Source organism: Humulus lupulus, chromosome 4, assembly GCF_963169125.1.
Source record: "Humulus lupulus chromosome 4, drHumLupu1.1, whole genome shotgun sequence".
In the NCBI taxonomy this organism is placed as follows: Eukaryota; Viridiplantae; Streptophyta; class Magnoliopsida; order Rosales; family Cannabaceae; genus Humulus; species Humulus lupulus.
In genome coordinates, this window is record NC_084796.1 from 52,540,323 (window position 1) to 52,612,411 (window position 72,089).

Below are 72,089 nucleotides of genomic sequence, written 5' to 3' on the forward strand. Positions count from 1 at the left end.
GTGTGGGTTTATATGCCTTCAATGAAGATATGACATCGCTATAGTGTCGCGAAAACTCAAATTTTCGTGTTCAGTGTGCACCTACGGCGACTGTAGGTATACAATTTAAAAAAAATATATTTAATTAATTATATTGATTAAAATTTATTTAATAAACTATTAAATATTAATTAAATAAATAAACAAAACCAACTTATTTAATTAAATAATAAAACCAATTTATTAATTAAATAATAAAATCAATTTAACAATATCCATAGTCTCCAAAATGTAAGATAACAAAATATAAGTAGTATTGTCTCCAAATTAAAAAAAAACATATAATATTAGTAATTTAAAAATAGTAATATAATAATACTAAATGTCATCAAAATCAATTTGAAAGTCATTATCGTTGGGCTGTTGTGGTGGCTGTGGTGGTTGCTTTTCTGGTGGCTGTGGTGGTTGTGACTGCTGTGGTTGTTGTGGTTGAAAGCTTGCCATCATGGACTGTATTATATTCATGTCCATGTTGACAGGCTAAAATTGTGGAGCTTGGATGTTCGGATTTCTCGCTTGCAAAAATTGTTGCATTTGTTGGAAGTTGTTGTTCAGGGTCATAAAGGCTTGTGATAAACGAGTTTTAGACTCGTTTATCTGTCTTTTTAGGTAGAGTATTAGGTGTTTAGTTTTGTTTTGTTCTATTTTACGCTTGTGTTTTATGTGTTTTTCAGGTGTTGAAAGGCTTAGGTGACTTAGGCGTGGAAACATGGTGGAAAAACCGACAAAAGGACAAAATTTGGTGGAAAAAAGTGTTTCAGAGCACTTTCTGCGATCGCAGAAAGGGTGTCTTGCGGCTGCAATTCCAGAAGAGTTTTGGCATTTCTAGGGCATTCCTGCGACCGCAGGAATGACATCCTGCGAACGCAGGATATGTCTAGAAATGTGAAAAACGCAGATTTTTAATGAAGGGTATTTTGGTCATTTAATGTTTAAAAAAATGCTAATTAGGTTTAAATTACGATTAAGGAGATGAAATGAGGCATTTTTGCAGATCTAGACTGGGACAAGAGTTTTAGGAGTGCTTTGGAGGAAGATTGGATTTATCATTTAGAGTTCTTTTCTTCTCATTTTACTTTTAGGTTATGTTAATTTCATGTTTATGGATTTCTTAGTGATAAACATGAACTAAATTCTATTTAGGGTTTTTAATTGAATCTCTTGAAGATTTATTATGAATTAATGCAAGTTTTCTATTTCTTCTTCATCTAAGTTCTATTCAATTTGTGTTTATTGTGTATGTTATTGATTGCGCACCATTTACATGCTATTTATGAATTTGAATCAAAATCTGAGAAGTGAGATTTGGATATGTTAAAATTGAATAGACATAGATTTCAATTTAGAACGAGAGTATCAAATTGGTCTATGTGATTTAGAGCTGAGTTCATTGCTTCTTATTGTTTAAATTTCTCATAGAAATATAGAAAATTTGCATTAGGTTGAGTTTTATATTTCTTAACCTGAATATTTAACACTTTTGCATGTCTTTCATCTTAATGAGAAGAATTATTTTTGTGATTGCATTAATGAATAATAAAGTGGATAGTAGAGAAGATTAGAACCCCTAATTTCTCACACATATATATATATATTTGAATCAAGTTTACTGCAAGATTATTGTTCTTTGTTGTTCTTCATTTAATTTTGTTATTTATTATTTTTATTTTTAAAAATTCCAATTTTAATTACCAAATAGAAAATAAAATAGGATATTGGTACTTGATAATCAGTCTCCGTGGGAATGATATCGGTCTTACCGAAATAAACTACAAAAGCAATTACATATACTTGCGTAGCTTTAAATTTTCGCAACAAGTTTTTGGCGCCATTGCTGGAGACTGAAAACTTATCAATATTAAAATAGTTAATTTTATTTCTGTTTTGGTTGTCTTTCAAGGAATTTCTAACTTGGTTTGCTTGCATTTGATTACTTCTATTTCAGGTAATTTTATTATATGCGTAGAAGGAGGGGAGCAAATAATATTGTTCTAATTAATCCTGAGATTGAGAAGACTTGCAGGCAGAATCATAAAAACAAGAGGGTTGAGAACTCTATTGTTGCCATGGATGAGAACATAAATATTGAGGGTGTGGGGAACAATGGTAATGAAAGAGTGTACCCAGTTGCGCCTGCTCAGGTGCAACCTCAGAACCCCGTCGTTCGAAGTTTTAGGGATTATGTACCCCCTACTGTTACGGGGGTATAGACATGTATCAGACCACCGGCTGTTACCGCTAATAATTTTGAGATTAAGCCAGTGATCCTCCAAATGGTTCAGGGTACAGTATAGTTTGGTGGTCTACCCTCTGAAGATCCACACATGCACATAGCTAATTTCCTGGAGCTGTGTGCTACTTTCAAGTATAATGGAGTGAGCGACGATGCAATCAGATTGAGGCTATTCCCATTTTCGCTGCAGGAAAGAGCTAAGAGTTGGTTGAACTCCCTTCAATCCAATTCTATAAATACTTGGGAGGATTTGGCTAAAAAATTCCTTGCCAAGTTCTTTCCTCCATCAAAAGCTGCTAAATTGAGAGGGAAGATTATTAATTTTTATCAGCTGGATGGTGAATCTTTGTATGAATCTTGGGAAAGTTTCAAGGAGTTGCTGAGAAAATGTCCCCATCACGGCATTGAAAAGTGGATGTTGCTCCACAATTTTCACAATGAATTGTGCATTACTACTCGTACTATAATTTATGTCGCAGCTTGAGGGGCATTTATGAGTAAAAGTGCCAACGAGGCATATGAGTTGTTGGAAGATATGGCTACAAACAATCATCAATGGTCGGATGAGCGTACGCCTACTAACAGAAAGGTAGCTGGGGTTCATGAATTAGATGCAACCACTGCCTTGACTGCTCAGGTTGCTTCCTTAACAAAACAGCTGCAATAGAGTATTGTGTCTGCTAATGCTATTCAAATGTCAGTAGGTTGTGGAATATGTGGGGGTCCACACTCTTTTGATCAATGCCCTTCTTCTGACCTTAATAATAATATTCCCATGGACCAAGCTCAGGTTCAAGTAGTGGGAAATTTTCAGAGGCCTTTCAACAACCCATTCTCCAACACTTGCAATCCTGGGTGGAGAAGTCACCCAAATTTCTCATGGAGAAACAATCAAGGCCAACAGTCACAGTTTCAAGGCCAATACTAGCAGAATATGTCACAACAGTCCATGAATCAAGCTTCATCTTCACAGAAGCCAGAGCCATAGGATCAACTAGAAAAGCCCAATGAATTGCAAGCAGCTTTGTTGACTCTCACTAACTCAGTTTATGATTGAGACTAAATCCTCCATCAAAAATTTGGAGATGCAAGTGGGGCAGCTGGCCAATATGTTGAATACTAGGCCTTAAGGGAATTTGCCTAGCAATAGCTTGGTAAATCCTAAGGAGCAGTGTCAAGTTATCACTTTAAGGAGTGGGAAAGAAATTGAGGGTCCTTCTCTAAAGGGGACTCAAGAAAAGAAGGCAGAAGAAGAGGGGAGCTGTGAAAAAGTTGAGCCCCAAGTGGAGGAAAAGGTTACTGAAGGCCTTGCAACCAAAGAGAAGATTCAATCGGTAGTTGTTGATTCTAATGTCAAAATCCCTTATCCACAACGACTCTGGAAGACTTCTCTTGACAAAAAATTCTCCAAGTTTCTTGAGGTGTTTAAAAAGCTTCACATTAACATCCCATTTTCCGAGGCTTGGAGCAAATGCCGAGTTATGTGAAATTCATGAAAGAGATTTTCTCAAAGAAACGGAGGTTGGAAGACTTTGAGACAGTAGCACTTACTGAAGAGTGTAGTGCAATTCTCCAATGGAAGCTTCCACAAAAGCTTCAAGATCCGGGTAGCTTTACTATCCCTTGTACTATAGGGAAATTTGAATGCAAACATGCTCTTTGTGATCTTGGAGCAAGTATCAATCTCATGCCTCTATCTGTTTTTCAGAAGCTTGGTCTTGGTGAGGCAAAGCCTACAACTATTACTCTTCAGCTCATGGATTGATCAATCAAGCACCCAAGGGGAGTTATTGAAGATGTGCTACTCAAGGTAGACAAGTTTATTTTTCCAAGGGATTTCATTGTTCTAGACATGGAGGAGGATACAACAGTTCCCATTATTCTTGGGAGACCATTCTTGGCTACTGGGCAAGCCCTCATTGATGTTTAAAAGGGAGAGTTAAGGTTGAGAGTTCAAGGGGAAGAAGATAGCAAACCCTCCATTGAAGCTCAACGAAGGCTAAATCCCTCTATGAAGGGTGTTGTTTGGAAGCAAGTACTTAACTGGTTGGATGCTGGGGTGGTCTATCCTATTTCTGACAGTGCTTGGGTAAGCCCTATTCAAGTGGTGCCTAAAAAGGGAGGAATGATTGTGGTAAAAAAATGAGAACAATGAACTCATCCCTACTCGTACTGTGACAGGATGGAGGATTTGTATTGACTACTGCAAGTTGAATTTGGCGATGAGGAAGGACCACTTCCCGCTGCCTTTTGTGGATTAGATGCTTGATAGGCTTGCATGCCACAATTATTATTGTTTCTTGGATGTGTATTCAGGTTACCACCAAATTGCCATTGCTCCGGAGGATCAAGAGAAGACAACATTCACCTACCCATATGGTACTTTTGCTTTCCGAAGGATGCCTTTCGGTATTTGTAATGCATCAGCCACTTTTCAAAGGTGCATGATGGCTATTTTCTCCGACATGGTAGAGAAAAGTATTGAAATTTTTATGGATGACTTCTCGGTGTTCGGGTCTGATTTTGATGAATGTTTGGATCACCTAGAAGCGGTTCTTATACATTGTGAAGAATCAAATTTGGTACTTAATTGGGAGAAGTGCCACTTTATGGTGAGAGAAGGGATTGTCTTGGGACACAAAATTTCTAGTGAGGGCATTGAAGTGTATCAGGCCAAGATTTCTACTATAGAGAATTTTCCAACTCCAATTTCAGTTAAAGGAGTGAGGAGTTTCTTGGGCCATGTGGGGTTTTATCGGAGATTTATCAAAGATTTCTCCAACTTCTCAAAGCCGCTGTCCACCTTGCTAATGAATGGGGTCCTTTTTGATTTTAATGCAGAGTGTTTGACAGCTTTCAAGACTCTCAAGGAGAAGCTAATTTAAGCTCCTATAGTGTGTGCACCTAATTGGGACCTTCCATTCGAGCTTATGTGTGATGCTAGTGATTATGTGGTTGGAGCGGTTCTTGGGTAGCGAGTGGACAAGGTATTTCGAACCATATATTATGCTATTCGAACTTAAAATAATGCTCAACTAAATTATGCAACAACATAAAAAGAACTTCTAGCCATAGTCTATGCTTTCGATTAGTTCCATCCGTATTTAATTGGCAATAATGTGATTATGTACACGGACCACCTCGCTATTTAATATCTCATGACCAAGAAGGATGCTAAACCCGTCTCATTCGGTGGGTCTTATTACTCCAAGAATTTGATATGGAAATCCGGGATAAAAAGGGTACCGAGAATCTTGTGGCGGATCATTTTTCTAGGCTCTAAGTTGAGGACGATCAAATTACCAAGATAGTGCAAATCAATGATTATTTTCTCGATGAACAATTGGTCGGGGTGAGTGACAAAGCCAATGCACTGTGGTATGCAGATTATGTCAATTTCCTAGTGGCAAAGGTTGTGCCTCCTGAGATGTCTAGAGCACAGTTGAAGAAATTCTACTCTGAGGTCAAACATTATTATTGGGAGGAGCCCATTCTCTATAAACATTATGCTGGCCAAATAATTCACCGTTGCGTACCGGAAGATGAAATGATCTCTATTCTCAACCATTGTGGGGGTTATTTTGGTGCTACCAGGACAACATCAAAGGTATTGCAATGTAGTTTCTTCGTGGTATGTTACCGGTGCATTGACATATATCACAAGACTTAACAAAAGTATTGCAATGGTATACTTTTGGCCTACTTTATTTAAAGATGCACATACTTTTGTTAAGTCTTGTGATAGATGTCAACGCACCGGTAACATATCACGAAGAGATGAGATGTCGCTGAATGTTATTCTAGAAGTTGAGTTGTTCGACGTGTGGGGGATTGATTTCATGGGCCCTTTCCCATCATCCTACAATAACAAGTATATATTGCTCGCCATGGACTATGTGTCTAAATGGGTGGAAGCAGCGACAACTCCTACGAATGATGGTAAAGTGGTTCTAAATTTTTTGCATAAGAATATTTTTACTCGGTTTGGAACTCCCCGAGCTATCTTAAGCAATGAAGGGATTCATTTTTGCAATAAATGGTTTGATGCTTTGCTTGCTCAGTATGGAGTACGACATAGAACCGCTTTGCCTTATCATCCACAGTCCAATGGGCAAGCAGAAATTTCTAATAGGGAGGTCAAGAGCATTCTTGAAAAGATCGTTAATATCTCAAGGAAGGATTGGTCTAAAAAGCTTGATGACACTTTATGGGCTTATATAACGGCATTTAAGACCCCCATTGGCATGTCTCTTTATTGGTTGGTTTTTGGTAAGGCTTGCCATTTACCGGTGGAATTAAAACATCGAGCATATTGGGCAATGAGAAAGTTAAATATGGACTTGAATGCAACTAGGAAAAATAGGGTAATGCAACTAAATGAACTTGATGAGTTTAGGAATGAAGCCTATGAGAATGCCAAGATTTACAAGGAACGCACCAAGGCATGGCATGATAAGAACTTGGTTCGCAAAGAATTTCAACCAAGTCAGCAGGTGTTATTGTTTAATTCCATGTTGAAACTCTTTCCAGGAAAATTGAAATCGAGATGGTCGGGACTGTACACAGTAGTGAAGGTGTTTCCTTATGGTTCGTTGGATTTGAAAAATGAAAATAATGAAACATTCAAGGTGAACAGTCAACGAGTGAAGCCATACTTGGGTGGTCTCATTGACCAAGCAAAGTCCATTATTCTGTTGAAGCTTCTTTGATGAGGAGTTCATCGTCTGACTAAATGACGTTAACGACAGTGCCATTGGGAGGCATCCCAAGTTCATTTAAGTTTTTAAGCTATTTTAGTTGAGACAATTTTTATTTTATTTTTTAATTAGTTTTTGGTTTATCTTTTTTTTACTTTTCTTGTAAATATTGTGGATTTTGTCAATGTGAAATACGTGAAAAAAAATATATAATAATAAAAAATGATGAAGTTGTGGTTTGTAGAGCAATCCTGCGACCGCAGGAACCACTTTCTATGGCCACAGGTCCAGTGATCTAGGCGCAATAGGGAGATTCCTACGACTGCAGGAACCACTTTCTGCAGCCGCAGGATCACAATATTTTTCAATAAAAAAATATATATAAAAACATAATTTCTTCTTATCAGACTCTCTCTCTTCTCACTTTTATTTTCTCACTTTCCTCTTCTCTTCATCCCCTAATCTCATTCTCTCATTCTTTTTCTTTCTTCATTTTTTTTTCAAGAGGCCATATCACTCTAAGGTTTTGTAAGTATATTTCTCTTTTAATCATTGTCAACTTTTTCTCCATCATCATCTACCATTGTAAGTCACCTTCATCTTTTTCCTCTTCAATTCTACATTGTGTTCTTGAGAAATTTTTCATGATGAACTAGTGAATCTGAAATTTGTGTGTGGTGTTTGTTATTTATATGTTATTTCTGGATTCTTAAGCTATCTTTGAACGGATTGTATTGAATGTTGATGGATTTGCATTTGTGTTGAGTTTGCTTGATTTTGAAATTGGGAAATTTTGACCTAATTTTGGGTCTGATTTTTTTTAGATGATTTTGTGAAATTAAAGTGACATTGGTGAAATTGGGTATTATAGATGCTTATTTTTATGTTCAATTTCATTGGGTCATCAATTTATGTGGAGAATTTTGCCATTTTCTTATTCTAAGCTATAAATTTGAGGATTTTGCAATTTGAAGGAATTGATCATTGTTCTTGTGCTTGTTTTGATTTTGGCAAATCATAAATTGAACATTGATTATAACTTTTGCAATTGGTGTTCTTCAGTAAATTTTTGGTGGTGTGTGCATTATTTTGAGTAGATTTGGTTATTGTGTCATAATGTCCACAAGTAGAAAAAAGAACTAAAACTGGAAAAACGAAAAAAAACAACAACCACCACCCCCACCCATAGAGCATAAGGACGACCTAAATTTTGAGGATGTGCCTAGATTTGTCAACCCAATGGCCAATTCTAGGTACATTTAAGATAAGGAGCGTAGCCTTATTAGGGAGAGAGGGTTTGCTACCAATTGAAAAGATGAGTTTATTGTCCCTGAAGAGTATAAGTTAGTGATTAGAGCCCATAAGTGGGAGGTTTTATATGATCCTCCAATTGCTGCTATCATCCCCGTAGTTCAAGAATTTTATGCTAATGCGTTTCACCATGACTATACATGGGAAGCAACTGTTAGGGGAAAAACTGTGAAATTTCACATAAGTGATATCAACAAAATTTTCAAATTTCCTACCCTAGAAACTGATGAGTATAGGGAATTACAGGACCAACTATGCGTGGAGAGTACTTGGGACACTATCTTGCAAGCTTTAACCCTGCCTGGCACTGAATGGACCTTCAATGGCACTCACTGAGTTGGGTTTCCCTTCAATTTGTCGACGAGGGAAAAAAGAGTGTGGTTGTATTTTATCCGTTCAAATTTGACACCCACCGAAGCTTTTACCATTATCATCCCTAGTAAGGCGATCTTGCTATATGTTGTCCTACAAAGGAAATCTATAGATGTAGGTAGTATTATTGCTTCCAATTTGAATGAGTGTTCTGTCATTGGTTATGTGGGGTTGTATTTTCCTAGCCTTATCACCAGTTTATGTCTGTAAGCAAGGTCCCCGTTAATGAAATAGAGGAGAAATTGCCCCCTCTAGTTTATGATTTGGCCAAGGTTAACAATGGGAAAACTTTTTCAGCTGTTCCTGGTGCAGGTACCTCTAGACAGTCTGCTCGTCCATCGCAAAGAACTCAGAATGTCAACCAAAGGTCCAGCAACACCACTTATGGAGTGTCAATGTGGCACATAATCAATATGCTTACAACCAAGCCTTCGCTACTCATTTTGGCATTGACACTAGTGGATTTCCACCATATCCACAACCACCCAACTTTGGGTATCCTCCACCTGAGGGGGATGACGAGGCAGGTCCTGCATTGTGAGTCGAGTCTGGTAAGGTTTCTTTCCTTAGCTTTTATTTAAACATTGGGGACAATGCTTTTGTTAAGTTTGGGGAAGGTGGTTTTATTATAGTTATTTGTATTAGGTTAGTTAAGTCAAGTTTCTGTTTAATTTGGTGTTTTGTTAAATTGTGTTTGGTTTTATGTGTTAATTGTGTTTCGTGTTAGGGTATCTAGAGAATCTGTCGAATCAAGATTACAATGATTAGCCAATGAGAATACGTGAATAACTTGTAATATAATTCGAGAAAAGTATATTTGATTATAAAAAAACAATCCATGTGCTTGGTTTGACCACTTCTTTGGGTTACTTTAATTCATTGTAAAACTAACTATTTGATCATGATTGGTAAATTCTTGCATTTAAATGTATGTACACTTTATGAATTTTGAATGTGGAAAGAATGTATGAAAAATTCTAGAACTTGCTTGCTTACTATTTGAGGCAAAATCATAGACAATGCTTGTTTAGGAAAATGATTTAGGTGATTTTTTTTGGAACGTTTGAACCTTTCAAGGCAACCTTGATTAATTTATCCGTAGTTACCCTTTTTGAGCTTAAAAAGTATAACTTTATATTGTTAAACACTTATTTTGAGCCTAATTGAACACTTTATTATTTTCCATTCCCTTCATTTATACCATGAGCATATAAATATTTAAATTGGGATTGATTTGTAATGGGTGTTATTTTGTGATTTGGTTGTGACAATAGAAAAATAAAAGGAAAGATTGAGAGAAAAATTCGAAGAAAAAAAAATTGAGATTGAAAATAAACTACACTTCTTATGTTTGTTCACATTGTAAAACATAAGTTTGGGGAAGTGTAGTTAAATAAAAAAAGAAAAAGAAAAGATATATCTAGTGTGAATTTTTTGCAATCTTGGAAAATAAAGAGAAATTTGGGGTTGTGTTGGACTATGATGTGAATATCAAGTGTGGTTTTTTTGGATTATATGCTTATGGTATTTATGAGGCTAATTGACTATCTTATCCACCATTACCTAAGCCTCTCAATACAAGATTTAAAAGACCTTTTGATTCTTGAACATGCATTGATTTAGATTAGTGGAGAATAATAAGTTAGCAAGCATATGGAAATATGAGATTTGATGGATTGATGGCGAGAATTCAGCATGTGTAAATTATTTTAAATGTGTATTATTTACTGTTCATGATTGAGTAGACAAAAATGATCATTGGGTTAGGGTGAATTGAAGAAGTGGTTGGATTGAAAATCTCGATTACTTATCAGTATTTTTTTCGAAAATTATATATGCTTGTCATTCATTAATTTTGAGGCTTGAAAATTGTGGTTATCTTGATTCATTTGTTTAGTGCCTGTATTTATTGTTTAGTTTATCTTGAGTCTTTTTTTCTTTGCTTGAGGGTGAGCAAATGTTAAGTTTGGGGAAGTTTGATAAACGAGTTTTAGACTCGTTTATCTATGTCTTTTTAGGTAGAGTATTAGGTGTTTAGTTTTGTTTTGTTCTATTTTACGCTTGTGTTTTGTGTGTTTTCAGGTGTCAAAGGGCTTAGGTGACTTAGGTGTGGAAACATGGTGGAAAAATCGACAAAAGGACAAAAATTGGTGGAAAACAGTGTTTCAGAGCACTTTCTGCGACCGCAGGAAGGGTGTCTTGCGGCTGCAATTCCAGAAGAGTTTTGGCATTTCTAGGGCATTCCTGCAACCGCAGGAATGACAACCTGCGACGGCAGGATATCTCCTGACTCACCCTTCGTGGACGAACCTTGCAGAGGAAACCTTAGGTTTTCGGGGCATTAGATTCTCACCAATATTTGCGTTACTCAAGCCGACATTCTCACTTTCGCTTCGTCTACCACTTCTCGTGCGGGTGCTTCCCTCTAGGCGAAATGCTCCTCTACCGATGCATTTTTACATCCCACAGCTTCGGTAGATTGCTTAGCCCCGTTCATCTTCTCGGAATTTATTGAATCTAATTTTAGAAATAATTGGAAAAGTATCCACCTGTTAGAACTCTGCTGAAGATGTTGCTCTGAAGGTCTGCTCGCAACAATGCTAATGTCTCCAACGCTGCTCCTGAAAGCAATGAAACCCCTCCAGTACGCAGAAGGGGAGTGCATTCTACTGCCAACCGAAATGCGCCGCCGCCACTGGTTGACAACACTGCAGAAATTGGCACACTGCGACAGCAAGTTGAGGAATTACTGCAGCAACAGCGACAACAGGCTCAGCCTCAGACTCAGCCTCCGCCTCCGCCACAACCTCAGCAAATGGCTCAAGCACCCCATCAAGTTGGTCCATATAGGGGATGGCTAGTGGCGAACTATGCGCCATACCTAGCTCAGCACATGGAGCCAGTTTATTAGAGGTTTCGTAAGCAACACGCTCCAAACTTTGAAGGGACTACAGACCCCTTCGAGGCAGAAGAATGGCTCAGAAATGTGGAGCCAATCCTGACGCACATGAATCTCGGCAACGCGGACTGCATATCCTGCGTTTCGTCTCTGCTCAAGAAAGATGCTAGAATATGGCGGGACTTAGTTCAGCAGACTCACGATGTTGCCACCATGACTTGGACCAGATTTGTGGAGCTGTTCCACAAAAAGTACAAAAATTCAGCAGTCATCGCTTCAAGGGTCGAGGAGTTCGCTGGTCTGAAACAAGGGAATTTATCAGTAGTAGAATATGCTCGGCAGTTCGACCGATTCGCCAAGTTTGCACCAGAAATGGTTCCAACTGACTTTCTGAGGGTGACCAAGTTCGTTAGAGGACTTTCACCAAAGATTGAGTTAGGGGTTAAGCTCGCAAACCTAGGAAATACTACCTATGTCGATGTTCTAGAAATGAAAATAGAGGTAGAAAGGCTTCAGGAAAATGTTAGTAAAGAAGAACTAGTAAGCCTGAGCCTAAACAACAGAGTCAACCTCAGAATAGTTGGAACAACAACCACAACAACAACAACAACAATCAGTCCAGCAACAACAATAATGGTCAGAAAAGAAGGCATCCTGACAATAAGCAGTCCGATAGCGATAAAAGGGCAAGGACGAATAATGGAAGTAATAGGCCGGGTTATGTAGAACACCCGCAATGTACTAAGTGCTAGAAGAAACATCCTGGTGAATGTTGGGCAAACACCTAGGGATGCTACAACTGTGGTCAGGAAGGACACTGGAAGAGAGACTGTCCCCAACTCAAGTCAGAGGGGAAAAAGGAAGACAAGATGGTTTTTGCCAGGGTATTTTCCTTAACCCAAGGAGAAGCTGATGCTAGCAATAAAGTGGTCACAGGTCAGGTTTCTATCCTCAATAATGTATGTTCTGTATTATTTGATTTGGGAGCCACTCATTCGTATATCTCGTTAGGAATGATAGAAAAACTAAACAAACCTTTTAAAAGATTTAGAACTAGGTTTGTAACAGAGTTGACTTCGGGAAAGTAGTTCTATCATCAAGGATAGTACGAGGCGTACTGATCAAGATTGAGGACGTAGACTTAGAAGGAGACGTGATAGAACTGGAGATCAAAGACTTTGATGTGATATTAGGAATGGACTAGGTGGCAAGGCATGGCGCAACCATCGATTGCAAACGCCAGAAAGTGACGTTCGAGACTCCTGATGGCCAGAGACTGTGCTTTATGGGACAAGTTTCAGGACTACACACATCGCTAATATTATCTCTCAAAGCTCAAAGGATGATAGAAAAAGGATGTCAAGCACTCTTAGCCAGCATCATGGATGATAGAAAGTGACACCCCTAAAAGTTGGAGACGTTCGCATTGTAAAAGAATTCCCAGAAGTATTTTCTGATGACTTGCTAGGGTTGCCGCTGACTCGGGAAATTGACTTCACAATCGAATTAGTGCCGGGCACCGAGCCTATCTCCAAGGCACCATACCGAATGGCACCTACCGAACTCAAGGAGTTAAAGATGCAGCTACAAGAACTCCTAGACTTGGGTTTCATTAGACCGAGCCATTCGCCATGGGGAGCACCGATTCTATTTGTGAAGAAAAAAGACGGAAGCATGCAGATGTGCATAGATTACCGTGAGCTAAATAAGATGACGATTAAGAATAAGTACCCGCTACCCTGAATTGACAACTTGTTTGATCAACTCTGAGGTGCGACTATGTTTTCAAAGATTGATTTATGGTCCGGGTACCATCGGCTCAAGGTACAGGAAGAGGACGTTCCTAAGATAGCTTTTAGAACTTGTTATGGGCATTACAAGTTTCTAGTCATGTCTTTCAGTCTTACCAACGCTCCAGCCGCATTTATGGACATAATGAATAGGGTTTTAAGGACTACTTGGATAAATTCGTTGTGGTGTTCATCAACAACATCTTAGTATACTCAAAGGACGAAGTCGAGTACGAGGAACATTTAAGGTTGATCTTATTACGACTAAAGGAGCATCGACTTTACACCAAGTTCAAGAAGTGCGAGTTTTGACTTTCGCAAGTAGCATTCCTCAAGCACATTGTATCCAAGGACGGAGTTGCAGTAGACCCATCTAAGGTAGAGGCTGTAAAGGATTGGCCAAGACCAAAGAACGCATCAGGGGTAAGAAGCTTATGAGATTAGCAGTTTATTATCGGAGGCTTGTAGAAGGCTTTTCTAAGATAGCCACTCTGCTCACCAACCTGACATGGAAGCAGCAAAGGTTCAACTGGACTGATAAGTGTGAAGAGAGCTTCCGGTTGCTTAAGGATAAGCTGTGCTCAGCACCAATACTCTATGTACCGACACCCAATGACAAATTTATAGTATACTGTGATACGTCGAAGCAAGGATTGGGTTGTGTGCTGATGTAGAATGACAAGGTGATAGCCTACACCTCAAGGCAGCTGAAGGAGTATGAGCAACGTTATCCAATTCACGACATGGAGTTGGGAGCAGTGGTCTTTGCCTTGAAAATCTGGCGCAATTATCTTTACGGAGAACAGTGTGAGATTTATACAGACCACAAAAGCTTAAAGTACTTCTTTACTCAAAAGGAGCTCAACATGAGGCAGCGCAAGTGGTTAGAACTAGTGAAGGATTACGACTGCAAAATCCTATACCACCTGGGAAAGGCAAACGTAGTTGCTGATGCGTTAAGTAGAAAGAGTTATGGAAGTTTACCAGCAGTAGCCGGAATAGAAAAGCCGCTACAGCAGGAGCTGGTCAGTGCCGAAATAGAAGTAGTCATTGGTAAGCTGGCTAATTTATCTATCCAGTCAAATCTGTTAGAAGATATACGGAGTGGGCAAGGGCATGATGACACATTAGTGGCACATATGGATGCAGTTAGAGAAGGCAAGGCCACAGACTTCTCAATATCCGGTCAAGGGTTATTGAGATATAAGGATCGAGTATGCGTGCCGAATAATCAAGGGATTAAGATGAAGATCTTAGAAGAAGCGCATAGTACCCCATACTAAGTTCACCCATGGTCGACTAAGATGACTCATGGCATTAAGGAAATATATTGGTGGCCAGGAATGAAGAAGGATATAGCAGAATTTGTGTCTAAATGTTTAGTATGCCAGCAAGTGAAAGCAGAATATCAGCGGCCTGCAGGTTTATTGCAACTGCTTAACATACCAGAATGGAAATGGGACGATATAGCTATGGATTTCGTGACAGGTTTGCCACGAACAAGTAAGCAGCATGATTCGGCGTGGGTAGTAATAGATAAACTAACAAAGTCAGCTCATTTCATTCTTGTTAAGACTTCATACACAATAGATCAATACGCAGACATTTATGTCCAAGAAATAGTACGGTTGCATGGAATCCCTAACACAATAGTATCTGATAGAGGATTGGTGTTTACATCGAGATTTTGGGGAAGCTTACAGCAAGCCATGTGTACTAAGTTAAGTCTTAGTATAGTATTTCATCCTGAGACAGATGGTCAGTCTGAGCGCACCATATAGATTTTAGAAGATATGTTGCGCGCTTATGTACTTGATTTCGGAGGATCATGGAGTAAGTACTTGCCGTTGATAGAGTTCTCCTACAACAATAGCTACCAGTCAACAATCGGGATGGCACCTTATGAGTTACTTTATGGAAGAACGTGTCGATCTCCATTACATTGGAACGAGGTAGGAGAAAGGCAGCTTCTAGGTCCCAAAGCTGTTAGAAAAGCTCAAGAAGCAGTAGTGCTGATTAGAAAGCGTATGCTTGCTGCTCAAAGCCGTCAGAAAAGCTATGCGGATGCCAAGCGGGGTGATGTGGAATTCAAAGTTGGAGATCAAGTCTTCCTAAAGATATCTCTTATGAAAGGTGTGAAGCGGTTTGGGAAGAAAGGCAAGCTTAGTCCCTGGTTTCTAGGTCCTTTTGAGATATTGGACAAAGTGGGAGCAATTGCATATAGATTAGCCCTACCGCCAACTTTAGTAGATAGCCATAATGTGTTCCACATCTTGATGCTGCGTAAATATGTGTCAGACCCATCTCACGTCCTCCAGTACGATACGATAGCACTCCAGAAAGACTTGAGTTACGAGGAATGATCAGTTAGCATCTTAGATAGAGGGATAAAGTAGTTATGGCCCAAGAGTATTCCAATAGTCAAAGTCCTATGGAGTAATAGTTCTGAACGGGAGGCAACGTGGGAGTTGGGGGAGGACATGCAAGCCCGGTATCATGAATTTTTTGGTAAGTAAATTTCGGGGACGAAATTCTTTTTCGTAGTGGAGAATTGTAGAGTCCCAGAACTTTACTTAGCTAGTTAGATAGTAGTAGTAGTAATAGCTAGTAGTAGTTATAGGATGTTTATTACTGTGGATTTTGGTTCAAGGTGGCACTTAGTTGAACACTCATAGCAACACTTATAGATTTGATTAATATAGCTGATTATAAAGATGTTATTTATTATACTATAAGGTTTAGATAGAACTAATAAGATCATGACACTTGTCGTGTGCATGTTTATTATGGAATTAAGTATTTTTGATGAATAGTTTTATAAGAGAAATATTTAAAAACCCTAGGACCTGCCAGCAACTTTAAAAATGTATTATGACTAAGTCAAAGTTGTTTACCCAATTCAAATTAAGCTTAAAAAGTGCAATTACGTGTATAATATTTCAGCGTATGCTGATATATCGCAGATATAGGGGTGATATACCGCCACATGGGGAATACGAAAAACACGTGACCTTCGCACAAACGCATCGACGAACACTCGGGGCATAAGCCCAGGCGATATATCGCCTACAATGGGCGATATATCGGCCCTAGGGCTATGTTTTCAAATGATTTTGAAACCAAGCTCAATTCAACACTTAACCTCTTGACCAGCCTCTAAAAGTTTTGATCGAGTCTTAAGCCTCTACTGAATGAATATTAAAATGTTTTTCAAGTAATATTCATTATTTTTATTCAAGCTAAAAGAAGATCTTTTCACTCCTTTAACTCTATAAATAGGACCTAGTACCCAACCATTTCTCTCATTCTTTAAGTTGTGTTAAGAGCCTTCAAGCTGCTAGGTTTACTTTGGAGTGATAAACACTTGGGTTGGGTTATAAGCTTTATCATTTTAAGCTTCATAAACAAATGGGAAGTAAGATAAATAGTGTGTTTTTCTATATCAAGGTGTAGTTCGGTTCTAGTACATTCAAAGGTATTCCTAATCTTAAGTTCATTTCATTTTAATTCTTTAGTTTTCTTTAATTTTCATTCAGATCCTAACTCATTGTTTTCAATTCTTGGTTAGGTATTTAAGGTCTTTAAACTTAAGGTTTCCTTTCGGTAAGCTCTTCTTCTCGGCAGTTTAGTTCATTTCTTTATCATTTCTTTCTTTTAGAAATACTCACCTTCTTATTGTTGGTATTAGGAGTGTTCCAAATCCCGTCCTTGTTCTCATATCCCGGTTTTGGTAAGGAAAATAGGATAGAATTTTATATGTTTATATGTTATGTTATGTTATGTTATGTTATGTTATGTTATGTTATGTTATGTTATGTTATGTTATGTAATGTTATATTATGTATGTTGATAGACCATGGGCATATGACTTGTATAGCTAACAAGCCCCAATAATTTATGGGCATATGACTTGCTTGGCTAGCAAGCCCACAAATCTATTGGGATATGAATTGTTTAGTTAAGAAGCCCCAAGTAGTATAATGGCCATTGTTGAAGTATATGACATACGTTATAGTATATGTTTATGTTTATGTTTTATGTTATTAGTAGATTTTCCTTGCTGGGCATTAGGCTCATTCCTTTATTTTTATGTATGCAGGAAAATAGTTATGGCGGCAGAAGGATTCTTGGCAGCTTGGGGTTGTGTATTGAGGAAGAATGGATTCGGTGGACTGCGTGAACAATTCGAGGACGACGTTATTTTCAGTCTTTTTAATTATGTTTCTATGTATTTTCCACACTTGGTTTTGTAAACAGTTTTAATTAAGTTTAAGTTATGTTTTATTTTGCAAATAATGGGATCCCATACCCTAAATTTATGTATTTCAATATTTACTTAGAGTTTTTAATAAAGTTTGTGAATGTTTCTTATGTATGTTTTCGAGAAAGTAGTGTCTATGTATAGTAGTTTTAATGGTCCAAAGTCCTAGAATTAGCTGGGTCATTACACCACTAATTTGAATGCTAGGTGCTTCTTTTAGATATTTTACAATTTATACGACCACCGTTCCTTTTATCTCTCCCTAATAGCTTTCTTTTTTTCTCGTTTAACCCACCAATCACTACCTCGTGATTTACTGAATCAAATTTGAAAGAAAATTTGTGAAGTATACACTATAGGAATACTAGGGGCTTCTTTGGGAGATTGTATAGGGCGACGATTCATTTTTTCTCTCCCTAATATCTTTCTTTATCTCTCGTTAAACTCACAACTCACTACCTCAGAATTTATTGAATCTAATTTGAGAACTAATTGGAAAAATATCCACTAATTGGAATGCTAGTGGCTTCTTTGAGACATTTAATAGCGTATAGGGCCACTATTCATTTTATCGCTCCCTAATATCTTTCTTGATCTTTCTCTAAACTCACAACTCACATCATCGGAACTTATTGAATCTAAATTTGAGAACTAATTGGTAAAATATCAACTAATATGAAAAACGCAGATTTTTAATGAAGGGTGTTTTGGCCAATTCATGTTGAAAAAAATGCTATTTACGTTTAAATTACGATTAAGGAGAGGAAATGAGGCACTTTTGCAGATCTAGACTGGGAGAAGAGTTTTAGGAGTGCTTTGGAGGAAGATTGGATTTATCATTTAGAGTTCTTTTCTTCTCTTTTTACTTTTAGTTTATGTTAATTTCATGTTTATGGATTTCTTAGTGATAAACATGAGTTAATTCTATTTAGGCTTTTTAATTGAATCACTTGAGGCTTTATTATGAATTTATGCAAGTTTTCTATTTCTTCTTCATCTAAGGTCTATTCAATTTGTTTTTATTGTGTATGTGATTGATTGCGCACCATTTACATGCTATTTATGAATTTGAATCAAAATCTGAGAAGTGAGATTTGGATATGCTAAAATTGAATAGACATAGATTTTAATTTAGAACGGAGTATCAAATTGGTCTATGTGATATAGGGCTGAGTTCATTGCTTCTTATTGTTTAAATTTCTCATAGAAATATAGAGAGTTTGCATTAGGTCGACTTTTATATTTCTTAACCTGAATATTTAACACTTTTGCATGTCTTTCATCTTAATGAGAAGAATTATTTTTGTGATTGTATTAATGAATAATAAAGTGGATAGTAGAGGAGATTAAAACCCCTAATTTATCATATATATATATTTGAATCAAGTTTACTGCAAGATTATTATTTTTTGTTGTTCTTCATTCAATTTTGTTATTTATTATTTTTAGCTTTAAAAATTCCAATTTTGATTACCAAATAGAAAATAAAATAGGCTATTGGTACTTGATAATCAGTCTCCGTGGGAACGATATCGGTCTTATCGAAATAAACTACAAAAGCGATTATGTATACTTGCGTAGCTTTAAATTTTCGCAACAGCTTGGCTGAAGTGTTGAATCATGGACTGGAAAGCCTCAGGTGGTATTGTTGGAGGGCCAACTATGGTGGATGGAAACGGTGATGCCTCTGATTGTGAAGAGGATCCGGTGGCGCTTAAGGCAAAGGTACTAGTGCCCTTCAATTTCCATCCAATACCTCTGTTGTGGCCACGATGTTGACCAAGTACCTTTGAGACGACTTGTGTCTCATTGACAGTGGCACTTCCTGCTTCAGATTCAGATTTACATTGAGATTGGGATTGTGTCTGGACTTCTTGCTGTAAGGCATCCTGCAGTTTAGAAACAAGACAATTAATACATAATATAATTGAATAATATACATATATACAAAACTTAGAAAGTTATTTACATATGCATCCTTAGCATTAGTGTTCACCCATCCACATGTCAGATGATTGTGCATTGCATGGAACGTATCGATAATGCTGGCCAGTTTCTTAGTTTGAAGATTCATCTTTAGAAAACAAAATTTAACGAAATCTCAGTAAAATATTGAAATTATTATTACGATAACTTAAAATATTTTAAATTATCTATATATTTTTATTTACCTTCTTAAATCGAGTAGAAGCATAAGAAGTTGATCCATGGAGACTTGGATACTTCTGTTTTGCTCTGTTGGCAACATTTGCCTTTGAGCGTGCCATGAACTGTGGAGTGGTAAAAATGTCAACCAACTTCTGCCAACTCTCATTGTCAATGTCCTCCGGTGGATTCTTTTTGGCTGTCCCGATATCATCATACCTTCCATGTTCATCGAAGTGTCTTTTCTTGCGACCTTTTCTATCCTTGTAGCAATTCTGAAACTCTCGCTCAATCCCAGTCTCTATCAGTCGCCACTCAGGGAGAGCTCGGGGAAGAATGAAAAATTCCTTCAAAAAATTGGTAAGTTTTTTTAATTATAATTTTTTTTACATATTAATAAGTAGATAAATTTACCTCAAGCTTTTGCATCAATCCAATCTTGTGCTCATCCGAAACACTCTGCCACGAGTCATAATATAACGGGACATGGTGACCAATAAGGTTGCCAATAAGTCTCGTGAACAAAGTCCTGAAATCACCAACTGCTTTGTAGGTTCCATCCTTCAGATCAAAATGTAGAGCCAACATACCTTTATTGTCGTTGACGAGCTGCTGCAATTTTTGGATTGAGACCGACCTCTTCTTTTTGCGGTAGCCGCTGCATATGTTAATTAAACAATACAATTAAATTGAATAAAATAATAACAATTTGTCATTTATTGATAAAAGATAGACTAATTATAGTATATTACTTGTCTCACAGGAAGTAGGAACTCGCGTGGGATCTGGAGGAGAAGGAGGATCCGCTCCATCACCGCCATGAGAATGAGCAAGAGTAGCAGACATATCTTTGCAGTTTAAATAATTATTAACTTAAATTCAGTTATAGTTGGAGGTTAATTACATAACTTAAATAATTTCGGTAATGTAGTTGAAACTATTGAAGAACAAACATTGTTGAGAAAAGTCATATATTGATTGAAAAGTCTTGAAATTAAAACATACACATTAAACATACAAATATGAATATGCATAAGAAAATATTATTCCTCATCAATGTCGATTCCTACATCATCATCTATGCTTTCTAAATCATCTTCACTAATTTCGACATCATCATCATCATTGATGAAATCATCATCCACATCCGGAATAGATCGAGACGTTTCCCCAATTATGCTGGTGTGACCAGGTCGATCCAAATGCATAATCTCCAACTCTCCTAATTCCACAGCGAGTACAAAATTTGATGAAGTGCTATCATGCACGACATCAACCTTGTTATCATCATCGATACTTGGATGATCCCAGATCTTTTGATGATTGGCTTCTTCTGCTACCTTCCAATTTTTGTTTCTTAAAGGATCTTCCAAGTCGAAAACTTGTTTTGCTTGAGTGGCGAGAATAAACTAATCATTCTTCTACAATTCAGAATTAATCATGATACTAGTTATGTTATTCTGAGTCACATTTCAACCTTTCTTGCATTGGTGTTGAACCATTTGCATCGAAACAATACTACTGAGTATCCACGGGAATACCATAACTCTACAATCTCCTCAAGTTGGCCATAGAAAGTGAAACCATCGGTTCCTGGCACTGAAACTCCACTATTTTGAGTGGTACGTCCTTCGTCACGACTATGGACCAAAATCTTCACACTGTTAACAATGCAAGCCATGTAGGAGTATGCATTCTGATTGGACCCGTTTGCTAAAGCAAATAATTCATCAGTACACTCAGTTGACTGTACTTACCGCAAATGACCCATCTATAGATTATGACACAAAAAAAAAAACACAATGAGATGAGTATTAATCGATAAAATTTTTGTAATAATTCTACAGTTTTGATAATTTACCTTCAATTTAAACCAGATAGGGAAATCTTTTTGAAGATTTATGTTTGAATTTTCTCGAAGGCATTCACTATATAGCACAATTAAGGTAAGATAACAGTTTGTCATGAATTAAATTTAATGAATTCATATATGTGTTGAACTACTTACTCCATATATGGTTGAATTTTAGGGCAATTGTTGAGTACAAACCACTCCACTTCTTTTCGATGATATGATTTTCTTTTTGCTACTTGGACGACATTGTGATTCAAAAATTGACAACTGTCTTTTAGGAATAACAATATCCATATTTCTTTCCGGATGATTAAATTTAGTCTATATGCCTTGAAGATATTACGAACAAAAAGTCAAAGCTTCATTGGCAACATAACCCTTCGCTATAGAACCTTCAGGGCGCGCCTTAATCCTGACATAATTTTTCAACTTCTTCATATATCGCTCAAATGGATACATCCACCTCATGTAAACTGGTCCTCCGAGGATAGCTTCTTATGGTAAATGAAGAATTAAATGAATCATTATGTCAAAAAAGGCTGGAGGAAAAATTAACTCCAACTTGCACAAAATTTGTATCACTTGATCTTCTGCATTCTCCATGTCCTTAACAACCACTGTACGAGCACAAATTTGCTTAAAGAAATTGCAAAGCTCAATGATTGTCTTCAAAATTGACTTATCCAAGTAGCCTCGAACTCCTACCAGCAACAGACGTTGCATAAGAATGTGATAGTCATGGGATTTCAACCCAACAATGTTGCCATCATTGTCAGTTACCTTCTTAGAGAAATTTGAACTGAAGCCATCAGGAAGTCTAACTCCTTTTACAAACTGACAAAAAAACCTTCTGTCATCTAGTGTGAAAGAGTACGTAGGATGTGGTTCGATCCATTTCGTACCATATTTATTGAGGTGCAACTCTTCTCGGATACCCCAATTCTTCAAATCTACTCGTGCGTTGGTGGTGTCTTTAGATTTCTCATTCATAAGAAAAGTACCGAGTAAACTTTCACAAACATTTTTCTATACATGCATCACATCTAAATTATGCTTCAGTTCAAGTTCAGACCAGTAATCAAGTTCAAAGAAAATACTATTTTTACTCCAATTAAACTCTTTTGGATCTCTCTTTCTTTTCACACCCTCGAAATGGACACGATAAGAATCTTCTATGACCAACATAAGCCGTCTTCCCCATTACCCGACATGAAGGAGTGTCTTCGTTGCATGAAGGACATGCCATATATCCTTGGCCACTCCAACCAGAAAAACTACTACGAGCTGGAAAGTTATTGATAGTCCATAATAGTGCTGCACACATTCTGAATACACTATTTGTTGCAGCGTCTCTGGTTTGAAGTCCTTCATCCCACAACTTCTTCAATTCGTCTACCACGGGCCTCGAAAAGACATCCATGTCCTTCCCAGGTGATTTCGGACTGGGAATCAATAAGGTCAGCATGAATGATGACTCTTTCATGCACAACCAAGGAGGCATATTGTACGTGCCGAATATTACCAGCCACATGTTGTAAGATAGACTCATGTTACCAAATGGATTAAAACCATCAGCAACCAAACCCAATCGAACATCTCTGGGTTCTTTGGAAAAATCAGGATATCTGGAATCAAATTGTTTCCAAGCAACCCCATCAATAGGATGGTGCATTACACCATCTTCTTTCGACTGTCCCGTACTATGCTAGGTCATATCATTTGCTGTATGCCTTGAACCAAAAAGACGCTTCAGCCTAGGAGTCAAAGGGAAGTACCGCAACACTTTGTGGGTGACTTTTTTCCCCTTTGTGTCTTTGTCAACCCTTCGACTCTCACCACTTACAGGACAACTCTGTTTTTGGGAATTCTCCTTCCAGAACAAACAATAGTCATACTTGCAAGCAAGAATTGATTGATAACATAACCGAACTTCCTCATTTTTTCTTACACTCATAGAATGAAGCTGGAATCTTATTCTCCTTTAGGAATGAAAATTTCATAAACTTCAAAAGTTCATCAAAGGAGCTATTTGTCCATTTATTCTTAACCTTCATGTGCATCATCTTCACCAAGAAGTTCAAGGAAGACAACCAAGTACAACCAAGGTATAATTCAGCTTCAACCTCTTGAAATAGGTCATCAAATTGATTTTCTGCACTATTGCCACCACCAGCTGAAATTCTTTCATTTACGCCTTCTTCGTTAGTGTCTTGTTCACCAAAAATATCATTGATGATGTCAATCATCTCATCAGTCATTAGAGCCCGTCGTCCACTACTGGAGGCATATCAACTTCACCGTGGAAGGTCCACTTCACGTATCACTGCAGAAACCCATATCTGTGTATGTAAGCCTCCACCACATCTAGTTTCTGATTCAACATATTGAAACATTGAACGGATGGGCATCTGACTTCTCCTGAAGCATTCACATGATTCTTGGCCATTTGTATAAATTCTTGAAGACCATTCCAAAACTCATCAAAGTTACGTCGTCTATTAGTTATCATAACTAATTCAAGTGGAAAATAAATTATTATAATATTTTAATATAATGTTTGATTGATTAAATAAGTGTTACAAAAGTGATTCTTTAATCTAGTGGGAGAATGTTATATTATTTCATATAATATAATGTTAGATTAAATAATGTGACAAAATGTGATTTGTCACACCTTGTAACATATTATTGAGAGTCACAAAATTGGACACATGTGTGTGCCCAAATATGACATATTTTGGAGTTACAAAATAAGTTACAAATTTGTAACTCTCAAATATTACCCAATAATGTGTATATTATATGTTACACATTTGAGATTGGATTTCACAAAGCCATGATGTAATATGGCTGTTGGAGACATATTTTTAACTCCCAGTAGGTGTTTGGAGGCTACAAAATCATGTGGGAAAGGATATGAGACGTTTTAGAACGTTTTGGAAAAATGACCTTGTTGTGCTGAAAATAGCCTGTGGCCGCGGCCACTGACATTCCCTGGCCACGGCCTGGGGGACAGAGGCCAATGGCCGCGACCACTGATAATCCTGGCCACGGCAAGTGAGGCAGACAAGCAATTTGATTTTTTAGTTTTTTCCAATTTGAACGGTTCTAACATCCCAAATAACTCCCAAATCTCCAATTTAATTCCATAAACATCCAATTAAACATTGGTAACAACCATGGGGGTTGGTGGAATTTGAAATTCAAAGGGTATCTCAAACTCTATAAATAGGAGCCTAATGCTCACTTGTAAGATACACCATTTTCCATCCACAGAGCACTTGGCTGGAAAATACACCATAGAGGCTTGATAATTCCAGAGAGCTATTTCCTAGGGAGATCCCTTAGTCCTTAGAGAATAGGGGGAAATGAGCTTTTGGACAAAGGTTTTGAACCTTGTTCAAGTTGGGGATCCTCACTAATCTACACTTTGGTTGTGCGAGAGTTTGTTCTTTTTATTAGTTTTATTTTCATTCTTTTGACCTTGTTGATCTTATTTACTTGTATTTATATTGTTTTGAGTTTGTAATCTTCTTCTTCTACATCTTTATATTTACTTGTATTTTGAGCAATTGAGTTGTAATATTTCTTTAATCAATATTATCTTATCTATTGTATTTTTACATAGAGTTGTATTTTGGTTTTTCCATATTTCTATTGAGTATAAATATATTCTCTAACAATTATCACAATGTCATAATCATAAAAAACTACATTTATTTGCTAATAACTTTTTTTATCACCAAAACACTAATTTTTTCAAGTAAATTGTGAAATCTTATTGAATCTTATGAATAAACTATTAAATTTTATGAATGTATATTATAAAATTTAATAATTTATTATAAAATTAATTAAATATACAAATATTTAATTATAAATTTATAAACTTACTATTAATGATTATTATTAATTTCCACTTTTTTATTTTTAAAAATAACAATAGAGTTTTATAATTGTAAAATTATTATTTTAATTTTCACTTTATAATTTTATGAATATATATTATCAAATTTTATGAATGTATCATAAAGTTTCATTATATATAGAAATATTTAATTATAAATTTATCAATGATTGTTATTAATTTCTTTGGTAATTATCAAATTCTTATTTTAATTTTCACTTTTTATTTTTTCAAAAATAACAATAAAGTTTTATAATTGTAAAATTAATTTTTTAATTTTCAATTTATGTTTTTTTTTATAAATTTTTATTAGTTGATTTAAATTAATAAAAAAATTTAATCACACTAACTTTAATATTATTTTGTAATGTTTAATATTTCTAAATCTACTAAAATTTCGGCAGCATAATAGCTGTACTCTAACCTATCTTAAAATTTAAAATCTGCATAAAAATTACAAAACCAGTCCCATAACATACATATACGAATTATAAACATCTAATTATAATAATATAACCTACCATACAATTTTGAAATACAATTCACATTTATATAAATAAACATATTCAACTAATATCTAACATAATATTTAATTAAATTAAAATAACATATTCAACACTATATATCTAAAATAACAAATTACACAACTAACATTTTAACATTTAATTACATTAACATAATCAATATTATCAATAATACACAATTAACATATTAATCAATTACACAATTAACATATATAATAACATTTAATTAAGTTAACATATTTAACATTGTCTAAGATATTCAAATCTAAAGTGAAAAAAAAATTCAACACTATATAAACAAACCAATCACACACTTAAAAACATAATTTAAACATTAATCAAAAACAAAAATATAAAAAATAAAAACAATACCCAAGGCTCGGGGGTTATCCAAACGCGTCTGTGGCTAAGGATGATGCTCCACTACTCCAACCTAAAATAAAAATAAAAAATATTTCAAAAACACATTTCTACCAAATACTAAATACATAAATATATTAACAAAAAATTCATTTTAAATGCTAAAATATATAGAAATTGGGTTTAGATTACCTAAACTTGGAAGAAATGGCCCCAAATCGGACTTGGGGCGTTGGAACGGTGTGGGAACGCGAATGGGCAGCGTATTTTCTCTGGTTTTGCAGAGAGAAAAGAGAAAAAAACTGAAGAAGAAGGCTCGGGTTGAAGGATTTATGCCATGATCCTATAGCGACGACATATAGGAAATAAGAACGTCGTCGCTGATATCAAACACACCATTTAACTCAAACGATGAGACCCTACAGTGACGACACCACGAATACTCTCGTGTACTATTTTGTACTCTACAGCAACGACATGTTGTCGCTATAGGCATTGAAATTTGACTTAAATTTTTTATCAGTTCACGTTCCCACGTTTTATTTTGGGTCCTATTGTGACGATATGTCGTTGCTGTAGAGTACAAAATAACTGATCTGTGGATTAAATTGGACTCTATAGCGATGACATGTCGTCGCTATTGGAGGTGCAAATAGGCAACCAACTCGGGGCGATTGAGTTTCCTGACCATCCTACAGTGATGACAGGTCGTCGCTATAGACAAACATATTTCCCAAGTGTCACTTCCCGCCTCGTGTTCCCTCCAAATTCCTGATACCCTACAGCGACGACATGTCGTCGTTGTAGCTTATTTTTTAAATAAATTAAAAAAATGATTTTTTGTGGATTTTTTCTACATACAATGACGACTTTGTAGTCATCGCAATAGATGTCGTCTCTATAGAGTCTTTTTCTTGCTGTGCACATTTTTCTTATCAATAAAAGAAGTATAAATCATTTTGTTTATTCAATCACATTTTCGCCTATTTTATTACATGTTTATTCAATTAATACATACATTCATAAAATCCCGAACATATGGATGGTTGCAATTATAGTGACTAGATCACAATGGATTATAGTTGTAATTATATGTTTAAAAGAACGAGTCATAAGATTAAATCAGTGCATTAGATTTTCACTAATTAGGTAATCTATTATATGATCTACTTACACATTCGGGGTGTGATGTCTTGTCCAAGACATTGACCAATTAGATAAGATCAGATGTATTTGTTTACATCGAACTAAAACCGATATTGATTATTGATAGATAAATAAGTATTGTTGGTATCGAATCTAATCAATGTCACAATGTTGACCATAGGTCATGTAAAGACTCAGAATTTTTTTTTTTTTTTTTTTTAAGTGGGTGGGACCCATCTGAGTCAAAAGAGTCAAATGACTCTATTTTTGCCCTCTCTCTCCCCGACTCCATCCTCCCCTTCCTCTTTCTTTTCTTTTTCCTTCTTCTTTCTTTCTTTCTTCTTCTTCTTCTTCTTTTCTATTCGGCAAGTCACGGCAGCCACCAGACCCCACCACCGTCGACCACATTTTTTGACACACGCCACCTTTGTAGCTTCCCCTACCAATGGCGACAGCAAACCCAAAGTTTGGTGGCAATCGGAGCAGGGACACACTCGTATGGGCACTACGAAGCTTTGACGTCGAAACTTTGAGGTGAACTCCGACCACCGTTCGGTGAGTGTGTGGCACTGTTGGAATCAGAGTTACGAGAGGAACATCACCCACTAAGTCATTCCGGTCAACTCGCCATTTTTCTCCAGCGAGATTTTGGGTATCTCTGCCCTTTTGGAAGCATTTTCCGGCGACATCGAGGATCATTTGGGCGAATGAGTTGTACTTCTGTGATGTACTCATCGAGATGTCCATTTTGATTTATGTCACGCCTACATTTGTCAACATTTCCGATACATCGCTCACTACCGCCACCAATTGCTACTGTGCACTACTTGGGTGAGGTTCCAGAACTTGAAATTTTAAATATGGTCATATTATATGTCATTGGACAAGATTGTGAATAAGGAATGAAATGATGACAATCGTTTGCTCATTTGATGCACGTAGGAAAAATGTGATATTAAAGTTGAACTAAATCACTCTAGGATCATCGTTAAGCTTACGAGGGTCGCTTTGGACTCAGATTGAAAATTCTAAGGAGGTAGGGACTTAACTTGACTATTGGACTTATTTTACTCGTATTGAATTGCATTAAACATATTCCAATTTTGATATTTGTAAAATTTTTGAAAAATAGAAAACTTAATATGCATGTTTTCTGATCTGTTCTGAGGGCACTGAGTGTCAAATACATTTTTGTTCACTTGTTTAAGCAGGTTATGATTTTTGAGTTTTATTCAAACGCGGTCATTATGCTGCCTAATTTTCTAAAATATAAAGGGAATATGTTTATTTCTTTCCATGTTTACCTACATTTTTTTGTACTGATGAGAGCCATAGTGATCATGATTTGCGCATGTTATTGTTTCACGACCTAGTCTCTGTGTCATCATAGGTAGATCAGGTGTCCACTCACTTGCGGTTGTAAGGACATAGCATTTGTATACAGGAAGTGTTATGAGGCTCCTCCTTGTGGTGGTTATCAGATCGGCTACCCAGTTTAGGATGTCAGTTTTTCTATGGTGGGTAACAGGAACTAGGGATCTAGTTGTAATGACCCAACAATTTCTAAGACCTTGGACCATTAAAAATACTAGACATAGCTACTATTTCGATACAAATATAAGAAATAACATGCATTTATTGAAAACCCAAAATATAAGAAATAGCATGTCTTTTTTAAAAATGTAAAATAAAATGTGATATGGTATGAGATCCCATTGTTTACAAAACATAAAACATAGCTTTAAAAACAAGTTCAAAAAAATTTGAAAGCGGAATTACAAAAGAGACATATTTCAAAAGACTAAAATAAATGTCATCCTCGATCGACACGGAGCCCATCCATTCCATTCATCCTCAACACACGGGATTTGGAACACTCCTAAAACCAACAATACAAATGGTGAGTATTTCTAAAGAATAAATAATGAATGTGGAACTAAACCATCAAGAAGCAACTTACCAATAAAGAACTTAAGTTTCAAGAACCTAATCAAGAACCAATAATAAAAGTTAAGATATGAAAAAAAGAAACTAAGAAAACTAAACAGTTTTAAAGGATTGAACTTAAAGAATAAGAGTACCTTAGTTGACCTTATGGATTGATCTAACTCCAATAGCGAAATACACTAAACCTCACTTCCCAAGTATTTTATAAAGCTTAAGAATGACAAAGCTTTTTCCCAACCCAAGTGTTTATCACTCTATGGTAGTACTAGCACCTTGGAGTCTGATCACAGCTGAAGAGTGAATGGAAGGGCTGCGTTCTAAGTCGTATTTATAGAGTTCTAGGAATAAAGATTTTTTTTTGGCTTTGAACACAAATAATGAATTTAATTGCAAATATTTGAATATTCTTCAGTCAAAGGATTAGGTCTCGGTCAAATCATTCAGAGGGAAGTCTAAGGAGTCAAAGATTGTTTTAAAACTTAAAAAAAAATAAAAAAGAATCCTAACTTCTAACTTCCTCAATATCGTAACTCTAAACTCACCTATAGAAAAATCAACATAACTGGAGCTGTATGAATCCGATATAGACCATCTTTATACCGTTAGAAAGATAATTCCATTATCTACAACTTTTTGGAAATACTATTTTTCGAAATTCATAATATAACTGGGTCAAAAATAGGTCGGAAGTTACACTACCCTAAAGTTACGAGAAAATCTATTTAATTATCTAAATAACAACCTAATCCACAATTATCTTAACTAACCATAAAATAAAAAACTCTAATTCCCTAATAATCATGCTTATGACAAGTGTCATATTCTTATTTGCTTCATCTAAACATTAGGTTATAATATATAATACACCTAGGACCAACAATATTAATCAAACCTTATGTTATAATTAATATTCTTAAACTATAGGTTAAACTTATAAAATTCATAACTATTGCTAAGAGTTTTCAACTAAGTCCCAACTTGAATAAAAATCCACAGAATCTAACATACTACAAACTAATACTAACTACTACTACTACTACTAAAATCTAGCTAGTTAAGTAAATATTCTGGGTCTCTACAATTCTCCCCCACTAAAAAGAATTTCGTCCCCAAAATTTACTTATCAAACAATTTCGGATACCGGGTTAACATGTCTTCCTCCAACTCCCACGTTGCCTCCCATTCAGAAATATTACTCCATAGGACCTTGACTATCGGAAAACTCTTAGACTGTAATTCTTTCATCCTTCTGTCTAGGATGCTAGCCGGTCATTCCTTGTAACTCAAGTCTTTGAGGATGTGACACTACAAGAAAAAATAGTATTCATAACACTTAAAAACTGCTATCCGGGACTATTGATAGCACTTCTGAAAATGCTAACATAGCCCCTGTTATTAAAAGACCAGTCTTTTCTATAACAGTTTTTGAATGTTATATTCGGTGTTATCTTAAACTATTCAATAACACATTTTTAGGTGCTATAATATTCAAATAATAACATTTAGATAGAGTTTTTGGTTATAAATTTGAAGTTTAATCTTGTACTTTTTTCATAACACTTTTCAACTGTTACATTTGATTATTTTGATAACATTTTTAGTTTGTTATATTATATAAATCATAACAATTTTTTACGCTTATAATATATTTTTAAATCATAACATATAGTAATAAAATTTTAAATTTTATTTTGATAAGTATACATATATGGTTTTTTTTTTAATTAAAAGATTTTCATTATTGTATTTTGATAAAAAAAAATTCAAAATTAATCATAAAATGTAATTCTCAATAGATTGATAAACCATAAGTATTACATTAAACAATAACTAATTCAAACCATGAATGTGTCTACTTCATAAGATCTTAGTTCTAACTTAAGTTTGAAAGCATAACATAATAAAGTTTTATAATCTTGAACAATTTTTACTTCAAAAATGAAAAATAGAAACATTACAAGATACACAAAAGTAAACCAGCCATTTTTACTAGATGACCAGAGTGAGTTGGCAAGAACATAGGAAATAATAAGAGTTGCTGCTTCTTTATACTTCTCAGCCTTCTCAAGAAGATCTATTACAGAAAGTACATCTCCTTTCAGCTTTGCAATTTCTGCAGCCTCCATATAATTTCCTGATTGTTCTTCCAACAACATAAGTTCATCAAAGCAACCTAATGGCCTCAAAAAGTTACGAACTAAATCCATTGATTTCAATGATTTGAGACAATTCATCATGGATTTAGTATCTTTGAGCACATAGCAATTGAGAGCATATCCCTTCCAAAGCTCCTGTTCAATTTTTTCTATCTATTCAGCCTTAGTGTTTATATCACCCTCTTTCTTAGCATGTTGTTTCCAGTGCTCTATGTACGTCAAACCCATGCTAAATAACTTCCCTTTGGTGCATATATTTAGACACTTGGAGAAAAAATTTCCTCTAGCATAGGCATCAGCTGCACGCTCATAACAACCTACAAGAGTGAAGCATTCTCCAGCTCTTTGTAGCTCAGACTCGCCACAACTTTTCAAATATACACTACCTGTGTCATGATAGTTATAAAAATTAGGTAAAATCATAGTAGAACTAAGTATTGAACTCTGTAAGCATTATGTGATTAGTTTGCTAGTCTGTCTTTTTATTTTATTTGTTAGTGTTTTGTTTTTTTTAAAACAAAAAATCAAATCTCTTCCTTGAACAAGGACTAAGGTCAGGATATATTCTGCTTCAAACAACCCCAGTCCAAGTCTATAAAGGATTGTGTAAACATGAGCTACATAAAAGAAGAAAATCTTCTGTGTTTTTCCAGGCAAACCAATCAATCTAACAAGGAAAAAAGATTTGTTCACATGAATTCCCTTAGATCACTAACTATGAGTTCAAAAGTTGTCTCTCTATGTGAAACTTGCAATCATTTAAGCACAATGAACAATGCTTCATGTAATTTAAGCCATGATGAACAGTGATAAATTGAATCAATAATTTATGGAATTCGATGCCTGTAAGTTAATTCTGAATACAGTACAAAAGGGAGATGCATCAAGTGCAAGACTTATTTTAAAACTGGAATAACATTTCATACTCAAAAAAAGACAAGTTTAAAGAATCAAGCACTGCAGTAAAATTACTTAGAAAGTTATACCTGCGGTTTCATACTCCCCCAAATCACAAAAACATCTAGCAGCAGAATCAGCTTCGCCTATATCTACGAATATCTCAGCAGCTTTCCTAAGGAGAGAATTAACTAAACATATTATAAAAATAATAATAATAAATAAAAGTAAAATCCAACTTTAAGATCAAACTTTCCCAATAAGAATTTTCTCTAGTAATAATGGTGCCTATATCTCCAACTTAAACACAGAATTCTCTGATATGACATGAACATTAACAGAATCAAAAGAAAGGGCAATTAAGTATTAACAAGTAAAACATTTTATTAAAAAGAAAGCCAAAAAATAAATTCATATAAGATAGCATCTTCTTTTCAATAAATAATAAGCAAAACATGCTGGTACTGGAAAACAGATTCAGACTTTAGACACTCAGAAATTTGTATCTGAGAAATACCAAATTAAACAAGGATATCAGCATTTATGTCCAGTACAGAACTCAGTTAATTGGCATCATCTGGTTTGGGACAAACTGACTATAACAAGACATAGATTTCTGGTTTGGTAGATTTCTAGTTTGGTATGTCACCAATTTTTTTTAACGAATAAATTAATAATGTTAACATGGGTGTGCATACAAAAATTAACATAATCAGATGACAATATATCTTCTTATACAGATTTTCTAGCCACTTTACATTGAGAACGAATTTAAGCGAGTGTAAGCATAATGAAATACCATGAGCAACCTCAATATTCAAATCCCAAACCCCAAATCATATCTGACTTTCACATAGATTATTTTTAATAGTTACATTATGAAGGTAAACCATGAATTAAAGTTAAAATGACGTTCAGAAAACGTAATAATGAAAGAAAGAATAGTTCCGCCAGTAGAGAAGATAATTGAGTTTATCTCTCTCTCTCTATATATATATATATACACACACACACATATATATAAATAAATAATCATGTTTAAAGTAGTGAAGTTATTTGAACATTAATAAAATGCAAATGCAAAGAATTACCAATTGTATATATCTGTCACATCTCCATATTCTACAGCATTCCATACAAAATGTAAACCAGCAAAAAATTAGTCAATGTTAACACAAAGTGAGATTATTTCACAATTTATTTATACAATGGCAAAATCAATGCACCTTCGATTTGTCGTTTAATAAAAGCAGCTCCAAGTTCAACGAACAAAGGATCAGAAGGAGCAAGAAGGTAAGTACAACACCATCGCTTATCGCCATTTACAGTGTTCCTAATGAGAACAAGAGATAAAATTCTTAGCATTGCTTTGCTTTGACACAAAACACATGAAAAAAGAAAAAGGTTCAAATAAGACCTAATCCATATACCAAAGTAAATAGTCTGCTTCTAAGATATTACCTTGAAGCTCCACCATGGCCTTCTTGATTGCAGGCTTAAACTTTCCTGAAAGACAGGAGATTTCCATAAATTTCAAATAAGAAACGAAACATCAAAAAGGGCAGTGAGCAGAAATTTTCAAATATTTGTCCAAAATTATCCTTGCAAACTTTTATTTACAGATGGCAGAGAACTTTGATGGATGATAATTACTGTCTGAATGCATAAATAAAGGTTACAGTAGTACCATGTCTTCTCTCCACGTCCATTAGTGCAGTTAAAGCTGTCCCACTAACTGTCCATTCTTCAACTGGAGCAGCCAAATTCCCCACCTGTATAATGAGGCAGGAAACAATAAAGAGAAAACAGTCCAGTTATTGAACTACAAGAAATTTATTCTCAGGATAAGAAAATATAAAATAACTGGAAACAAGAACATACTAGAAAGAAACTATTAGAAAAAGGGTAAAAATGAAGGGGATAGGGGAAAATAAGACACAAATCTGAATCATATTTACCTGAAGTGAATTAGCATCTGTGGTAATCATATTTGTTATCTTTCCTGTAGAGAAACTCTTGCGACTCTCATGAGTCAATCGTAATGATTTTCTAAATATAGCAGCCACCTAAAAAGTTGACAAAATTAGACATTATAACAGAATTCACAGTATTAACATAAAAGAGGACTTTACCAAAGTTGATCTCAGCCGGAAACCAACGCGCATAACATTCTGGAAATATTGAGATTCGGTCAACACCTCAATTGACTGAAAAAAAAATCAAATCAACTAGTCAATAAACAAGTTAATCTTTGCGAATTTACTTTTTCTAATCTGAATAAAAAGATCATTTAATTCTTAAAATGAACACAATCAGCAACTCTATTTTCTTTGTATTCTTTACTTCTATGAATTAAAACATAAGGAAGTCAGAAATCTAAAGATATTAAAGGAACATCTATGTCGGTTTTCCAAAGAATAAGCAACAAAACTTTGCTATAGAGGGGGAGAAAAGCATTTAATATCTAAGAAAACATCAAATTGCAGTATAAGTTCTCATGTGTGCATGACTTAAGAAATCAGATATTAAATTTTGCAATTTCGCAATTACATAATTTAGGCTTTTGTCTTTCAAGTGTATACACAAACTTTTCAAGAAATTCATACAAAAGTTAATCATATACCAAAACTTGTCAAACCTTGTTGGCTGCCATAATAAACATATTAATGAATTGAAAATTTATAACTGTCCTAAATAACTTCTATCTCACACTACAACTTGATTCATTCCAATAATCTCCTTGTAGTCCATAAAAGTTATTTAAATATTAAGATTTCAACTTGCCATTAGTTCTGTACAAAAGTGTTACAATTTTAAGCAGAAAGCACATTACTTTATTTGAGTTCTTGAAAGATAGAAGCCATACCACTCCAGAAAAGATTAAGAAGGCATATATATAACCAACCCAAGCTGGATCGCCTCGTTGCATGGACTGCAGATCGGAACAAGATAAATAGAAAGTCCATGATTCAAATTCAAAAACTACACTCTACAATGCATAAAACAAATTTAATGGTAAAAGTGGATTGAAACAGGTTTCATTTCACATTGACCTAATTTATTGTTGCTATGTCGAATATATAGCTTCTATAATGAACATACTAAATCTTTCTCGTTATTGCAGTAAAAATGTCAAAAATCATTAGCTTCAGATTCCAACCATAACCTTTTCTCACTACAAACTTGGGCTAATAACAATGGTATCAGTGCTCAAATCATCTTTAAACCATATGAAGTATTAAGACTTTGGGAAGATTAATAAACATGGCCAAGTTAGTATATTCTCATCTTTCAAAATTAGAAGCTTCTAATTTTAACATTATTAACACAAAATAAAGATGCCATTTTTTTCTCCTTTTATTATTAACACAAAGTAATTTTGAACTTCGTGCCTATACAAACCAAAATACAGAGAAAATGGGTCAAAGAGGGTTGGTCAACATAGAAGAAATTGGAATATGGAATGTCACAGATCAAATGGGAAATATAACCCTGACAAATTTTCTTTGACAAAGTCCAACGCAACCAAAACTCTCCTGAAAGATAACCCAAAACAATATATTGAAAACAACCAGACTATTATTTCTTTATAACAGAAACAAGTACAAATTGTAACACAAAAAAAAAAAAAACCATATAACAGTTAATCATCAAGACCAAAAACAGAGATAACCACAGCTAAGAAAATAGATTATGCACATCATAGCAGGCAGCAATGGAGGAAACTGGTATGGGTGCTCATCACTACTTGAATTAACTTCTTATGAGTGATCAAAGTTCAGTAACTTGTAATTTGAGTTGACAACTCAAGTAGTGTTCAACATCATATGTTAGTTTATAATTGCTTATTATTATTATGGGCACATGATATACATTGACCTAAACTGGTATGGGTAAACTTTGAATTATTGCTGCATGTGAAAAATATTAACAAAAATCATAAACTCTTTGTCAATGTCGAAGGAGAAATAAAGATTACCCTTTTTATTTTGCTATTCTTCAACGAGGGAAAAGAGTGAGAGAAAGTTCAAAAAGAAAAAAGCATATGCAAAATAATCTAATGAGCCGCAAGTCATCTCTTTTGCCAAACAAATTGAAACAAAGAATGAAAAAATCGCTTTCTAAATCAAAGAAAGACTCACCTCAACTACTGCGTGGAAGACATCAGCCCTGAAAAAAATCCCACCGACCCTCCAAGAATGGCGACCTGATTAGCTTGAACAAGTAAAAATCCCATAAAAATTGAAGCTTGGAAAAACCCCCAGAATCCTTAAACTGAATAAATAAATAATCCCAAATTCAAAGCTCAAATGCTAGGTCTTATCAACTACAATACACAAATTCTTAAAACTTGAGACTCACAGCAAGAAGAAGGGATTCTTTAGCGGTTAGCCTCTCCATTTCTTGGGCGTAAGCAGCTGGAGCCCCTCCCTGTACAGCCTGCTGGACCATTTCTCTGCAAGTCAATCTCCGTCGGAGTCGGCGAAACATGGGGAGGGAAGTTGTGGTAGATGAGACGGAGGAAGACAACGAACAACAGGAACAGATTGTAGAGACAAAAAGACCGACCCACGAGTAGAGCCACGCCATAGACCCATCGCCACAAGCACCGTCACACCCACGAGCCAGCCACGCCGTAGACCCAAGAGTCAAGCCTCCCTGTCACACGACCCAAGCCGCAGGCCCCATCACCTTGTTACACACCTGCAACTAACAGAGAGAAAGAAAGAAAGATTGAACGAGTGAGAGAAAGAGAGAGAGTTACTGAGTTTGAGAAAGAAACAGAGGAGGCGTGTAGATAAATTAGGGATTCAACCTTACAGATTGCTTTTTTGTTTCATTTGGCGCCTGTGTATTTCATTTACCGCCATTTTCCGTGTCTTTTTCTATTACCATGCGACCATAACACTTATTAAAATATGCTATATTTTAATGTAATATATGGGCATAATTGTTGTAGTGTGAGATGGGTCTGACACATATCTACGCAGCATCAGATGTGGAACACATTGTGACTATCTGCTAGAGCCGGCGGTAGGGCTAATCTATATGCAACTGCTCCCACTTTGTCCAATATCTCAAAAGGACCTATAAACCTGGGACTAAGATTGCCTTCCTTCCCGAACCGCTTCACACCTTTCATAGGAGATATCCTTAAGAAGACTTGATCTCCGAATTTGAATTCCACATCACGCTGCTTGGCATCCGCATAACTTTTCTAATGGCTTGGAGCAGCGAGCATATGCTTTCTAATCAGCACTACTACATCCTGAGCTCCTCTAACAGCTTCAGGTCCAAGTAGTTGCCTTTCTCCTACCTCGTCCAAATGCAACGGCGATCGACCCTTCTTCCATAAAGTAGCTTGTAGGGTGCCATCCCGATTGTTGACTAGTAGCTATTGTGGTAGGAGAATTCTATCAGCTGCAAATACTTACTCCAAGATCTCGATGTAAACACCGATCCTCTATCGAATACTATTGTCTTTGAGATTCTATGCAGTCGTACTATCTCCTAAACATAAATATCTATGTATTAATCTGATGTGTATGAAGTCTTAACAGGCAGGAAATGACCTGACTTGGTTAGTCTATCTATTATTATCCAAGCTGAATCATGCTGCTTACTTGTTCGTGGCAAAACCATCACGAAATCCATGGCTATGTCATCCCATTTCCATTATGGAATGCTAAGTGATTGCAATAAACCTGCAGGCCGCTGATGTTCTGCTTTCACTTGTTGGCATACCAAACATTTAGACACATACTCCACTATATCCTTCTTCATTCCTGGCCACCAATACATTGCCTTAAGATCGTGAGTCCTCTTGGTCGATCTAGGGTGAACTGAGTATGGGGTATTGTGTGCTTCTTCTAAAGTCTTCATCTTAATCCCTTGATTATTTGGCATGCATACCCGATCCTTGTATCTTAATATCCCCTAACTAGATATTGGGAAATCTGTGGCCTTCCTTTCTCTAACTGCATCCATATGTGCTACTAATGTGTCATCATGTCCTTGCCCAATCCGTATATCTTCTAACAGGCTTGACTGGATGGACAAGTTAGTCAGGTTACCAATGACTACTTCTATTCCAGCATTGATCAGCTCCTGCTGTAGCGGCTTTTCTATTCCAACTAATGATGCTAGATTTCCATAATTCTTCCTACTTAGCGCATCAGCAACTACGTTTGCCTTGAGGCGTAGGCTATCACCTTATCATTCTGCATCAGCACACAACCCAATCCTTGCTTCGATGCATCGCAATAGACTACAAACTTATCATTGGGTGTCGGTACATAAAGTACTGGTGTTAAGCATATCCTTAAGCAACTGGAAACTCCCTTCACACTTATCAATCCAATTGAACCTTTGCTGTTTCCGGGTTAGGTTGGTAAACGGAGTGGCTATCTTAATAAAGCCTTCTACGAACCTCTAATAATAACCTGCTAGTCCCAGAAAACTTCATACCTTAGACGCGTTCTTTGGTCTTGGCCAATCGTTACAGCCTCTACCATAGATGGGTATACTGCAACTCCTTCCTTGGATACTATGTGCCCGAGGAACGTTACTTGCGAAAGCCAAATTTCACACTTTTTGAACTTGGCGTAAAGTTGATGCTCCTTTAGTCGTAACAAGATCAACCTTAAATGTTCCTCATGTTTGACTTTGTCCTTTGAGTACACCAAGATATCATCGATGAACACTACGACGAATTCGTCCAAATAATCCACAAAGACCCTATTCATTAAATCCATAAACGCGGCTGGAGCGTTGGTAAGACCAAAAGACATAACTAGAAACTCGTAATGTCCATAACGAGTTCTAAAAGCCGTCTTGGGATTATCCTCTTCCTGTACTTTGAGCTATGATACCCGCTCCGTAGATCAATCTTTGAAAACACGGTTGCCCCTAGGAGTTGATCAAACAAGTCGTCAAGTCGGGGTAGCAGGTACTTATTGTTAATTGTCACCTTATTCATCTCGCGATAATCTATACACATATGCATACTTCCGTCCTTCTTCTTCAAAAATAGAACCGGTGCTCCCCATAGTGAATGGCTCGGTGCCCGGGACTAGTTCGATTGTGAAGTCTATCTCCCATGTCGGCGGCAATCCTGCTAGTTGCCAGGAAATACCTCTGGGAATTCCTTTACAATGTGGAAGTCTCCAACTTTTAGTGGTGTTTCCTTTACCACATCCGTAACGTTGGCTAAGAATGCATGACATCCTTTTTCTGTCATCTTCTGAGCTTTGAGAGACGAAATAAGTGGCGTATGTAGTCCTAAAACTTTTCCCATATAGCATTGTTTCTGACCATCAGGAGTCTCGAACATCACTTGCTTACGTCTGCTATCGATGGTTGCGCCATGCCTTGCTAGCCCGTCCATGCCTAATATCATGTCAAAGTCTTTGGTTTCCAACTCTATTAGGTCTCCTTCTAGTTCTACGTCCTCGATTTTGATTGGTACGCCTCGTACTATCCACAATGATAGGACTATTTTACCCGAAGGCAACTATGTCACAAACCTAGTTCTACAAGGTTTGTCTAATCTTTATCATTCCTAACGAGATATGCGAGTATATTGCTCCCGAATCAAATAATACAAAACATACATTATTGAGGATAGAAATCTAACCTGTAACCAATTTATTACTAGCATTGTAACGTCCTGCATTTTCGGGTACCTTTAAACGACTCGAGTCGAGATTTTTCCCCCGGGTTAAGAATATTATTTTAAATAATATTATATTTTGTTTGTAAGTATTCCATGAGTTATTGCTAGCCAAAAAATGAATTTTGTGATTTTAAAAGTCAAGATAAGACTTTCGGTCCTGGACCGACACAAAAACCCTGATCGGGTAAAAATCTCGGAAAATAAAACGAAAAATCATGGCAATTATATTTTGGGCATAAAATACATTCATAAAAGTTAAGGTTTGGTCAAAAATAATAAACCTAAAAGAAAATGGAAATTTTAGGGCATTTTGTGTTAAATGCCTAATTTTGCCGAAATGGGGAATTTTATTCCATGAATGGACCTTAGGTTAAATTTTATTATGTGATTAATTAAATTAAATGTGAGAGACATTTAATTTAATTAATTAATGTTAAGTTTGGTGATTAAAACTTAATAAGAGTGAAAAAAGGTGTCAAAAGTCAATTTGGACTTTTCTTCTTATAAACCTTTATAAAAAATAAAAAAAATAAAAAATAAAATTAATGGTCACATATATGGAAAAGGGTGGCTGGCCATGTGCTATTTTAGAGTGGTGTGAACCCAATTTTATAAAATTCAAATCCCATTTAATTAAGAAGTCAAGTGGGCAAGTGGGTAGAAAAGCACTCAAGTGTTTTGTGATATTTTGAAGAGTTGTGTGAGCCATTCTAACCCCCAAATCCGACCACTCTCCCTCCCTCATTCACTCTCATCTGATTTTTGAAGACTCTCTCAAGTGTTCTCTCCATTTTGAACCCCAAGAACACCAAAGAAACTTGGAAGCTAAGTCTTGGTCTAGGAAGGGTTTTCCCTAAGGTAAAGTTTCATTAATCTAGACTTTTGTCAAGTTTTAATCATAGAGTTTCAAATAGCTAATTACCTATGTTGTTGGAGGAAGTTGGTTAGGGTTTTTGAAAGGTTTTGAAGGAGTCAAAGCTTATAGGAAGGTCCAAACCTTAAGCAAGAACACCAAAGAGGTAAAAAGTTTACTTTTGATGATTTTGTTGTAGGGTTTTTAGTTTTAAGCATTATTTTGTATATCTAATGCTTAGAGTTTCTTGTTGATGATGTAATAAGGTTATGGTAGTTGTTTAATAATTTTTATGATGCATGTGTATTGATTTTTGAAAATGGGAACCAAAACCCCCAAGGGTTTTGTAGGATACCCTAAAACAAAACATGTTTTGAGCTGTGACTTCCAAGGGGTCAAGCAGCCACTGTATATTTTTTTTGTAAAATTTAATTGTACTGTGATGTTGTTGAGATTGAGTACATAAAATTGAGCTTTTGAAACACTAAAAAATGTTTAGAAATGAGTAAGTTATGCTATTTCAAAGATTAGGTAAAAAACTGTTTTTTCGTATTCTTATTTTCGGAACCAAGTTTGGACAGCCACTGTATAGGGAAAATGAACCCAGTTTTTTCTAAAATTTTGTGGACATATTTCTGGCATAACCTATTAGTCCACTGTAAAATTTGGTAAGAAAATATTAAACGGTTTGAAAGTTATTAACTGTCAAAGTTTGGAAAAAATAAGGACTTGAAAATAAGGTCATTTTTACCTCATTGTTGGAAAATGATTTCACCAATCAAAAATGCTCATTTTGACCTAAGATTTTACAAAGACCTAAATGGCATAACAAAAATGGAATTGGGAAATTTTGGTAACAATTGGGTAAGTAAATTTCAAGTTATGAACTAACGAAGTATGTAGTTAAAAATGTGAAAAATAGGTTTTTCACACTTAGTGTAAAAATGAGATTTTGGAACATAAGGTAAAAAGTAAAATTTTGCTTATTTCAAGATATAAAATGGTAAGTCTTGAAATCATATTTTCACTAAAATTTACCCTTTGAGTTTAAATGAATTATTTTTATTAAAGAGTTTTTATTCTTTCTAAAAATAAGAGATTTAATTTATTAATAGTTAATAAATTAAAGGAGGGTTTAAAACCCTATATTTTGAGAAAATAATTAAATAAATTATTTTCCTAGTAAGTAAAATTGATTAATTGCTTTTGGAAAATTAATTAGTCAAGATGAGAAATTTATAACGGTTTTCCTAATTAAGACAAATTAGGCAATTTTCTTAAAACGGTTTTTAGATATTAAAACCTTAAGAAAAATAAAAGGAAAATTTAAAGAGTTTATTTTCTTTAAAAATAATTAAGGAATTTATTTGTATTTTCTGGATATAATACCGGCTAAAATCTTACATATTTTAACCGACTAGTCGAAAGTGCGGGTTAATAGCGATACCTTGAAAGAATAAGCTTTTTAGCGGATTGTGGGAAATACCATTGTGATACCCGAGCCTAGGTATCGAGACCTTAGGATAGGTCTCCCAGAGACTTAGGGTTTAGTCTCGAATATTTTGTATAACTTTCCTTAATAGGTTTAAAACCAAATAAGGATTGTAAATCCTTACAAATGACTTTTATTAAAATGACCAAACTGCCCAAAATAATAATAATGAATTATTAGTGCCATAATTAATCCGAGTATACTGTATGGATAACTACAGTATTGGCTAAGCGTAACTGGACTGAACGTTGGAGGGTGAAAACCTGCTGAGCGCTAAGGACTCCAAGTAAGTCAACTTATATTGTATGGCTGCAACATGAAATGATTATTGTCTTGTATGTTAGTATAGGGATACATGCACATATGTAGGCTGTCATAGAAAGTTGCTTAGAGACGTTAGTCTAGTGAGTGCTGATTTAGAAAATATGAACGGTAGAAGTCCGTCATATCCTAGACGGTTGATCCCCGTCACACTGCTTGATTTTATTTATGTCCGGTTCATTACCGCGACGAGTGGCCATGAGATGAGGATAAGCTGGTTAAACCTAGGGGCGCCAAGATAAATGGGACCTAGGGGCCCTCATGCTTACTTAATCATTGGACGGTTAGAATCCGAGCAAGTGCTCTGATAAGTTATTCCCGGATAGCAGCCGTGAATATTGGCCATTCCGTGAGAGTGCCTAGAAATACTAGGGGTTGCCAAGATTGAGTGAGGTTGAACACCCTAGGGGCAGCTGCTCACCAGCACCACTGATTAACATAGAAGTCTCCGTAAAACCGTGTAAATTGGATTACACTCTTGGATAGATCGCGATGCCCTAGGTAACACGATAGTTACCATTGTTGAGGATATTTATTGGCTAGATCTTAGTGTGGAGACTCGGTTCTCTTTTACAGATTAGCAATTATGTTGGAGGGCAAGTTACGCCTGAATTGTTGGAAATTATCGAGCGTTGGTCTCGAATTATATGGTGGTATAATATATCTGCTTGCTCTGGGATTTTCTGAGTGTAGGGATATAATTGTTGATAAGATATAGTTGTGATATAATATATCTGCTTGTTCTGGGATTTTTCTGAGTGCAGGGATATAATTGTTGATAAGATATAGTTGAGATATAATATATCTGCTTGCTCTGGGATTTTCTGAGTGTAGGGATATAATTGTTGATAAGATATAGTTGTGATATAATATATCTGCTTGCTCTGGGATTTTCTGAGTGTAGGGATATAATTGTTGATAAGATATAGTTGTGATATAATATATCTGCTTGTTCTGGGATTTTTCTGAGTGCAGGGATATAATTGTTGATAAGATATAGTTGAGATATAATATATCTGCTTGCTCTGGGATTTTCTGAGTGTAGGGATATAATTGTTGATAAGATATAGTTGTGATATAATATATCTGCTTGCTCTGGGATTTTCTGAGTGCAGGGATATAATTGTTGGTAAGATATAGTTGTGATATAATATATCTGCTTGTTCTGGGATTTTCTGAGTACAGGATTTTTATCTAGTTACGAATTAATTTATCATTGGTTATCAGGCATGACCATAAGTTTGCCAGGACGCTTTAGCGTTCTTGAAATTGATTGTTTAGGGTCCGGAACCCTAATTCTCTACATGCTTTTTTTGAAAGTTGATCTTACTAAGCGTTTTCGCTTACCTAGTTGTTTCATGTTGTAGGTCAGTGCAAGGGCAAGGCAGAGCAGTGAGCGGTGGAGTCTTCCTTGCAAATGTACATGTGGACCGACCTTTTGGGAAGCCTTTTTATTTTTGGAAATGTTGTGTAATTTTCCTAAACTAGGCTCACTCTAATCTTTATAAAACATGTTTGTAATTAAATGTTAAGTATGGCCATACGACTTTTTAAAAAGTTTTTTTTTCTATGGGTTTTTGAGACATTTTGTTAAATGAAAACATTTATATTTCCGCATTATCGAGTCTTGAAAATCCGGGTCGTTACAGTTGGTATCAGAGCTCGAGTTGAGCCGGTTCTGTAGACAACCCACATGTACATTTCGCAAAGATAGACCGGCACTCATTGTAAGTATTGTTTCTTCCTTTAGTATGTTGATTTCTTTTTATTCACCTCAATTCTATAAATTGTAGGTTATGGTCGATATACCTAGAATCGATTTTCTATAGACTCTTTAACGATGAGAATTCCTTGCCATTTCGAGTACGAATGACGACATTGGCGTGCCATTTGGCAATGTACGCAGTACATGACAGAAGTCTTCAGTAGAGCCAGATGAGGATCTCGAGCAGTCTGACGAGGATACCAACATAGAGATGGATATGTTGATGGACAGCTTAGATTAGGTTATGCTGTGAGGGTCTTGTTGATACTTTTTGTAAAGACCTTGCAAACCGACTAGGTTGTAGGACATTGGTGTAGTTGTAGCTGAGAACCTGCCAGTGGAGGAAGTGGCTAATGCAGAACTCGGCGACGGGGAAATTTCTTATGAGGAGCTGATGGATCAGACTGAGGAAGATCTCAAGGAGGATCTAGATGGAGGTCCTGATATGGCCGCTGACAGCGACACCGACTAGGTGTTAGGCGCTGCATAGGTGTTAGAAACCCACCTAGTTTTGAAATATATACCTACCTTGAATATGATTAAGGAAATTAGTAACTGGTCTAGAAGGGTTATAAGTTTGTTTTTTTTAGGGCTAATTTTGTAAATCCCTTAGACTTGCCAACCCAAACTTCAAACGTTGTTGTATATGGTATAGGTTATGAAATGAAGTTGCTAACTTTTGTTAAAAAATGTTGATTGCTTGTTGTGCTTGATATGTTTGGTGTGCTTAATTAGGTTGATTAACTATCTGTGTCAATATTAACTTCTCGTCCTTATGCGCTTAAGAGCTTTTGATTGAAATCAAAAAATTGGTAAGGACAAGAGCTCAAAGAGGAAGGGGTGTTGCTGGCCGAGGCCAGGCCACACCTGCTGATAGAGCTCAGAACGCGCCTGCCGCTAGAGCTCCAAACCAAGCTGATAGAGTTCGCAAGATAGCCGAGCAGATGAACCATCTGCATAGGCTAGTGGAGACGCAGGGAGCTCAAATAGAAAGAGGGCAAAAGAGACAGGAGGACGCTGATGCCCTCCAAGCTGAAAGATTTAACACCCTTTTTGGGACGACTACCTATACCACCCAACAATTCTCAGAACTACGAAGTACCACCTGCAACCAATGAAGAACAAAACCTTGGCCCGCAGGTTATCATTGAGCAACCTGTACAGCCAGTAGAAGCGCCAAGAGCTGCCCGAGCAAAACCTATATCAGAAAGGTTCGGCAACCAAAATCCACCTATATTCGAGGGGAGCAGTGACCCTTCAATGGCAGAGGAATGGATTAGTATCTTGGAAAGAATCTTCGACTTCATTGGAACTACTGAGAGAGAGAAGGTAGTCTGCGTGACCTATATGCTGAGAAAAGATGCCCGCATCTGGTGGGACGCAGCCAAGAAAGGGCATAACGTTGCCGAGATGGAATGGCTAGAGTTCTTGACCTTGTTCAATGGCAAGTACTTTAGTAAGGCGGTGATTGAGCACAAAGTGAATGAGTTCACTAATCTGAAGCAGGGAACATCGAGCGTGCAGGACTACGTTCAAAAATTTGACCAGCTGTCTAGGTTTGCGAAGAACCAGGTGAGCACTGAAGAGAATAAGACCTGGAGTTTTATGAAGGGCCTACGCAGAGACATTGCTAGGTGTGTAGACACTGGTAGAACTGGCCCAGAGACGTATGCTGAAGCTGTGGAACGGGCTCTTCGCCAAGAGTCTTGGGCCGTGTTAGACAAGCCAGATCCACAGAAGAACGAAGACAGGAGGTACACTGCCAACAACCCCGAACAGTTTCAGGCCAATCAGAATGGCCCAAGGGGAAGGTTCAACCCGAGGTTCAGCCAGAACTCGGGGCGAACAAACAATCCAAGAGGCACAAGACCGATTTTTAGGGGACCTCCCAATCAGGCAATGGCTAGTCACAACAAACAGCCGAGACGTGAGTTTGAACAATGGCCATTGTGCAACAAGTGTAACCGCCGCCATCGGGGCGAGTGCGGGTTCTGTTTTAACTGTGGAAAGCCAGGGCACTTTGCTAAGGATTGTCGAATGCCAGCCAAGGCAATGGAAATGACCAACATAAACAAATTGGAGCTCCGCCTCGAGTTTATGCGCTTACACAAAGCGACAAAGGAGCTGGCCCATCTGATATGGTGTCAGGTCAGATTTCTATCGCCCAAACCTCAGCATATGCATTAATGGATACTGGTACATCACATTCTTTTGTATCTGCATCCTTTGTGGAAAAATTAAATAGAAGTCCTGAGCCTATGCCTGTTATTGGTGGGGTATCCTTGCCTTCGGGTGAGGATATGCTGGTGCGGACATGGGTTAGAGCCGTACCAGTTTGGGTTGAAAATCGTGAGCTAATGGTGGATCTATTAGTCTTGGACCTACATGAATATGATGTCATATTTGGGATGGATTGGTTAACCAAATATGGAGCAGTTATCAATTGCAAGCGTAGAAAAGTGGTCTTCACTCCAGCAGGAGAAGAACCATTCGAGTTCAAGGGTACGTCAAGAGAAAAGAAGTGTCCCATGATTTCTGTGATAAAGGCGAGAAAAATGTTGAGTGACGGGTGCATCGGTTTTCTGGCAAACATAGTGGATAAGGATAAAGAAACGAGTCAACAACCATCGGATGTACTGGTTGTGTGCAAGTTTTCTGATGTATTTCCTGAAGATCTCCCAGGGATTCCACCAGACCGAGAGATTGTGTTTGAGATAGAGTTGATTCCGGGAACTGCGCCGATCTCAAAGACTCCTTACAGGATGGCACCAGCTGAACTCAAGGAGTTGCAGTCACAACTGCAAGAGTTACTGGACAAGAAGTTCATAAGGCCAAGCCATTCTCCATGGGGAGCCCCGATCTTATTCGTTAAGAAGAAAGACGGTACGATGAGAATGTGCATTGACTATCGGGAGTTGAACAAAGTGACGATCAAGAACCGATATCCATTACCGAGGATCGACGATCTTTTCGATCAACTACAAGGAGCGTCAGTATTTTCCAAAATAGACCTGCGATCAGGCTATCATCAGCTCAAGGTTAAGGAGATGGATATACCAAAGACGGCCTTCAGAACGCGTTACGGTCACTACGAGTTCTTAGTGATGTCCTTTGGACTAACCAATGCGCCTGCTGCATTCATGGATCTCATGAACCGAGTATTTCGAGAGTATTTGGATAAGTTTGTTGTCGTGTTCATTGAAGATATTCTGATATACTCGAAAAGCCAAGAAGAGCATGCAACACATCTGGAACTGGTCCTCCAGTGTCTGCGAGATGAAAAGCTTTATGCTAAGTTTTCGAAGTGCGAATTCTGGCTAGAGAAAGTAAGTTTTCTGGGGCACATAGTGTCGGGAAATGGAATTTCAGTAGATCCCCCCAAGATAGAAGCTGTTAAGCAGTGGAAACCTCCGAAAAATGCGCATGAGGTTAGAAGTTTTCTTGGGTTAGCGGGATACTACGGGCGATTTGTGGAAGGATTTTCCAAAATAGCCGCACCAATGACTGCCCTTACCTGCAAAAACGTCAAATATGAATGGACTGACAAGTGTGAGGAGAGTTTTCAGGAGCTGAAAACAAGATTGACGACTGCCCCAGTGCTGACAATCCCCAATGGCACAGAGGGATATACTATTTATAGCGACGTCTCAGGCCGAGGGTTGGGAGCAGTGATGATGCAGCACGGAAAAGTAATTTCTTATGCTTCTCGACAGCTAAAGAATTATGAGAAGAACTATCCCACTCATGACCTGGAGCTTGCAGCAGTGGTTTTTGCTCTAAAAATATGGAGGCACTACCTATACGGGATACACTGCGACATCTACACTGATCACAAAAGCCTGAAGTATTTCTTCACTCAGAAGGAATTGAATATGAGACAACGTCGATGGTTGGAACTATTTAACGACTATGACTGCGACATTCTGTACCACCCGGGAAAAGCAAACAAGGTGGCAGATGCATTGAGTCTACAACCAGGTGCTTATGTGATGACAGTGAAGGAAATTTCACCGCAATTACAAGTCGACCTTGCTACCTTGGATTTAGAGATAGTAGTAGGTCAATTGGCTAACCTTTCTATCGAGCCTACCATTATGGAAGATATAAGAGGCGGGCAGTTAGTCGATCCTTGGGTTCAAGGATTGATGCACGAAGTGAGGAACGAGGGGCGACCAGGATTCCATATCTCCGAGGATGGAGTATTGGGGTTCAAGGGAAGAATATGTGTTCCTGAGGATGACGATCAAGAAGCAGATCTTTTTCGAAGGACATAATGCTCCTTATGCCATGCATCCGGGTACCACAAAAATGTACCAAGACTTGAAGAAGTACTTTTGGTGGCCTGGGATGAAAAAGGAGACGGCAGAATATGTGGCACACTGCTTGACTTGTCAACAGACAAAGGCCGAGCATCAACGACCAGCCGGATTATTACAACCCTTAGAAATTCCGGAATGGAAGTGAGAGATGGTCACTATGGACTTTGTCACAGGTCTACCAACCACTCCCAAGGGGCACGATGCCATTTGGGTTATCGTGGATAGGCTGACTAAGTCCGCTCATTTCTTGCCGATCAAGGTAACTTATGGCGCACATAAGTTAGCAGATATTTACATTGCAGAAATAATGAGACTGCATGGTGTACCCAACTCCATCGTATCAGATCGCGATGGACGTTTTACCTCAACATTCTGGAATAGAATCCAAACGAGGTTAGGTACTAAACTGAAGTTTAGCACTTCTTTCCACCCGCAAACAGACGGTCAAAGTGAACGAACAATTCAGACACTGGAAGATATGCTAAGAGCCTGTGTGCTCGACTTTCAAGGGTCATGGAATGAGAAGCTTCCACTAATAGAGTTTGCTTACAATAATAGCTATCATGATTCCATCAAGATGGCTCCGTATGAGGCGTTGTATGGAAGGAAAGGTCGATCACCGATTCATTGGCACGAGACCGATGAAAGAAAGTTTTTCGGATCGGATGAGGTTGATCAGATTACAGAGGACATCCGACGGATAAGGCAACGCTTGCAAACTTCGGTTGATCGACAACGCAAATATGCTGATAGACGCAGGAGACCCCTGGTGTTTGAGGTTGGCGATAATGTGCTGCTGAAGGTAGCTCCGCTACGAGGGGCTATGAGATTCGGAAAGAAAGGAAAGCTTAGCCCAAGGTTCGTTGGACCTTTCGAAATCATAGAGAGGGTCGGGGAAGTAGCTTATCGTTTAGCTCTTCCGCCCGCCTTGTCTAAGGTGCATGATGTGTTTCATGTATCCTTATTGAGAAAATACATGCGTGATCCCTCGCATGTAATCAGCTATGAGCAGCTGAGCGTGGATCCTCAACTCGTCTATGTGGAAAAACCGGTTATGATACTAGACCGAAAGGAAAAAGTGTTGAGGAACAAGACGGTGCCATTGGTAAAGGTGCAGTGGTGTAACCATGGCATTGAAGAGGCAACTTGGGAAATAGAAGACAAGATGAGGGAGCTGTATCCTCATTTGTTTTAAGTTTCGAGGACGAAACCTTTATAAATTGTAGGTATTGTAACGTCCTGCATTTTCGGGTACCTTTAAACGACTCGAGTCGGGATTTTTCCCCCGGGTTAAGAATATTATTTTAAATAATATTATATTTTGTTTGTAAGTATTCCATGAGTTATTGCTAGCCAAAAAATGAATTTTGTGATTTTAAAAGTCAAGATAAGACTTTCGGTCCTGGACCGACACAAAAACCCTGATCGGGTAAAAATCTCGGAAAATAAAACGAAAAATCATGGCAATTATATTTTGGGCATAAAATACATTCATAAAAGTTAAGGTTTGGTCAAAAATAATAAACCTAAAAGAAAATGGAAATTTTAGGGCATTTTGTGTTAAATGCCTAATTTTGCCGAAATGGGGAATTTTATTCCATGAATGGACCTTAGGTTAAATTTTATTATGTGATTAATTAAATTAAATGTGAGAGACATTTAATTTAATTAATTAATGTTAAGTTTGGTGATTAAAACTTAATAAGAGTGAAAAAAGGTGTCAAAAGTCAATTTGGACTTTTCTTCTTATAAACCTTTATAAAAAATAAAATTAATGGTCACATATATGGAAAAGGGTGGCTGGCCATGTGCTATTTTAGAGTGGTGTGAACCCAATTTTATAAAATTCAAATCCCATTTAATTAAGAAGTCAAGTGGGCAAGTGGGTAGAAAAGCACTCAAGTGTTTTGTGATATTTTGAAGAGTTGTGTGAGCCATTCTAACCCCCAAATCCGACCACTCTCCCTCCCTCATTCACTCTCATCTGATTTTTGAAGACTCTCTCAAGTGTTCTCTCCATTTTGAACCCCAAGAACACCAAAGAAACTTGGAAGCTAAGTCTTGGTCTAGGAAGGGTTTTCCCTAAGGTAAAGTTTCATTAATCTAGACTTTTGTCAAGTTTTAATCATAGAGTTTCAAATAGCTAATTACCTATGTTGTTGGAGGAAGTTGGTTAGGGTTTTTGAAAGGTTTTGAAGGAGTCAAAGCTTATAGGAAGGTCCAAACCTTAAGCAAGAACACCAAAGAGGTAAAAAGTTTACTTTTGATGATTTTGTTGTAGGGTTTTTAGTTTTAAGCATTATTTTGTATATCTAATGCTTAGAGTTTCTTGTTGATGATGTAATAAGGTTATGGTAGTTGTTTAATAATTTTTATGATGCATGTGTATTGATTTTTGAAAATGGGAACCAAAACCCCCAAGGGTTTTGTAGGATACCCTAAAACAAAACATGTTTTGAGCTGTGACTTCCAAGGGGTCAAGCAGCCACTGTATATTTTTTTTGTAAAATTTAATTGTACTGTGATGTTGTTGAGATTGAGTACATAAAATTGAGCTTTTGAAACACTAAAAAATGTTTAGAAATGAGTAAGTTATGCTATTTCAAAGATTAGGTAAAAAACTGTTTTTTCGTATTCTTATTTTCGGAACCAAGTTTGGACAGCCACTGTATAGGGCAAATGAACCCAGTTTTTTCTAAAATTTTGTGGACATATTTCTGGCATAACCTATTAGTCCACTGTAAAATTTGGTAAGAAAATATTAAACGGTTTGAAAGTTATTAACTGTCAAAGTTTGGAAAAAATAAGGACTTGAAAATAAGGTCATTTTTACCTCATTGTTGGAAAATGATTTCACCAATCAAAAATGCTCATTTTGACCTAAGATTTTACAAAGACCTAAATGGCATAACAAAAATGGAATTGGGAAATTTTGGTAACAATTGGGTAAGTAAATTTCAAGTTATGAACTAACGAAGTATGTAGTTAAAAATGTGAAAAATAAGTTTTTCACACTTAGTGTAAAAATGAGATTTTGGAACATAAGGTAAAAAGTAAAATTTTGCTTATTTCAAGATATAAAATGGTAAGTCTTGAAATCATATTTTCACTAAAATTTACCCTTTGAGTTTAAATGAATTATTTTTATTAAAGAGTTTTTATTCTTTCTAAAAATAAGAGATTTAATTTATTAATAGTTAATAAATTAAAGGAGGGTTTAAAACCCTATATTTTGAGAAAATAATTAAATAAATTATTTTCCTAGTAAGTAAAATTGATTAATTGCTTTTGGAAAATTAATTAGTCAAGATGAGAAATTTATAACGGTTTTCCTAATTAAGACAAATTAGGCAATTTTCTTAAAACGGTTTTTAGATATTAAAACCTTAAGAAAAATAAAAGGAAAATTTAAAGAGTTTATTTTCTTTAAAAATAATTAAGGAATTTATTTGTATTTTCTGGATATAATACCGGCTAAAATCTTACATATTTTAACCGACTAGTCGAAAGTGCGGGTTAATAGCGATACCTTGAAAGAATAAGATTTTTAGCGGATTGTGGGAAATACCATTGTGATACCCGAGCCTAGGTATCGAGACCTTAGGATAGGTCTCCCCGAGACTTAGGGTTTAGTCTCGAATATTTTGTATAACTTTCCTTAATAGGTTTAAAACCAAATAAGGATTGTAAATCCTTACAAATGACTTTTATTAAAATGACCAAACTGCCCAAAATAATAATAATGAATTATTAGTGCCATAATTAATCCGAGTATACTGTATGGATAACTACAGTATTGGCTAAGCGTAACTGGACTGAACGTTGGAGGGTGAAAACCTGCTGAGCGCTAAGGACTCCAAGTAAGTCAACTTATATTGTATGGCTGCAACATGAAATGATTATTGTCTTGTATGTTAGTATAGGGATACATGCACATATGTAGGCTGTCATTGAAAGTTGCTTAGAGACGTTAGTCTAGTGAGTGCTGATTTAGAAAATATGAACGGTAGAAGTCCGTCATATCCTAGACGGTTGATCCCCGTCACACTGCTTGATTTTATTTATGTCCGGTTCATTACCGCGACGAGTGGCCATGAGATGAGGATAAGCTGGTTAAACCTAGGGGCGCCAAGATAAATGGGACCTAGGGGCCCTCATGCTTACTTAATCATTGGACGGTTAGAATCCGAGCAAGTGCTCTGATAAGTTATTCCCGGATAGCAGCCGTGAATATTGGCCATTCCGTGAGAGTGCCTAGAAATACTAGGGGTTGCCAAGATTGAGTGAGGTTGAACACCCTAGGGGTAGCTGCTCACCAGCACCACTGATTAACATAGAAGTCTCCGTAAAACCGTGTAAATTGGATTACACTCTTGGATAGATCGCGATGCCCTAGGTAACATGATAGTTACCATTGTTGAGGATATTTATTGGCTAGATCTTAGTGTGGAGACTCGGTTCTCTTTTACAGATTAGAAATTATGTTGGAGGGCAAGTTACGCCTGAATTGTTGGAAATTATCGAGCGTTGGTCTCGAATTATATGGTGGTATAATATATCTGCTTGCTCTGGGATTTTCTGAGTGTAGGGATATAATTGTTGATAAGATATAGTTGTGATATAATATATCTGCTTGTTCTGGGATTTTTCTGAGTGCAGGGATATAATTGTTGATAAGATATAGTTGAGATATAATATATCTGCTTGCTCTGGGATTTTCTGAGTGTAGGGATATAATTGTTGATAAGATATAGTTGTGATATAATATATCTGCTTGCTCTGGGATTTTCTGAGTGTAGGGATATAATTGTTGATAAGATATAGTTGTGATATAATATATCTGCTTGTTCTGGGATTTTTCTGAGTGCAGGGATATAATTGTTGATAAGATATAGTTGAGATATAATATATCTGCTTGCTCTGGGATTTTCTGAGTGTAGGGATATAATTGTTGATAAGATATAGTTGTGATATAATATATCTGCTTGCTCTGGGATTTTCTGAGTGTAGGGATATAATTGTTGATAAGATATAGTTGTGATATAATATATCTGCTTGTTCTGGGATTTTTCTGAGTGCAGGGATATAATTGTTGATAAGATATAGTTGAGATATAATATATCTGCTTGCTCTGGGATTTTCTGAGTGTAGGGATATAATTGTTGATAAGATATAGTTGTGATATAATATATCTGCTTGCTCTGGGATTTTCTGAGTGCAGGGATATAATTGTTGGTAAGATATAGTTGTGATATAATATATCTGCTTGTTCTGGGATTTTCTGAGTGCAGGATTTTTATCTAGTTACGAATTAATTTATCATTGGTTATCAGGCATGACCATAAGTTTGCCAGGACGCTTTAGCGTTCTTGAAATTGATTGTTTAGGGTCCGGATGGGTCCGGAACCCTAATTCTCTACATGCTTTTTTTGAAAGTTGATCTTACTAAGCGTTTTCGCTTACCTAGTTGTTTCATGTTGTAGGTCAGTGCAAGGGCAAGGCAGAGCAGTGAGCGCTGGAGTCTTCCTTGCAAATGTACATGTGGACCGACCTTTTGGGAAGCCTTTTTATTTTTGGAAATGTTGTGTAATTTTCCTAAACTAGGCTCACTCTAATCTTTATAAAACATGTTTGTAATTAAATGTTAAGTATGGCCATACGACTTTTTAAAAAGTTTTTTTTTCTATGGGTTTTTGAGACATTTTGTTAAATGAAAACATTTATATTTCCGCATTATCGAGTCTTGAAAATCCGGGTCGTTACAAGCATCACCTTCTCCTTGGGTTAAAGCAAATACCCTAGCAGGAACCATTGTATTGTCCATTTTCTCCTCTTGCTTGAGCTGAGGACACTGCCGCTTTCGGTGACCTTCCTGAACACAGTTGAAGCATCCCTTGATGTTTGCATGGCATTCCCCAAGATGTTTCTTTTGGCACTTAGATCATTGCGGGTATTCTACATAACCTGACTTATTGCCTCCATTGTTTGTTCGTGCTCTTTTATCACCATTGGCCAGCTTATCATCTGGATGCCTTCTCTTCTGACCATTACTATTACTATTGCTATGCTGACGGCTGTTGTTGTGGTTGTTCCGACCATTCTGAGGTTGACCCTGCTGTTTAGGCTCAGGCTTACTAGCCTTCTCCTTACTAACATTTGCCTGAAGCCTTTCTACTTCTATTGCCGTTTCTAGAACATCGGCATAGGTAGTATTTCCTGGGTTTGCTAGCTTAACTTCTAGCTCAATCTTTGGTCTAAGTCCTCTAACGAACTTGGTCACCCTCAGAAAGTCAGTTGGAACCATCTCTGGTGCAAACTTGGCTAATCTGTCGAACTGCCAAGCATATTCTACTATCGTCAAGTTGCCCTGCTTCAAAATAGTGAACTCCTCGAACCTTGTAGCGATGACTGCCAAGTTGTAATACTTCTTGTGGAACAGCTCCACAAATCTTGTCCATGTCATGGTGGCGACATCGTTAGTCTGCTGAACTAAGTCCCACCATATTCTAGCATCCTTCTTACGCAGAGACGAAATGCAGGATATGCGGTCTGTGTTGCCGAGATTCATATGCGGTAGGATCGACTCTACATTTCTGAGCCATTCTTCTGCCTCGAAGGGGTCTGTTGTCCCTTCAAAGTTTGGAACGTGTTGCTTACGAAACCTCTCATAGATTGGCTCCATGTGCTGAGCTGGGTATGGCGCATGGTTCGCCATTGGCCATCCCCCATAAGGACCTACTTGATGGGGTACTTGAGCCATTTGCTGAGGCTGTGGTTGCGGCGGAGGTGGAGGCTGAGTCTATTGTTGTTGTTCCTCTAGTAATTCCTCCACTTGTTGTCGTAGTCTTGCAATTTCTGCAGTGTTGTCAACTGGCAGCGGCTGCGGTGTGCTTCGGTTGGTGGTAGAACGCACTAACCTTCTGCGAACTGGAGGGGCTTCATTGCTCTCAGGAGCGGTGTTGGAGGCATTAGCGTTTGTGCGTGCAAACCTTCTAAGCGACATCATCAGCAAAATTCTAATATTCGAGAAAACATATTAGAACTTACCCTAATAGGCTCTAAGGCAAAACTTATTCTAAGAAAACATAACTTGGACCTATTAATTATGACTACTTATGAAAAGAATTATATAAGCCTTCTTTGTAATTAGGGTGTGTTTCTAAACCTTAAAAAAATAAGCCATCTTTATCATTTTCTAAGTCTGTTTCTGATCATCCTATATGACTTAATTCTCAGGCTTGAAACTCATCGTTGTTCCAAAGTTAACCATATTGAGGGAGGGCTGGGATCAGTAAAATCGTTCCCACTACTATGGCCCCTTAACTCTCAATTTAGAACCCGGTTCATTGATTCGTATCCACCCTCACCGAACTTGGTCATTATTCATTAAATTTATTATTTATTATGATTGTAAAAGAAAATCAAACTCATACATGTCATTAAAAAATAACAATGATATTTATTTGGAAAAATGTTTTCACTATATACAATCATAAATGCAAAGATAATAAATAAAATAAATAACGAAAAAAATAAACTAATTTATAAATATTCTTAACTGAAAATATAAGGGATAATACACATAATCATAACAACTATAACATAAACACTTACATTGGTGGTTAGAATCGGAGCTTGAGCGTGTGTATCAAGGAGAACTTCATGTAAATGGACAGTTGCTCTGATACCAACAGTAATGACCCAACTATTTCTAAGACCTTGGACTATTAAAACTACTAGACATAGCTACTATTTCGATACAAACATAAGAAATAACATGCATTTATTGAAAACCCAAAATATAAGAAATAGCATGTCTTTATTAAAAATGTAAAATAAAACGTGATATGGTATGGGATCCCATTGTTTACAAAACATAAATATAGCTTTAAAAACAAGTTAAAAAAAAGTTGAATGCGGAATTACAAAATAGACATATTTCAAAAGACTAAAATAAACGTCATCCTCGATCGACATGCAGCCCATCCATTCCATTCATCCTCAACACACATGCAATGCTACCAAGAATCCTTCTGCCTCCATAATCATTTTCCTGCATCACACTAAAATAAAAGAATGAGCCTAATGCGTAGTAAGGAAAATCTACTAAAAAAAAAAACATACATCGTAAACATAAGCATAAGACTACATCAAATACTATAAAAGAACATAAGACTATCTAAAACATATATCATATATCATAAGCATACACTATAAAACATATGGCTACAAAAACATCTATTACAATGGCCATCATACATCTTGGGGCTTGCTAGCTAGGCAATCATATGCCCATAATTCTACAGGGCTAGTTATCTAAACAAGTCATATAAATTTATGGGGCTTGTTATCTAAACAAATCATATGCCCAAGGAATATACTATTGGGACTTGTTATCTTAACAATTTATTTGTTATCTAAACAAATTATATGCTTGTTATCTAAACAAAACATATACCCAAGAACTAAAACATATCATACATATACATATCATAGCATAACATATCATAACATAACATAACATAAACATAACATAACATATAGGCACATAAAATCTATCCTATTTTCCTTACCAACACTGGGATTTTTGAGAACAAAGACGGGATTTGGAACACTCCTAAAACCAACAATACAAATGGTGAGTATTTCTAAAGAATAAAGAATGACTGTGGAACTAAACCATCAAGAAGAAACTTACCAAGAAAGAACTTAAGTTTCAAGAACCTAATCAAGAACCAATAATGAAAGTTAAGATCTGAATAAAAGAAACTAAGAAAACTAAACAGTTTTAAAGGATTGAACTTAAAGAATAAGAGTACCTTAGTTGACCTTATGGATTGGTCTAACTCCAATACCGAAGTACACTAAACCTCACATCCCAAGTATTTTATAAAGCTTAAGAATCTCAAAGCTTTTTCCCAACCCAAGTGTTTTTCACTCTATGGTAGTACTAGCACCTTGGAGTCTGATCACAACTGAAGAGTGAATGGAAGGGTTGGTATTTAAGTCCTATTTATATAGTTCTAGTAATAAAGATCTTCTTTTTGGATTTGAATAAAAATAATGAATTTAATTGCAAATATTTGAATATTCTTCAGTCAAAGGCTTAGGACTCGGTCAAATCATTCAGAGGGAAGTCTAAGGAGTCAAAGCTTGTTTTAAAAATTAAAAACACAAATAAGAAAAATAGAATCCTAACTTCTAACTTCCTAAATCTCGTAACTCTAAACTTACCTATAGTAAAATCAACATAACTGGATCTGTATGACTCCGATTTAGACCATCTTTATACTGTTAGAAATCTAATTCAATTATCTACAACTTTATAGAAATACTATTTTTCAAAATTCATAATATAACTAGATCAAAAATTGGTCGGAAGTTACAGTACCCTAAAGTTACGGGAAAATCTATTTAATTATCTAAATAACAACCTAATCCACAATTATCTTAACTAACCATAAAATAACAAACTCTAATTACCTAATAATCATGCTTATGACAAATGTCATATTCTTATTGGCTTCATCTAAACCTTAGGTTATAATAAATAATACACCTAGGACCAGCAATATTAATCAAACCTTATGTTATAATTAATATTCTTAAACTATAGGTTAAACTTATAAAATTCATAACTATTGCTATGAGTTTCCAACTAAGTCCCGACTTGAATAAAAATCCACGGAATCTAACATACTACAAACTAATACTAACTACTACTACTACTACTACTACTACTACTACTATCTAGCTAGTTAAGTAAATATTCTGGGTCTCTACACTAGTGGATGATGTGATGTGTACATGTAACTATGCTCTTATGATTATTTGTGGTTTCTCTCTATTTTGGTTTATACATGGTGATGTATGTTTTGTTTTTAATGCTAACCATGCAGGGGTTTTATTAATGATAATTGTGGGGATATTGTTGTTCTATGTATAATGATAAATGATCATGCTTTTATTACTTATATTTTTATATATAATTATAGGAGTTGTTCCATTATTTTGACTTATAATTATAGTACTATTTAATATAAACTAAATGATCATTTATATAGACTATTTTCCAACAAGGGTCAAAGTTTGACCTTTGACCACCCAAGTTATAATATTACAAATCTGCCACAGCCTAAGGCTCAGGTCATGACAGAAAAATGGTATCGGAGCACTGGGTTTCAACACCTCAGAGTGCGTCACCAAATAGATTAAATTTATTTTAAAATAAAGTATTTTGATGTATAAAGGCGTATGTATATAGATAACATCCATTCCTCACTAATTACTTAGCTTTTGATTTACTGACCTGAGAAAATGCCTCCGAAAGGAATGACAACAAGGAGAAGGCTTGCTGTTGATGTCCCTGAGACTGAGGTTCCCTCTCTGCCAGTTGCATTGCTTATGAATGCCATTCCTGAGGCTTTAAGAGGAATTCCTGCCCAACAGATGGATTCAGTTGCCCGACAGAGCCATCACTTCCAGATTTTCCATCGGATTCAAATGCCTAAGTCTAAAGGTGGACAAGATTCCATGGTGGCTGAAAGATGGTTGAGGTAGATAAAGAAGAGTTTAAACATTATGGAAATACCTGAAGAGTATCATGTTAATTTTAATGTGTCCAAGTTGGAAATGAGTGCACCAGATTGGTAGGAAGCCTTAAGTAGGATGAGAGGAACTAATGGGATGACTTGAGGAAATTTTGAGAAGAGTTTTCAAAGAAAAACATTTTAATCCATCTCATAGGAGGACTTGATTGGATCATTTGATAACTTAAGATCAATGATAGGTTGATGAGATCAAAGAATGACTAGATAATGATGGATGTGAGTGAATGAATTCTACATATAGTTTGTAGAGTTGACCTTCTATGTTTATGTTGGTATCGTTGATCAGTTTCTTTTGATTGAAAAGTTCATGACTCGATTGAGGACTACAACACTTGATGAAACCATTACCATAACCTTTACAGACATGAACGAGTGTGTGATGTTAGCCTTGTGAGCTAAAGTTCATTATAAGGAAAAATGTTGGAAAAAGAAATCTGACCAAGAAGAAGGAAAAGCCTCTGGTCAAGCCTATGCTCTTGGTGGTAATGATGTGCAAGGAGGAACAGGCCAAGGAGTTGTGGATGGCATAATTCTTACCTCACACTCTTAGGCTCATACATTATCTGATTCTGGTGCATCACATTCTTGTATATCATTAATGTTTTCTAGCATGTTGGGTTTGAGTTGAGAAACTTTTAGTCCTACATTGCAGTTGAGTGTACCTATGGGAGGGCATGGTGAGGTATCCACCATCTGTAAATCAGTTTGTATTGTATTTGAATGACATAAGTTGTTAGGAAACCTGATAGTGTTACCGATGAGACAATTTGATGTGATTCTTGGCATGGATTGGTTGTCTAAGTACCAATCCATTCTAGATTTCTCACACAAAAGGTTGACTCTTTTAACTCCAAGTGGAGATTTCATTGTATATCGAGCAAACATGAATGCAATAAGGCAAAATCCTATCCTTAAGGCATGTTTAGGTGGGAAAAGAAACTCAGAGTGTTATGGGAGTCTGTTTGCAATTGAGGATGAGTATAGGCCTCTAGACAAGTTTCCTTGGATATCTGTGGTTAGTGGTTTTCCAGATGTGTTTCCTGAAGATTTCCCAGGACTACCACCTGATAGAGAGATCAAGTTTTGCATTGATTTGATTCCCAGGATTCAACCAGTTTCCACTATACCTTATCGCATGGCATCTGCAGAGTTGGCTACATTGAAAAAAAAGCAATTGGGTGAGCTAATGGATAAATATTACATCAGGAATAGTACTTCCCCATGGGGAGCTCCAGTCTTGTTTGCCAAGAAAGCTGATGGATCATTGCGACTGTGCGTCGATTATAGGAAATTGAATCAAATGACAATTAAGAACAAGTATCCTTTGCCAAGGATAGATGAGTTGTTTGATCAGCTTGGAGGTTCAAAGTTTTTTTCGAAGATTGATTTGAGGTCAAACTATCATCAATTGAGGATTAAGGAAGAGGATATTCCTAAAACTGCTTTCAGAATGCGTTATGCACACTTTGAGTTTTTGGTGATGCATTTGGATTGACAAATGCGCCTGCAACATTTATGGACCTTATGAATATAATATTCAGACCCTATTTGGATAAGTTTGTGGTTGTTTTTATTGATGACATTTTGGTGTATTCCAAGACACCTGACGACCATGTAGAACACTTAACAATTGTGTTACAAATCTTGAGAGACCATCAATTATATGCTAAGAAAGATAAATGTGACTTCTGCATGACAGGGGTCAAATTTTTAGGGCATGTAATATCTCAAGAAGGCATTACTATGGATCTTGAAAAGATAGATTCTATCTTGCAGTGGGAAAGACCAAAGAACATTATTGAGGTTCGAAGTTTTCTTGGGTTAGCAGGTTATTATCATCACTTTGTGGATAATTTTTCACGAATTTCTATGCCTTTGAAAAAGCTAACAAGAAAGGATTTAAAGTTAGTGTGGGATGACAGTAGTGAAGAAGCTTTCAGAGAACTTAGGCAATGATTGACTATGACGTCTGTTCTCACTGTGCCTAATAGTGATGAACCATATATGGTATTCACTGATGCTTTTGGTACAGGTTTAGAAGGATTTCTCATGCAAAATGGCAAGGTTGTTGCCTATGCTTCACACCAATTATAGCCACATGAGAAGAACTGCCCTACACATGACTTGGATCTTGCAACAATAATTTTTGCCTTGAAAATTTGGAGATGTTACTTATATGGGGCAAAGTTTGAATTATATTATGATCATAAGAGTTTAAAGTATCTCTTTACTCAAAGAGACTTGAATTTGAGGCAAAGAAGATGGGTCGTGTAACGCCCTACTACCCAGGGACTATTACGTTGTGCATTTTAAATAGTGCTAAACTCCCTAACCGAGTCATTTGGCCATAATCGTGTAACTAAATGTGATTAACATTTTAGGTTTGAAATTTTTGCTTAAAGATATAACGTTTCACTAAAATGTTTACTGTATACATTGCGATCCCAAAATATATTTTAAAGGTTAATTACAATAAAATATTTACAACCACCCGACCTAAGCGGCAAAATAGGGTTAAACCCTAGTTCCTCTTTAAACCCTCGGTCATGGTGGTCGAGAAGTCGCATGTGTACACATCTTCACCTAAGCTCTCCAACTCAAGGATGGTCTAGCTTTCTTTTGCCTTTACCTGCACCACATAGCACCCGGGAGCCGAAGCTCAGCAAGAAAACTCAATATGCTCATAAACAGGTAATAATATGCCACTGAATCATAATAGGCATGCCTAGCAATAATAACCCTATTCATGCATGCATGCAAGCCCCTGAACCGAGGCCCTACGGTGGGGCTAGACACGCGAAGGACTTAGAGAACTTCCTCTTTGATATGGAGCATTACTTCAAAGTCATGAGAGCTAAATCAGAAGATGGCAAGGTTGCCATGGCAACGATGTACTTGTCTGCAGATGCCAAAGTGTGGTGGAGGACAAAGTACGATGATATTCAGAATGGCAGATGCACCATAACAACGTGGGAAGATCTGAAGAGAGAGTTGAAGACGCAGTTTCTCCCTGAGAATGTTGCCTACATAGCTCGACGCCATTTGAGAGAGCTGAAGCACACCGGAACAATCCGAGAATATGTGAAGAAATTCTCCAGGTTGATGTTGGATATCAAAGACATGTCCGAAGTGGAAAAACTCTTCGCGTTCTTAGAAGGTCTGGAGCCTTGGGCAAAGCTAGAGCTCGAGAGACAACGAGTGGTTGACCTGCCACTGCTCAAGCTGTTGTCGAACGACTGACTGATTACTCATCAGGGAACATTCAATCCAAGAAGACCAATCCGTCGACTAGTGGAAGTAATGTTGGGAGTAAAAATTTTGGGAAGTCTTGGCAAAGCAAGAGTGGGGGAGGAGAGAAAAGGAGCGTGGAGTCTAACTCTCCTAGCAAAGGTAGTAACCCCCCGTTCAAGAAGCCTCTTACATGTTGGATCTGTACCGGGCCTCATAATTCGATAGAGTGTCCTCACAAATCCAAGATGAGTGCCCTCCAGGCGTCATTTTCTCAAGTGGAACAAACCAATGAAGAGGAGGAGGAGGAGTATACACACATGGGTGCCCTCCGAATGATGAATGCTCTCAAGAAACACGGTGTGCAAGTGAAGAAGACCCTTGGAAAGGGACTAATGTATGTGGACGCCACTCTAAACGATAAAATGGCCAGAAGTGTGATGATCGACATGGGCGCCACTCACAACTTCATTTCAGAGATCGAAGCTAAACGCCTGGGACTGAAATGGGAGAAGGACCATGGCCGCATGAAAGTGGTTAACTCAGAAGCCTTGGCCACAACCGGCGTGGTTAAAAAGGTGAACATGAAGATCGGCTCGTGGGAGGGGTAGACTGACTTGGTGGTCGTGCGAATGGACAACTTTGATGTGATATTGGGTATGGACTTCCTTACGGAAAAGGGAGCCATTCCCATCCCATCTACGAGAAGCTTACTCATAATGGGGGAGACACCTGTAGTGGTGCCTGCTAAAGTAGAGCAGCCCCCAGAAACCAAGCTGCTGTCATCCTTACAATTGAAGAAAGGCGTGAGAAGACAAGAGCCCACGTATATTATCCTACCCACAGTATATGAGGATACGGTGGATGAAGTCATCCCACCAGAAATTCGAATGGTCTTGGAGAAGTATGGGGATGTTATGCCGGATTAACTCCCCAGAGCCTTACCACCTAAAAGAGGGATTGATCACCAGATTGAGCTGGTGCCGGGAGCCAAACCACCTGCAAAGGCGACCTATAGGATGGCACCCCCTGAACTAGCAGAACTGAGGAAGCAGTTGAAGGATTTACTAGAGGCAGGCTTCATCAGACCATCGAAGGCACCATATGGTGCACCCGTGCTATTTCAGAAGAAGCACGACGGGAGCTTGAGACTATGTATTGATTATCGGGCTCTCAATAAGGTGACATTGCGTAATACGTACCCCATCCCCTTGATCGCCGACTTATTCGACCAGTTGAGTGGAACAAAATTCTTTACGAAGCTGGACTTGAGATCAGGCTACTATCAAGTGCGGATAGCAGAAGAGGATGAGCCGAAGACAACGTGTGTGACTCGATATGGAGCATGCGAGTTCCGTGTCATGCCGTTTGGGTTGACAAACGCACCAGCCACATTCTGTACAATGATGAACCAAGTTTTCCAGGAATACCTAGACAAGTTCGTTGTAGTCTACTTGGATGACATTGTGGTCTATAGCTCCACAATAGAAGAACATCAACAACACTTATCTCAAGTGCTTCAGAAATTGAGAGAGAACCAACTCTATGTGAAGCGAGAAAAGTGCTCCTTCGCACAAGAGAGAATCAAGTTCCTAGGCCACATAGTAGAATGTGGTCGGATCCGCATGGATCTAGAGAAGGTGCGGGCCATTCAAGACTGGAAGGCCCCCACCAATTTGAAGGAATTATGATCTTTCCTTGGTTTAGCCAACTATTATCGAAGATTTGTGGAGGGCGACACCCTTAACCAAGTTGTTGAAGAAGGGTGTAACTTGGACGTGGACCGATAGGTGTGTCGAAGCATTTAAGAGTCTGAAGGAAGCCATGCTGCGAGATCCTGTCCTAGCCTTACCAGATGTTGGTAGGCCCTTTGAAGTGCAGACAAACGCGTCTGATTTTTCCTTGGGAGGAGTGCTTGTACAAGAGGGCCATCCCATAGCTTATGAAAGCCACAAACTCACGGAGGTAGAGAGGCGGTACACTGCACAAGAGAAGGAGCTTCTCGTAGTAATTCATTGTTTACGAGTGTGGAGGCACTACTTGTTGGGGTCGAAGTTTGTGGTGAAAATAGATAATGTCGCGGTGAGTCATTTCCTCACCCAGCCAAAGCTTACCCCTAAACAAGCACGATGGCAGGAGTTCATAGCACAATTCGACTTTCATTTCGAACACAAGGCGGACCGTCTAAACCAGGCAGCTGATGCTCTGAGTCGCAAAACTGAGTTAGCGGCTCTAAAATTGCTAGCAAATATGTCAGCTAGCATGGTGACCACTCCACTCCGAGAGCGCATTAAGGAGAACCTGGTGAAAGACCCGGTGGTGAAGACCATCATGAATCTCACAAAAGAGGGGAAGCCTTGTCCATTTTGGGTAGAAGACGATCTTTTGTGCGCCAAGGGTGGCCGCATATATGTTCCAAAGATAGGAGATTTGTGGAGGACACTAATGAGTGAGTGTCATGGCACCTTGTCGGCGGGTCATCCAGGGTGGCAGAGAACTGATGTCCTATTGAAGCAGGGGTACTACTGGCATCAAATGCGCGACGATATCGTGGAGTATACCAGAACCTGTCTCACCTGCCAGCAAGACAAAGTGGAGAGACACAAGATGCCAGGGTTGTTGGAACCTTTGTTAGTCCCAAGCCGACCATGGGAGAGTGTGTCGCTTGACTTCATTACTAGTTTACCGAAGATGGGAGACTTGAGTACAATCTTAGTGATCGTGGACAGATTTTCAAAGTATGCAACCTTCATACCGGTGTCGAAATATTGCTCGGCAGAAGAGACAGCAAGACTTTTCTTCAAGTATGTAGTTAAGTATTGGGGAGTACCCCGAAATATAGTTAGTGACCGTGATGGAAGATTCACAGGGACCTTTTGGTCAGAGTTATTCAACCTTTTGGGGTCACAACTAAATATTTCCTCGAGCTACCATCCTCAAACAGACGGACAAACGGAAAGATTCAATGGGATGCTAGAAGAGTACTTGCGGCATTTTGTCAGTGCCAACCAAAAGAATTGGCTGCAACTACTAGACGTAGCTTAATTTTGTTTCAACTCTCAGAAGAGTTCTTCATCAAACAAGAGTGCTTTTGAAGTTGTTAATGGTCAGCAACCGCTGTTACCCCACACAGTGGATGAGTATCGCGAAAGAAATCCGAGAGCCTTTAATTTCACGAAATACTGGAAGAAAACCACCGAGATTTCCCGAGCCTACTTGGAGAAGGCATCAAAGAGAATGAAGAAGTGGGCAGATCAGAAGAGACGACCGCTGGAATTCAAAGCAGGTGACTTAGTGATGATCAAGCTGAGGCCTGAACAACTGAGATTCTGAGGGAATAAGGACATCAAACTCGTCCGCAAATACGAGGGTCATGTTCCAGTCATCTCGAAAGTGGGTCTGACCTCCTACAAAGTCAGCTTACCAGAATGGATGAAGATACACCCGGTCTTGCACGTCAGCAACCTCAAACTGTATCACGAAGATCCAGAAGATCCAGCGCGCAACCAGTCTACTAGAGAAGGAGTCAGCGTCAAGCCACGAAGTAGCAGACAACCTGAAGAAATCCTAGCAGAGAGGACCGTGGTCGTGGACAGAAAGAAGAAGAAAGAATTTTTGGTGAAGTGGAAAGGGCTCGGAGATGAAGAAATTTGCTGGGAAAGGGCGGAGGACTTGCACAAGCATACGCAGAAGATTGAAGATCAGCAAGGGGCAAGTTCGTCGAGGACGCCGGAGATTTAAGTGGGGGAGAGTGTGACATGCTGCATCATGACACACCTCCAGGGGCCATTTTGTATAGATGAGCATGCCTTGGTGCTTGATCATTAGTCAAGTCTTGCACCAAGTAACCTCATGGGTAGGGGATGGCACTTTCGTAATTATGCATATGTCTCCCAGACAAAAATCATATATGTTCCTGGGAAGACTTCATTTCCTTAGAAAGCTCCTTGGGGGGGGGGGTGTCCTGATGACTTAAGGAAGCACCATGGCCACCAGCAGATAAGGGCTTAAGCTGTGTACTTCTTTGCCCTATCAAGGCCTTATATGAATAAAACGATGCTTTGCCATGTCCCTTTGTGTATGCTTTCTTTACGGTCTATGTATTGCTTGTTTGTTGCCTTCGTTGGGCCATTGCGTGCCACTTGACTGTGTTGTATGCTCTGATTGTTGTGTGGGATGTTGTCTCTGGATTGCTTGCCTCGTGCTTGCTCCCGCTTCATAATTGCCCTTACTTGTGTGAGACTTGTAACGTGGCTAACCATTGAGTTTGCTTGCCGCAGGTGTGAATTCTAGGCTGACTTGCTAGTTAAGACCGCTAACAAGTGCTGCACGTTCCGTCAATTCGAGTATCGAAGTTGGCGGCCCATGACACGGCGCACCCCCAGGCAGAGCCCTCCTGGCTCCTGACATCATCCAAGTCGTGACTTGCTAGAACAAGGTCGCGACTTGACCACGAAACCAGCCATTTCCTACGTTTTTCCCACTTAAAGTCCTCCAAAAACCTATCCAAATCCCAAAATCAAAGTTCCCAAGCATCCCAGTTATCAAAAACCAATAAAATCCAAGCTTTCAATTCATTCAAAACTCATCAAAACATAAAAGCCAATCAAAGCTTAAAAACTTTAAAAACTTAGAACTTAAAACTTGGATTACCTCCGATTGAGTCGTTTCCCAACTAAATCCTCTGGCTAATAAGCTTCTAATCTTCCCTAGAATTGCTATGCCTCGATCCTTGGTTGAATCTGAGTCCTAAAACTCGAGTTTCCTTCGAAAATGTGATCGGATGTCGAAAAGGGAATGAGAGGAAGATAGAACGTTCTTTTATAATTCTGACAGGTTACTTCAAGCTTAAGTAACTTCAAGCAAATCCTAATGCTAGGGGTCCCAAAAACTCCCCCGGGGTAAAATAGTCAAAATTCCAATAATATCCCCCTGATCTCACTAACTCCCAATTTATCACCAAATTTTTATTCCCATTACCCAATATCCCTGTAATGTGCTAAATACCCTTTGACTCACTCCGAGTCAAGTATGGATCCCGTTGTGACTTTCCCAGTAGCTTGTCTCCTAGGATCGTCTCATGTTGGGTAACCCAAGCATAACCAAATAATAATGAAGTACTACACACATACCACATATATGCCAAATATTCCCAAAACGAGCCAAATTATGAAAATTACACAATTAAACAAAAATGGGTCCACTTGCATATTTAATACACCTAAACATGCATATAAAGTCATATTGTGATATAACTCACATAATCACATAATGATACACATAAATATCATATAATCACATAATCCCAAAATTTTCCGTCATCCCCTAATCAAGGCCATAAGCCTTATTAGGAAAATTGGGTCATTACAGGTCAAGTACATGGAAGATTATGATTTCACTTTTCAATATCATCCTAGAAAAGAAAATGTGGTCGCTGATGCATTAAGTAGAAAATCTCATGGCACTTTGGCTTGTTTGGCTCTTGACGATTGGAAAAGAACGATCACGGTGGGTGATTATGAATTAGAGTACTATGAAGGAAAATAGATTGCTTGTGTTTCAAATGTAGTTGTTACGCCAGTGCTACTTCAGCAAGTTATGCAATGTCAATGGAACGATGAGAAATTGAGACTTATCTAGAATTGAATAAAAAAATGTGAGCAGTTAGATGGATGGACAGTAAATGTCGAAGGATTCTTATACCATAAGGGAAGATTATTGGTCGTTGAAAATATCTTTGATCTTAGAGAGTCTGTTATGATTGAGGCTCATAGGTCTAAATTTTTTTTACATCCTGGAAGCACAAAGATGTACCAAAACTTGAAAAGACAATACTGGTGGGAAGGTATGAAGATGGACGTGGCTAACTTTGTAAATAAGTGTATGGTTTGCCAGTAGGTTAAAGTTGAGCACCAGATACCTTCAGGGTTGCTTCAACCTTTACCTATATCATAATGGAAGTGGGACAAGATCATGGACTTTGTGACGAAATTACCATTAATGCCATTAAAGCATGACACTATCCGGGTGATTGTCGATCATTTAACCAAATCTGCTCATTTCATTCGAATTAGGAACGATTATAAGGTTTCAGGACTAGCTCGACTTTATGTGGATAAGGTTCCCTTCCAGCATTGTTCCTAATTGAGATCCTCGATTTACATCAAGGTTTTGGTGAGCATTGAAAAAATATTTAGGAACTGAACTTAACTTGAGCACCGTTCACCACCCTCAGACAAATGGACAATCTGAGAGGACTATCCAAACTTTGGAGGACATGCTTCGTTCTTCGTATTTTGGATTTTGGGGGTGGCTGGGGAGAACACTTTTCATTGGTGAAATTCACTTATAATAATGGCTACCAGGCTAGTATAGACATGGCTCCTTATGAGGCCTTATATTGGAGACCATGCAGATCACCTTTGTGCTGGGCAAAACCATATGAGCATGTCACAATTGGACCTCAAATTATCGCTAGTACCACTAAGAAGATCAAAGACATCCAAGAGAGACATAAGGTTGTTCAAAGTCGTTAGAAGAGTTATGCCAATCTCCACCGATGAGAAGTTGAGTTTGAGGTTGGTGACTATGTCTTCTTGAAGTTACTCCTATGCATGGTGTGATGAGATTTGGAGAGAAGGGTAAGCTATCCCCAAGCTATATTGGAACTTTCGAGGTTATCGAGAGGGTTGGGGAGGTCGCTTATCGATTGAGCTTACCAACACTGTTGAAGCATGTTCACAATGTGTTCCATGTATCGATGCCGAGAAAGTATACTCCAGACCCATCGCACATCATTGAGTGTGAGGCTATCCCTCTTCAAGAGAACGTGGCATATGAAGAACAACCTATCAGAATCTTGGCGAGAGAGTAAAAGGTGCTAAGGAATAGAGAGATTCTAGTAGTCAAGGTCTTATGATAGAACTGTAGAGAAGACGAGACTACTAGGGAGTTAGAGTCGAAGATGTAAGAGAAGTTTCTCATTTGTTGAATTTTAGCTTGAGGTTGTACTTTCAAAATTTTGGGACGAAATTTCTTTAATGAGGGAAGAATGTAAAGACTGAAAAAAAACAAAAAATATTATTAATTTTTTTCCCTCTCTCTCCTCGACTCCATCCTCATCTTCCTCTTTCTTTTCTTTTTCCTTCTTTTCTTTCTTTCTTTCTTTCTTCTTCTTCTTCTTCTTCTTCTTCTTCTTCTTCTTCATCATCATCATCATCATCATCATCATCATCATCATCATCATCATCATCATCATCTTCTTCTCTATTCGGCAAGTCACGACATTCACCAGACCCAACCACCGCCGACCACCATTTTTGACACGTGATGCCTCTGTAGCTTCCCCAACCGACGATGACAGCAACCCCAAAGTTTGGTGGCAATCGGAGCAGGTACGCACTTAGATACCTCCATTTTAGTGTTGTTTTAGGATGTGTTTTTGTGATAATCTTTAGTCTTTTTTTTGTTTTGTGAAATATTACGCTTGTGTTTTTCTTTTTTATAGGATGGTGCTATGAATTATGAGATAAACGATGAAAGAAGAAGAAATGGTGGAAAATGGAACTTTTGGTGGTTGTTCTAGTCAAATTGGCATCAAGGAAGAGATAGAAGAAGTTTTGATGAAGGTCAGACTTAAAATGGTAAAGTTTTGAAAAAAAATAGAATTAGAGTCGCAACATGGCACTACAAGAAAAAATATTTTCAAGAAGACCGAAAAAGTATTATCAAATATATACCATAACACTTTTTGATGTGTTAAGGAAAGCAGTGTTATTGTAGGTCGGAGCACTTTGTATAACACTTTTTCATAGTTATAGACATGTGTTATGGTATAGCTTACGATAACACTTTTGTTGTCTTATTTTAATAGTTAGATAAGTATTTCATTATGCTATTTATAAATAGATTATATAACACTTTTTTGTACTTATAAAGTAGTGTTATGATACACTTTATAATAACACACTTTCTACATTATAGAAAATAGTTTGCATAACATAATTTTATGCTTATAAACTAGTGTTATTGTAAAAGATACAATAACACATTTTTTGTATTATTCTTATATTTGGATAAGCTTGAATTATTATTATATAAACCTATACATTATAATTATTTTTTATTGCTTTAATTCAAACCCGCTTCATTTAATATACTTAAGACACCCTTAACATTGTACAAATATATTTTTGAGTACCAATTATATAGTTCATAACATATATAACTAAATAATTGTGTCAAAATACATTCAAGATTATCTAAAAAACAATCCAAAAGTCTTAAGATATTCAACACTGCCTAATTAACATAAACAAAACATTCTCACAATAGTCAACAAAATAGTCTTAAACAATTACATATTCAAAAGTAAAGATAGGAATTCATGATCTTCCAAATGTCAGCACATGAAAGCCTTTCAAATAAGATTTTCTTTTGCACTTCACTTGTTGAAACTGGTAAATAAAACATAAAAGAAAAACTAATGAGGTCATGAAATATCATATCATTCATCTAAAATAGTCAATAATATCATGACGCATAACCAAATTTATAATAATTGAGTTTGAATAATAAACAAGTTATTATATTACACACATTACTACAACTATCTATACTCAAGTGACCTTAGAACTTTAATTAAATGGTGCATAATATTAATTAATATTGGCCCCATTATCATTTTGTCTTTCTCATCTTCCCTATCAAATCAATCAAATAATACTATCAAAATCTTGGATTGCATATTAGTTAATGTTGAACAAGCATTTCTATAATCAAATAACCAAATAAATACCTCTTGGAATAACCTTTTGACAAGGCCATGCAACTATTGAACCAACACCTTCTCCTATAGTAAGCATCACATAGTTAGGACGAATTATCTATCACACCCCAGGCGAGATATCTATCAATATAATCAATCCAATTCAAGCAAACACAATTTATTTGTAAGAAGATAATACATAATTCTAGATAAAATCTGACATCATTTCTCATATAAAGGTTACCTAACCATCTATCAATACCAAGTAAAAAAATTCAAACAACACACAATAAGTTTTCTTCCTTATATCACCGCAACACACAAACAAATTTTCCAGAACCTACTTCTCTAAGACACTCAAGTTTTCAACCTTCCGTTATCACCGCAGCACACAATTTTAATCTCAGAACCTGCTTCTCTACGAATTAATATTTAAGATATTCAAACTCCTCTAACATTTGTATGATATTAATAAAAGAGTTAAGAGAACATACTTTCGTACCTCTTGCAATTAATAATC

The 72,089-nt window shown here is 37.1% G+C and overlaps 3 long non-coding RNA genes and 1 other non-coding gene across 5 annotated transcripts; 2 read left to right on the plus strand and 2 right to left on the minus strand.

The window, feature by feature from the left end:
- Window positions 1-2,570: 2,570 nt before the first annotated feature.
- LOC133833371 (small nucleolar RNA R71) lies at window positions 2,571-2,677 on the minus strand. The gene has a single exon (XR_009892752.1). It is a non-coding gene; the product is annotated as a small nucleolar RNA R71 (small nucleolar RNA).
- Window positions 2,678-34,492: 31,815 nt separating this feature from the next.
- On the minus strand, window positions 34,493-34,736 carry LOC133828960 (uncharacterized). Its single transcript, XR_009891415.1, has 2 exons — window positions 34,672-34,736; window positions 34,493-34,605 (listed from the first exon to the last, which is right to left on the minus strand). It is a non-coding gene; the product is annotated as an uncharacterized LOC133828960 (long non-coding RNA).
- A 5,698-nt stretch (window positions 34,737-40,434) lies between these two features.
- Window positions 40,435-44,279, plus strand: LOC133828961 (uncharacterized). The gene is made up of 4 exons (XR_009891416.1): window positions 40,435-41,072; window positions 41,155-41,233; window positions 42,780-42,845; window positions 44,248-44,279. It is a non-coding gene; the product is annotated as an uncharacterized LOC133828961 (long non-coding RNA).
- Window positions 44,280-50,738: 6,459 nt separating this feature from the next.
- Window positions 50,739-54,650, plus strand: LOC133828963 (uncharacterized). 2 transcript variants are annotated; one of them, XR_009891417.1, is made up of 4 exons: window positions 50,739-51,051; window positions 51,134-51,212; window positions 52,759-52,824; window positions 54,448-54,650. It is a non-coding gene; the product is annotated as an uncharacterized LOC133828963 (long non-coding RNA). The 2 variants fall into 2 exon arrangements; XR_009891418.1 differs by lacking the exon at window positions 52,759-52,824.
- Window positions 54,651-72,089: the final 17,439 nt, after the last annotated feature.